The sequence below is a fragment of the Adiantum capillus-veneris genome, chromosome 20, assembly GCF_014529385.1.
Source record: "Adiantum capillus-veneris isolate H3 chromosome 20, ASM1452938v2, whole genome shotgun sequence".
NCBI classification, from domain to species: domain Eukaryota; kingdom Viridiplantae; phylum Streptophyta; class Polypodiopsida; order Polypodiales; family Pteridaceae; genus Adiantum; species Adiantum capillus-veneris.
The window spans coordinates 74,845,280-74,917,368 of record NC_140950.1 but is presented as its reverse complement, the minus strand read 5'-3'; the positions used below and the strand labels follow the sequence as shown (position 1 = coordinate 74,917,368).

General features: G+C 41.4%; 1 pseudogene; it reads right to left on the bottom strand.

Moving 5' to 3' along the window:
* Window positions 1–42,980: 42,980 nt before the first annotated feature.
* On the bottom strand, window positions 42,981–44,616 carry LOC147432761 (18S ribosomal RNA; annotated as a pseudogene).
* Between the last annotated feature and the right edge of the window lie 27,473 nt (window positions 44,617–72,089).

The window sequence follows — 72,089 nt, the reverse complement described above, 5'->3', positions numbered from 1 at the left end:
AGAAATTAAGGGGATAAATTTAATGAACCATAAGGATTCAGAGTTACTAAAAAAGGAACCATGGTATGAGTATGGGTAGCACTCAAGCATTACATAGAATAATTAATAAGTTGCTTTTTGCTAGAGGCATGAATGCCTCTAGCTTTTGGGAGAGGGCTAATGATGGCGGCTTTTTGCATGCACCCCCACTCGGTATTTTTCATGTGTATCCTCTCCAAAGAAGCCAAATGCTTTTAGTGTATGAACCACCTCTAGCATTTCTATCTTTAGCATTTTTTTCCTACTAGTACATTTTGCTTGTTTTTCCTCTTTTATCTTTCAAAAATAAATAAAACCCATCATATTTATCTTAATAAAAGTGAGGAACACTTTCCACATCATTAACTATTTTTCTAATATTTTTACTATTTATATCTCGTCACTAATTATTTTCCTTGCATTTTGCTATATGTTATTTCCTATTTTCTATGTTCATTATATTTGCATATCTCTGTCATTATCTTCTCTTGGATGGTTGCAAGGTGAGTCATGGTATACATCATGCTCACACAAAGCATCAATGAGTCATCTTTGGAAGCATGAGGAAAGGTAAGGTCATATGGACCACCAAAAAGACTTTTGGGATGTGGAAAATACATGTTTATTGGCTCGAATTTTAGCATGTAGCTCCACACCGAATTTGTCAAAGTGGCATGAATGAAAGTTGTAGATCGTGATCTCATCTCTTTGCCAGTATTTTTATTTTATTTTTTGGAACTTTGAGCGAGGAGCTATGTCCAAATTGGCGGGACCGTGTTGGCAGCTCACAGTGACAAGTTTGCCCACCCTGTTTTCCCTGCTTCCACACACACACAACCACTTTACCCTCAACTCTCTCTCACCCAACCTTGTAAAAACCCCTCTTTCTCTCACCTTTGTACATCATTATACCTCACTTACCACATCATTTGGCCTCTAGCTAGAGTGGCCACTCACATGGCTAGAGGCATCTTTTAGGCCTAGTCACCACTTGGCCATCATGAAAAAAACCAAAGTGGTGGGGAGAAGCTTCATCATCACTGCACCAACCGCTTTGAAAAAGTTAATTGCAAGTAGCAATTAACTCCATCTTAATCAAGCTTCCCCTCTCCTATATAAAGAGTCCTCTTCTACACACAAAGGACACAATACAATAGGGTAACAAGTTGCTACAGGGTTACACTACACACACCACCTCTTAAGCCTTGGTGCTTGAGCTTCATGCCTACACTTGGAGTATCCATGGCTGCCCATTAAGTCTCTCTATTGTAAGTATGGTCTTGTGTTGATAGTTACATGGTTTCCTTATGCCATATTTCCACAAATCTCTCTCGTGGTTCTTACTCTTACTTATTGTGCATGATGTATTGCTTATCACTTGGTGGTATGTGAACTCCTAGCCCTAAAACTCCCTCTCCATCACTCTCTTGTGATGGAATAAGTATACAATACCTAAAACTCAGCCCATAACTCTCTCTCTGTCACTCTCTCTCGCTGTTTCTCTCCCTCTATTTGTTTATGTGTGTGTTCAAGGTCATGCAAATGGTCAAGATGGTTCCACTCTCTTCTTCTCCCATGGTCTTGGGGATTAGTGAGTGATATTTTTATTTAGGGTTTTGGTAGAATGCTCTCCCTCTCTCTCTCTCTCATGACAAGAAGCATTCCATATGGTCTATTGCATAGTGTGTTACCTACTCACTCTCTTGCGTCCTAGCCGCGCACAAGCTAGGTGGTGCCCCCTATCATTTTGGCAGATTTTTGTGCCCCATTGCCATTGAGGAGGATCGGCAAGGAGGTGTAGATGCCACCCTTTGATGGCTCCGCATTCCGGCCCTCAACAACTAGACAGATTCACCACATGAGGCAGTCTAAAGTTTTTATGCAGATTCTTTGCATGAGGTAGCATAGAGAGTCTGTCGATCGATCTGTTGCATGAGGAAATGGAAGACTCAAAGGGATCCCATGCACCAATTCGTCGTAGGAGGCAGTGTAGGGGGATTGACATGCAAATTCGTCGCATGAGGCAGCATGGTTTCATTGTTTCTGGAGAAGGATTGGATGGGAGATGACAGGGGTGGTTGAGTAATTGAAAGGAATCTTGTTTTGTTTGGGGAAAAAGGAATTAACTAGGAAGGTAGGAACGTTGGGAGCTATTCCTCTGTTGAGGCGTTCTCCGCCAAGACAGCCTCCATCGAGATTCCCTCCACCAAGAGCTAGTACCAGTTAGATATAAAATGAACTTAAGGTAGAATGTAGACCTTCCTAAAATCTTAAGAAGCAATTAAGGAAATTTATGTTCAGGCGTTGTCTTTCCAAGTGACGGAAGAGTGAGGAAAATCCAGCCTCAGAGGGAGGGGAACTCGGTCCTGGAGAAGTATGTATGGCCTTGAGAACTAGACTATTGTATAACTACGATAAAGGGAAAAGGAATCAACAACCCATGTAAATAAGGTGGGAACAATCAGTGGATAGCACTATCTAAGAGGTAACCCACAACTACATGCTGCCTTTTGGGTTCTCTGTTTTCTCTTGTTTGTGTTGCTCTCCTAGTAGTTAGTACTAGTCAAGATATTACCATCTACAAAAGGTTCGGTAGGGATGGTGGTTGCACGAGGGAGTCGCTGGGCCCGTGCATCTCCCAAACCTTTTCTGAGACTAGGAGGTCATCGCAACAAACAATAGTCCCAGGAAAGAGCGGGAGGCAATTAGGATTATTAGTATTCACTTTATATCAATAACGCATCTAGGAAGGATTGGGGAGGAATGTGTGTGTTTGGCCATCACTAACCAATCACCCCCTTAGGCTGGTTTTGTCATCAGGAGGAGAGGTCCTGATGCGATTCTGTGCCTGTAATGGTAATTGATAATCATCTATTTATTGCAGTTGACAGGTGGAAAAATAGTTAGCAGCTAATGGATTATGTAAAAGGATATTATAATTTATGTATAATTTATTATTCAAGTGCTCCTAATGAGCTTTGGCTTTTTATGACCGGTGTTTGTACTCACTTTCACCATTCAAGAAATCTATAAATTAAATACGTGCAAGAGGGAAATGGTCATTCGGAAATGGTCACTCTTGCATGGGGGAAGATTGCATTTAGCACCTGTGTTTACTCTATGTGTTTTATTAACATGATTCTCCATCAAAAGTTATATGTTTTTTTGTCTTTCCCAACTACTTGGATTGTGCTGTAATATAGAATTAGAGAATTGTTAGCTTAATTAAGATCATGATTAAGGTAAATTAGAATGAAGCAAAGACAAAGATTGTAGACGAAGGTGAATAGGAAAAAGAGTTTTTTATTTTTATTTTTTATATGTCAAAGGAATCAATCCAAAGTGGAGAATCGTATTAGAATGAGAGAAAGAAGAAGAAAGTAAAGCATTTTTTGACGGGGAACTTTCTACGATTAATTAGAACAGTTTTTAACTCACGACCTCTCATGCAAGAAGAGAAAATCAAAACTTGCAATAGAAGGGAAAAATAGAGAATCTTTGATCTTGTAAGATTAATCCAAAAATTATACAAGGCAAGAAAAGACAGACTATCAAATTTCTTATTTATAATTCAATCCAAAGTGGAGAATCGTATTAGAACGAGAGAAAGAAGAAGAAAGCAAAGAATTTTTTGACGGGGAACTTTCTACGATTAATTAGAACAGTTTTTAACTCACGACCTCTCATGCAAGAAGAGAAAATCAAAACTCGCAATAGAAGGGAAAAATAGAGAAGCTTTGATATTGTAAGTTGATCCAGAAATTATACAAGGCAAGAAAAGACAGACTATCAAATTTCTTATTTATTATTCATTTTTCCATTCATTATCTCTACCTCGCATGGAAATCAATCCCCATGATCCGTCCAAAACATCTTAACTAAATCATTACCCTGGGAGCTGACCTCGACATGGAGATCACCACCTTAAACTATTATTTTTTTAGCTCTCAACAGAGCTTTGCATCACGTTGGGCTAAAGAACATCAGCGTGATTAAAGGACATGCGGTGCACCACTTCGGTAGCAACCAATAGTTGCTGCAAGCCCGACAACGACCCTCATCTCCTCTTCCAACGACAACACCCCTACCTTTGCTTTGCATGGAGTTGATGAGCAATAGTTGACACCTACACGTCGCCTATCACATGCTGTAGTATCACCCTCCACCACACGCAACCCACCAGTCCCTTTTTTTGTGAGCGGCCAAGAATTACCCAGTTTACATGCAATGGCCAACTTTCTCTCTATCTCGTCCAACTACTACCATAGGTTCTGCATGTATTCTCTCAATCTACCTCTCATCCACCCGTTCAGCCCTCTTTCACTCTTTATCCCTCATTGGTAAATCATAACGCCAACACATTTTATAGCTCTGACTTACCCATAACTAGAGACCAAGACTAGCATGATAACCAATTGTACCATCCGGATACGGAAGTTTATAGCAAGCATTACCAACCCACCAGTCCACCTCTCATTTTCTCCATGTTATTATCACAACGGACACTCCTTTGGGAGGAGATGAAATGGGTGGTGCGTTATTCATTTTCATTTCATATAAAGGAATGATAAAACTTTTTTGGCTGAGAGGCTTGGATTTTAGGTGGGCTGGAAATTCCATTTTACTTTAATACTAAATCTTAAAGTAGCAAACTACCTGCACATTTAAATTCCCTCTTGCCACCACTCCTTTGGGCTCTCTACAACGGTGGCTCAATGGGTCCCTCCACCTCTTGTGCCCATTCTCTCTCTCTATCCCCCTCTCTCATTCCATAGCCTCTGATGTCGGGCTCGTGCAACGTCTGCAGGCTTACAGACTCAGTGCTCTCTCTCTCTCTCTATGAGTACTATGGCATTGCTTTAACTATCTTATTATCGTGTCAATAGCATCCTTGTACGTTCCACATGTAATCACATAATACTCATAATGGGAGTACAAACCCCCTTTCCCTTCCTCCATTATCTGCTACACAGCATATCCCAAAGGATCTTCTGCCGAGTCTATGAAACTACTGGACTGCAAAGAAGAGGGAACAAGGAAACATGCAAAAAAGAATGGCACAAGCACGAGAGCATGGTGACATTGATGAGTAGGAGGCAAAGAAAATATGTAGGGCAGTTGCTAAGTGTTGGCGTAATCCAACAAACGGGCTCTTCGATGGTCTTTAATGGAGCATTCTACAGCAACTTCTCAGTCATCCAACATTCTCAGTGTTGCAACCCACATCAGAGATAGTGAGGAGGCTGATTTTCTCTAACATTTGTCAGACATTGTTTAAGGTGAAGAATCCTCGTTCAAACAATGAGCTATTTTTGAAACGGGCTACTGTCATGCCATGCCTCAATGGGGTGAATGGTGGTGACAATGTAATGAACAATAATAATGTTGCGAAGGCATTAGCACTTCATCAAAAAAATGTCACGGGAGCTATTATGGTGGAAGGATCACTTCCCTTAGACACGTGTCAACTTCAACAGCATATGACCAGTACCTTAACAATCAAAATCAGAGAAATCGTGTTTCAATTCTGGTCAATGGAAACCCACATCTCCCTAAACAAGAAAGATGTCGTTTGAAAGAGAATCGGCAGGAGAGCACATGTGGTGCATCCGGTGCATCTCCTTGATGTACCTTAGGTATATCAACGAGAACATCTTGAAAGTGTGTCACAATGCTTTACTTAGTAATTTTGGGTGCTTGTAAAAGCTTTGAAATGCTTTATAAGTGCTTCAAAGTGCCTCACATAGAGCCTACAAATGCTTGAAAGCACCAAAAAAGTGCGTCTCTGTGTGCATGAAAGCACTAAAAAGTGCTTCATAGTATTTCAAAGCGATTCCAAAGTGCACTAAAGTGCTTCAAGGTGCTTGAAAGTTCCACAAAGTACCTTTAGAGTGCTTCAGAGTGCTTTATAAACTCTAAAGTGCTTTGGAGTGCTGTAGAGTGACATAAAGTGCCTTAGAATGCTCTTAAATAGCACTGAAGTTCTTTCAAAGAGCCCTTTAAGTGCACTCTAGAGTGCTTTCGAGTGCCCAAAAGTGCTTTAAAGTGTTGCATAGTTCTTCAAAGTGTTTCAAAGAGCTTCAAAGTACTTTAAAGTGCTTTAGAGTACTTTGAAGTGCCACAGAGTGCCTCAGAACGCTTTGAAGTGACACATAGTGCTCAAAAGTTCTTTTTAAGTGCCACCAAGTAGTTTAGAGTGCTTCCAAAGTGCACCAATGTAGTTCAAAGTGCACCAAAGTGCTGGTAAAGTGCTTCAGTGTGCTATCAAGTGCCACAAAGTACCTCAGAGTACTCTTAAAGTGCACTGAAGTGCTTCAGAGAGCTTTCAAGTGCCCCAAAGTGCTTTACAGTGTTGCAGAGTGCTTCAAAGGGCACCAAAGTGCATGACAGGTTGCTTGAAAGTGCGAGTTGTTCTTGAAAGTGCCACAAAGTGCTTCACAGTACTTTCAAGTGCGCTAAAGTGCTTTAAGGTACTTCAAAGTGCTTAAAAGTGGCCCAAAGTGCTTCACAATGTTCTCCAAGTGCACTTCAGAGTGCTTTCAAGTGCCCAAAAGTGCTTTAAATTGTTTCATAGTGCTTCAAAGTGTTTCAAAGCGCTTCAAAGTACTTTCGAGTGCCTCAGAGTCCTTGAAAGTGCCACAAAGTTCCTCACAGTGCTTTGAAGTGCCACAAAGTACTTGAAAATTCTTTCACCCACCAAGTAGTCTAGAGTCCTTCTAAAGTGCACCAATGTAGTTCAAAGTGCACCAAAGTGCTGGTAGAGTGCTTCAGTGTGCTATCAAGTGCCACAAAGTGCCTCAAAGTGCTCTTCAAGTGCACTGAAGTTCTTTAGAGTGCTTTCAAGTGCCTCAAAGTGCTTTATAGTGCTGTAGAGTGCTTGAAAGGGCAGCACCAAAGTGCATGACAAGTTGCTTGAAAGTTCCACGTGGTGCTTCACAGTACTATCAAGTACCCCAGAGTTCTTTAAATTGTTGTAAAGTACTTAAAAGTTCTTAAAAGTGCTTCAGAGTGTGTAAGTGTTGCAACTAGATTTCAATACTTTATATTATTTTTAAATGCATTTCTATGGAAGAGGGATTTGTACATGCGGTTCTAGGAGGCTAATCCTAACATTAGGATGCCCCTTAGCTGCTTTGAGGGTCTGAAGCCATACTTCGTACGCAAGTTGAAGGAACACAACGCCTGCTGTTGTGAATACCATGTTCAGCTTGTTTACTTGAAGGAAGGATTTAATCAGATGCATCATGGAAGATACGGGCTACATGGAACGTCATGCTTTTGCAGGTGTCTTGTGTGCAGCCCGAGTGGTGGAATAGCGCAATGCACAACATCAAAAACAACTTTTTTATCCTTGATAGAACTATGGGAGTCTGCATTGTGTCCAAAGCCAACTGATAGTGCTTTTTAGTGCAGCAAATGTCTTTCGGGAACATGCACTGATTGCAGGATTAAAAGGCTCTTGTTGTGTCCTGTTGAAGAGAGTGATGGTATCTCTAGAATGACTGTCAAGCTTTTTGACAAGGTTCCTACACAAGAAAAGGATGAAGAAGGTCTAGATAAATGTCAAAAAGACCTTGTGGTTCAACAGCTCAGTCTGATGAGTTTCATTTTTGTGCTCCGATCAAGGAAACTAGGAAAGTTCATCAAACACAACTACTTGTACAGGTGGTAATCTCAACAGTTCAAGGAGTGTCTAGCCAATTTCCTAACTATGTAGTGGTTTCTATAGTGGATTTTTCAGAGAATTACTCCTTCAAGGTGCAGAACAAGATCCAATCAATGCATTGGTATTCATCTCAGGTCACAATCTTTGTTCACATTTCATACTTATGTGATGTGCTTGGTGCTATACAAAAGACGACTCACTTCTACATCTCTGACGACAAGACACATGACACTTTGTTTGTGCAACACTGTTTTCTTTTGCACAATGAATGGTTGAAAAACACAGCTATAGTTTCAGGCGACATTGGATGTGGTCGGAAGGTGCTGGATCACAATTCAAAGCAAGGCAGCCATTCTATTTTGTTGCATGATTCTACAATATGGCAGGTGTCGAAATGACTCACAATTTCTTTGCTTCAGGCCATGGAAAGGGTAAACACGACCCAGCCGATGCAGTGGTTAAAAGAGCCTTCACACAGGAGAATTTGAAATTTGATGGGTGGGAGCTGCATAACGCTTCAAGCGTTGTTGCATTCCTCAATGCGACTCTCAGAAATCAATGCCCACAGATAGGCAAGAAAGTCGTTTGTGCTTTCTGGGAGGTCAAGCTCGACGATGCCGATAGAGTTATAGAGTGGGATTGCAAGCGCATGAAAGGGTCTCGATCCTGGCACCGTGTCAATGGCTACAATTAGACGTATATGCATGGACTAAGGCACAAACTTCTCTCTTGCTTTTGCGATGCATGCATCAAAGGAGGAGATGTTCCAACAAAGATCATGTGCAGGGGTGGTTATACTTGCAAACACAACCCACATTTATGGATGAAAGTGATGGAGAAGCGTTGAGCGAGGATGAGGATGAATACGCCCCCATGTATGCTGGCCACCATGATGACCCGAGCGATGCCTTGATGGTTGGCCAGAACTTTGCAGTGACTATAGAGGAGTCAGGTGCAAACTTCTACGTCCTAAAATGCACCAACACAAAGCACCTAGCCAAAACAGAGGAAAAGGATCAATGGCACAACATCATTAAGAAAAAATTGTATGTGGTTGAGGGTCTATTCTATGACAAGGTAAATGGCCAAGATGATACTTATTTCCTTTTGGACAACAAGCCCACTGCTCTAATCTACTCCCATCTAGTGCGACGCATCAGGTTTTCCATGTCCCCGAGGGAAGGTAAGCATAATGTATATGATATGTCAAATGACATATTCGAACAAATATATAACAACATGCCCCTAGAGGAGAACTTGCAAGATTTATCTCTAGAAATTTGACTTTGGTCGGTACTTTTAATAGTAGCTAGCACTTTTTTTTTAATAAAAATAAAAAGTAGGCAATGACCTTTTTTCTTAATAAAAAATAAAATGGAGGCAATGAAATTGGCCAGTTGACCAGCACTTTACCAGCCCCCTTGAACCACTTTACCAACCCCCATAAATACTTAAAAGCACTTTTGAGCACTTTACCAGCCCCTGTACCACTTGATCGAGTCTTTGGACCACTTAGGACCACTTGACCAGCACTATGAACCACTTGACCAGCACTATGAACCACTTGACCACACCCTAAACCACTTGACCATCACTTTATACAACTTGACAAGCACTCTGAACCACCTAACCAACACTTTGAACCACTTGACCACACCCTAAACCACTTGCCCATCACTTTATACCACTTGACAAGCACTCTGAACCACCTGACCAGCACTTTCAACCACTTGACAGACCCCCTGAACCACTTGAACAAAACTTTGTTCCACTTAACCACAATTTACCAGCTCCTTGAAAAACTTGACCAGCACTTAAGACCACTTAGGACCTCTTGACCAACACTTTTAAGCACTTTATACCACTTAACCACCCCCCTGAACCACTTGGTCAACACTTTATACCACTTGACAAGCACTCTCAACCACCAGATCAGCACTTTGAACCACTTGACCAAACCCCTGAACCACTTAGACAACACTTTGTATAACTTGTTGACAACCACTTAACAACCACCTGAAACACTTGACCAACTCTTTGGACCACTTTGGACTACGTGGACAACACTTTATACTACTTGACAAGCACTATGAAGCACTTGACCAGCTCTTTGGACCACTTAGGACCACCTGGCCACCAACACTTTTGACCACTTGACGGGCACTATTGACCACTTCACCACCACCCACTTTAAACCACTTGACCACTTAACCAACACTTAATACAAATTTCAGTTGACAGCAGCAGTACAGTTGACTGTCAAAATTCTTCATAGTATATTCAGGTTTAGATACAAGGACAATTTGCTTTACAGGGAGTTAGATTTTTCAAGGAGTAAAGTCAATTAGTAGATTGCTCTGGCCATTCTTGCCAACGTGGCCGCTTATATGGTTGATGGACATGGTATTTTTGGTGCAAGAATTTCCTACTGTGTCCGTAATTTTCCATGTGCCAGATTCCAGTTCATTTGTTCAAGTTCATTCGTCCTAGCATCAAATGGACATTCCCTAGCAATCTTGGCTCTGTCAGGAGTCTTAGCCCACTGTATTATAAACGAGGCAACATCTTCTTTGAGGAAATTTTCCCACTGCCTCTCATTTTGCTTTTCTATGCCACGCAGAGTGACAAAGTTATTGGGAAATCATTGAAGTACTTCTTATAAAGGGAATCTCCAATAGTAAAGTGTTAGACTTATTGAACTTAGGAAAGATGTGCCAAAAGGTTTCAAGTTTTTGAAGAACATTTGCTTTGGGGGATTTCCAAGTTCCCAACTGCGAACATGGCAGCAGTTCTGTGCTAGCCACCCACTCTGAAAACGCTTGGCCTGAGATAGGCACTTGTCCATACCCTTCTCAACATTATGGCAAGTGTGCAATGACCACAAAAAAGTCTTTTCTATCTGACTGAGTCCAAGCAAGAATAATTATGCATCGTTCCGTACATAGTAGGTGACGATATCATCCCCTTTACTTTGTCAAAGTACATCGTATGTAAATCTGGAACCAATCCTTTGCGCTTATCATGCACACAAGCAAGCACATTGTTGAGGTCTACAATTACTGCCAAATCTCTATGGATTGGGAAGTGAGACATTTTGTAGCAAGGAAGTTGGAGATCACTGTGCTCTACCTCATTATTGGGTGGTGAGGGTTTTGAACCAACCACACAAATTTTAACTACAGGGAGCAAATGGAGAGAAGCTAAGAGAGAATACTTAAATTTATATTTCCTAGAAAAAAGATACAAAGCTCCAATCTAAAAAAGATAGCATGAAAAAAAATGATACAAAGCTTCAAGAAGCTAAAGCTTCTTGCATGCTCTGGTTTTTGGGGTGAGTATGACAATACTTTTTTTGGGGTCCTGGGACAACTCATACTCCATCTGCTTTTTTCTCTTATTCCTCATCTCCACCGCTACAAATTGCAGGGTTGATTCCATTTTAGGATCCTCTGCTTCAGCTACAGTGTCCTCCTTACATGCATCAGTACCTGGGCAGCATATTGTGACCACAATGAACACGGTGACTATGATTCAGAAATGGGAGGAGATAGATATTCAAAACTGACATTACCTTGGTTGTTGGCGGATGGAGTTGTCTCCTTCAGAGTGTCTCGGTCACCACCCTCAATATTTTTCCCACCTTCAAAGTTCTTGTACTTTAGAAGCATGCCATCAAGGTCAAAGACCTCGTCCACATCGTGCATGGATGACGTGGAAGCTTCTTTCTCAGCCATTGGCTCAGTTGAACCAACAAACAATTAGTCTCCACAATAGATTAGCATAAGTTATGTTGTATACAATGACCAACCTACCTTCAAGCTCCTCATAAGAATTCCCAAGTGCCCTCATCTTGCTATATGGGGTATCTCCCATATACAGTCTGGTACAACACACTTGGGGTAGCGCTGACCATTGAAAAGCAGAACAGATGGTATCTATGGGCACACGACAGCTGAAAGGCATATTTGCTCGATAGTTCTTGACCACATGCCACACAATTTCTAGATAATAAAAGAGTATCCACACTAAATTTAACTTAGTAGGTGGAGTGGGCAAAAGAAGGGCCCTACCCTCTCTTTTCATGAACTTGCTGGACCCCTTCATGAAGGAGGCCTGCCTTCTCAACTCACCAAGCTCCCTGTCCATTTCCTCAACTATTCTCTATACAAAATAAAAAATAAAGAAAGATTATTGCACAACCAACCATAATGGGGATCATGCAGGCCCTAGTAGCAGGCACTTGCAAACACCATGAAGCACATGCTAGAACATTCAAGTACTTGTAGACACTTGTAAGTGCTTATCTATCCACTTGTAGTACTTTGAAAGGAACTTGCTAGCACTTGGAAGCTCTTTTTAGCACTTTGAAGCATTTGCAGGGTTTTAAAAATGCTTAAAGTGCCTCAAAGTGCTCTGAAGTGATTGCATAATGAACTTTAAGCACTTTGAAAGCGGTTTGATGCAAATTTAGGCACTTTGAAGAACTTTCAACCACTTGCAAAGTCCTTGAAGTTGCTTGAAGTTGCTTCAAAGTGCTTTAATATCCCTGCAGGTGGTTCAAAGTGCTTGCAAGTGCATAAAAGCTAGGCACTTTTTAGCACTTACTGGCATTTGTAGGTGTTTAAAAGTGCTTGGAACTGCTTCTAGGTGCTCAATATGTCCACTTGAAGCACTTTGAAAGGCACTTGCTAGCACTTGGAAGCTCTATTTAGCACTTTGAAGCAATTTCAAGCACTTGAAGGGTCTTAAAATTGGTTAAAAATGCTTTAAAGTGCTTAAAAGTGCCTCATAGTGCTCTAGAGTGATTGAAGAATAAAATTTTTAGCACTTTGAAAGCACTTTGATGGAAATTTAAGCACTTTCAACCACTTGCAAAGTTCTGCAAGTGCTTGAAGGTGCTTCAAAGTGCTTTAATATCCCTACAGGTGGTTCAAAGTGCTTGCAAGTGCATAAAACTAAGGCACTTTTTAGCACTTGCTGGCATTTGTAGTTCAATATGTCCATTTGCAGCACTTTTAAAGGCACCTTCTAGCACTTGGATGCTCTTTTTAGCGCTTTGAAGTACTTTCAACTACCTGCAAACTCTTGCAAATGCTTGTAGGGTCTTAAAATTGTTTCAAAGTGCTTTAAAGTGGTTAAAAGTGCTCTGAAGTGATTGCCAAATGCCCTTTTAATCACTTTGAAAGCATTTTGAAGCAATTTTAACCAGTTTGAATCTTCTTCAAGCATTTGCAAGAGTTTGCGAGTGGTTGAAAGTTCTTCAAAGTGCTTTAATGTGCCAAATGGTGGTTCAAAGTGCTTGCAAGTACATAAAAGTTAGGGACTTTTTAGCACTTGCAGGCATTTTTAGGTGTTTAAAAGTGCTTGGAAGTGCTTGCAGGTGGTTAAGGTGTTTGTAAGTGCTAAATAGTCAAGAATTTTTTAGCACTTGCAAGAACTTCTAACCACTTTTATGCACCTGCAAGCACTTGCATGTATTTCTAGATGTTTGCATGTGCTTTAAAGAGCATGTAGGTGGCTGGAAGTGATTGCAAGTGCTTAAAAGGTGACCACTCTCAACCACTGTTAGCACTTTCTAGCACTTTATACACTTTAAAAACAGAGAAGACCGGAGTACTTGCATGGCTGACACCTCCTCCTTCATCCTTGCAGCATCATTGAATCCAAAGGACTTGGAGAGTACCCTTGTAAGGGCTCCAATTTCAACCTCCTTTTTGGCAATCGCAACTGCAGTTTTTTTTGGAGAGGCTTTCAATTTCTCCACCTACTCTCTAAGGCTCTCCACCTCTACAGTGATGGGTGCACAAGCTGAGGAGGTACATTCGTTCTGCAACCATAAGTCCCGCTTTGCAGCCAGGAATGTCTTTGCAGACTTCACCTTCTCTTCTGCCTTCACTGCATGCTGCTCAAGGTCATCGGCCAAATTATCCAGCCATGCTATGTAGAGGGGCTGGGAGGTTGTCCACATGTGTTGTAGAGGGTGGTTGGACACGGCACAACCGTCCACAGCATTCTCTATTAGTTCTTCAAATGTGGGGGCTTCCTTCACGCCGTAATCGGACATGCACTTATGTATTTTCTGATCGAGCCCCCCTTTCTGGCTTTTGACATTCTCTAATACTTGATCCCCAACCAAAGCCCATGCAATCTTATGGCAGTCGGGGTCTGCTTTGACAGCATCGTAGTATTCATATGAAAACCTCATGGCAAACCTCGTCATGAGATCGTCGTTGGAGGGGGCAGCCTGGTAGGCCTTCTGATACAGAAGCCTTCATGCATCATAAAGGTGGTCATGCACCTGGTGGAGGAAGATCTTAGTCTTCTTCTTTTCTAGTATTTTGAACACTATTGACCACTATTCAGGTGGTAGGTCCTTGTCTCTTGAATCCTTGGGCAACTTTCCCTCCATGCTCAGTCCATATTCCTCATGCAACTACAATGCAGAATAGAAAAACCTCGAAAGTACCGGATACTCCACCAATGCTACAAGAAAAGTCATGGAGAAAAATGATTTGGAATCAATGTTGAAAAAAAGGATTTTTGATCGTGCATTGCCATGAGGCGCATAGACATGAGGCGATGTAGAACTCAAATTTTTGAGCATATTTTTCAACCGACAACATGCATTTGGAGAGGGAAGTTTCGGCGGTCGTGTTTGTTGTTGGGGTCTGTAGCATCGTGTTGGTTGCAGGGGACTGCTCTCTCGTGGTTGTTGAAGGCATTTGTTATGTCGCATGTGTTGGGAGGGTCTGCTGTGTGGTGGCTATTGCGGGGGTCTGCTGTGCTATGCCGGTGTTTGTTACAGGGGGTGCCTGCTATACCAAATCCGTGCTCTCAGTCGGTTTTTTGCACTTTCTGGAGGGAGTGTTCTTCTTGGGAGTCATCTCTACAGAGGGTTCTGCTACAGCCTTTATGCTTCCGTTCCGGAGGCAATGAGCGATATGGTAGAGCGCAATAGCTACAACCTTCAATGGGGGGAGCACAAGCTCTGGGAGTAGAGAGAGAACACAAGTACAGGTGGGATTCCGAGTCACAAGCTAGATGCATGAGAGGAAAGGAGAAAGAGGACAAAGGCCATGATGCCTGTAAGTTTGAAAAAAAGGGACCCACTCCACCCATAATGGCTCGCATGGATCTAGATTATAGATACATAAATTATATTGCATGCAAATCTAGAATTTTCCTCTCCCTCTTTTTCCAAATTTGAAAAACGTTGATTCCTGTGAGCCTACTTAAGCCCTACAAAGGAGAGCCACCAACTGAACCAATTATTGAAGACCCTCCCAAAGTTGAAGACCAAGAAGAGGTGCTACAACCCAAAGCTATCCTTTGGCATGAAGACAAGGTACTATGACATGGTAAGATTATCCGAATGTACCTTATTAAGTTCAAAATTTATTCTTTTGAAGATGCTAGATGGATGCAAGGCATATAGCTTAAGGATACTATGAACCTTGTCAATGCTTACAATGATACATTAGAGTAAGAAAATGTACAAATTTCTTTTAAATGACCCATGTTTGTGTCTTATAAGAGTAGTTCTCTTTTTAATTGTGCACAAATTTACATAGTATGCATGCTTAGAATCATGTTTGTGATGACGACGTCTCTCAAACAACACCAAGTAGAATTTGTCACTCTACTTTGGGAAAATGAAATGGAATAAAAAGCAGAATGGTTGTGGCAACTATGTCTCCCAAGCACGAAATGGATTAGTCATCCATCTTGGAAAGACGTCATAGGGTAAAAAGGGATCCTCTACTTGCTAAGTAAAAAGGGATCCTCTACTTGCTAAGTAAAATTGACTAATGACTAAGACTTCATCTCTTCTACCTCATAATCGAGGACGATTATGATTTCAAGAGAGAGGTAATGTCATAAAATCTAATATGTAATCGACCCAAATGATTTTCTCATATTAAACTAATCATTAATTAATGTGGGAGAATAAACGGGAACAAGGGTTAAGATATAGACATGTGCTTATAGATCTATCTCAACATGGGGCCAATGGTAAAGGGGCCCAAATGAGAGATGGTCTATCAAAGAGAAAGGCTAACCAACGGAGCGTAAAATCTTAGGGTTAGCTTCATTGAAGACCTCCAATAATTAGTGTAAAAGTCCTTTGGCCTTAGGTAAGCTACGACTGAGCTTGAGGTGGGAACCCGGCCCAAGCTTAAGGTGCTTGTCGTGCTTCATGACTAAGGTGCTTGAGGTGCCTGATGACTGAGATGCTTGAGATGCTGGGGCTGTACTTGAGGTGACAACCCAGTCCAAGCTTGAGGGGCTTAAGGACAGACTTGTGGTGAGAACTAGGATCAAGGTTGAGGGGCTTGAGGTGGCACAAAAGTCAAAGCTAATCCCTACAAGGAGGGGGCAAGCCCTACAAGAGGGAGGATGAGAGAGAACACACACACACACACATACTCACACAAGGCATGCTTGGTACAAAGAAAGGAAAAGGGACACTTGTCAAGTTCCTCCTCATGTTGCCCTTATGGTGTGCCTAAAGCCTATTGGTTGACCACCCAAGGGGTCCAATGATAATTTTGAAGATTTAATTAATTGTTTTTGCATTTATCAAGTCATCTCTCTCAAACGGGAAAGAGGGACACTTGTCCCAAGGTTACCCTTATTACTTGATTTACCTCCTCCTTGTGATTGGCTAGGCTTGGAGGGTTCCAACGAGCTTCAAGCATGAGCTACAAGGGGGGGGGGGGGGGGGGGGGGGGGGGGGGGGGGGGGGGGGGGTCGACAAAGGAAGCTAGGGGCTTGCTTAGGGGGTATACCTACCCACATACTCTCTCTCTCTCTCTCTCTCTCTCTCTCTCTCTCTCTCTCTCTCTCTCTCTCTCTCACATTGTGTGAAGTGCAAAGTACAAGAGCTCCCTCTCCTTCTCCAAGCAAGTAGAGAGCATTAGGAAAAATATGAACCCACTAGCGGCCCTTTGGGATTAAGGTTAACTAGAGGCATATGGAACCTCTAACTTTCCTCCTTTTTAATCCAGTTTTGAAAAAATCCTAAAATTTTGGAAATTTGCAAAATTTTCAAAACTCAAATCTTATCTTGTTAAAACCCCCCCTAAACTTTTTTATGGTCAAAAAAGCATTTTTTGACCTCAAAAAGCAAAAACGTGCACCCAAAAACCCTAAAATTCAAAATTTTTAGAAAACTTTTGAAAAATTGTTTTTTACTATCCAGAGCCCCCCAAAATTATTCCTTAGGCAAAAAGTATTTTTCTCTCTATAGAACCCCTTTTCCAACCCCTCCTTGGTTGCAAACATCTCACTCACCCTCTACTCCAACACTCTCTCTCTACACCATCTCCATTGTTGCAGCAACAAGGAAGCTCCTCTCTCCTCTCTTACCACATTCCATTGCCACACCAAGCAAGGGTTATCCACCTTCTCCTCCCATTGACACACCAAGCAAGGGTTAACCACCTTCTCCTATCACTTTATCCTACCTACATTGTAGCAACAAGTAAGGTCCTTCTCCTCCTCCTAATTTTCTTTTTTCAACCATGGCTAGCTCTAATTCGCAAAGGCAGCCAAAGGATGAGGTCACATCATTTGCATGCCACAACACAAGAGGTATAGATGATGAGTGGATGCCACAAGAGTTCACCAAAGGTGCTTGGGTATACATGCAACCATCTGCTATTGGCCCTCATCGTGTGAGGAATCGTGCAAACTTGGAACATCATTGGAAATGAAAGCTCATTGGCTTCAAGAACCGCAAAGACAAAGGGACCGTAGTCATTGTGCAACATATTTTCTCAATGTCAAGCATGCAATTGCAACAACCACCTCGATTTCCAACACATTGTAAGTACATGTTTTGAGAATACGAAGCTAGGTGTGAAATCACAATGTAATGTTATTATGGATTCATAAATAGTCACTTCATAGTCTCTTCGGCACATTCAATGCTATACATGCGGATATTGGAGCAACAATGTTCGCACATCTTTGCCCAACCAAACTGGTTCAAAGAAGGATTTTATTCTATTTGCACTCCTATATTGTGCCTACCTCTACACAAGAGTTTGGAACCCTTGAACCATCAAAGTAACTTGCTTATTAAGTATGGAGTGGCCACACCCAGATTTGTGGTCGGTAGCATTGATAGCCGTTTTGCGGCTATTCAAAATTATCATAGTGAGCTACCTCACCCTACAAAATTCACCCAAACACTATGGCTATCCTTACCATTTCACTGTATATAGGCGTGTGTGAGTTAGGGGACTTTTCCCATATTTTCTTAAAAACCCTCAATTAGCTAGTCACTGGGCTAGTTGAGCCAAAAAAATAAATAAAATAAAAAAATAAAATATATTATGGCCCATTTGTGTGTAAGTATTGTATTATATATATGGCTTAAATATAGGGATTTTTATAATTATTCTAGTATTTTATTTAAATATTTATACTTAGGTGTGTGTTTTATTAAACCTATGTACACCTTCTTTCATCCTCTTACACCATAAGTATATTTTTTGCCAATATGTACATACTCTAACCTTATATTTTTCCTTCATACAAATCACTCCCATATTTTCACCCTCACCCTCGTGAAAACAAAAAATTGATTTCTACTCATTGGTCACGTTTATTATATTATTTACTTGCATACCTTTTCCTCTTTCACCCAAAATAATTCAAAGAGGGACCATATCATATGATTCCAATATCTTTCCATATCCATAATTCCTCCATATTTTTATTATTATTTTTACTCATTATTCTAACACCATGTGCTCATTCAGTTAAAGTCTATGAATAGTCCATACACTAGTCCCACCATGTATATATTTCTTTATTCACCAATAATCCTCCTCCATGTATGGGTCAAGGGAAACTTGGATGCTTTGTATTATGATATGACAAAGGAGGGGCTCACTCTTGGATGCATTGTACAAATTCAACAAAGGAGGGGGCCACTAAAAGACTTTTGCAGGCATAAAAACAGGCTTTTTGGTGAGAATTTTGGCACCTATCTCCACTCCGAATTTGGAGCGGTGGTCAAAAGAGAAAATGTAGCCCACGCTTTGAATAATCACCTCAAATGTTTTCATGATTTTTGGAGTAACCACCGGTGAACTATGATTTTTTGAGTGGACCCCAGTCTGCTGCCCACTTTTCTCACAAGTAGCCCATAGTCTTCTCTCACCTCTTTCCACACTTCTACATGCACACACACACATTCCTCTCAATTCCTCACTCAAACCTGCACCTTCAATGGTTTCTCTCACCTTCTGCACCATTAACCTCCGCACTTACTTCCATAGCTCTCATATAAGCTCTCCATGTACATACACCATCTCTATGCCTCTCTCTATTATCTCCAAAGTACAATTTCATCTTACTCCTTATATATATACATAAATTCAGCATGTGTACCATGCTTAACCTCTGCAAATCAAGAGATCTCATCAACGGAATTACCATTTTCATCACGATAATCAACCTTGGCGGCGGTGGCGTAAAGAAGGGAAGACGAAGAAGAAGATCGATAGTCATTTTGAGAACCTACACAAGTAAGTCCAAAACTTCTTCAAGCTTCACCATCACAAGGATTTGCTCACTTCATTCAACCATCTTACTTCAACCATCCACCCCATTCTACCCATTGTAAATATATCCTTAACTTTCTAGTGATTACCAACACTAACCACTAACATACTAACACAAAATAGCATTGACCTAACCATAAAAGACACCTCACCTCAAGACATGTACAAAGTAACTCTCTCTCTCTCTCTCTCTCTCTCTCTCTCTCTCTCTCTCTCTCCTTACTTAAAACTTTACTTTCACCTTATCTACCATCAATAATGCTCTTTTTTGGGCCCACATCCATGACTCAAGTAGACAAAGAAGGCCCGCAATGTTTTGATATTCAAAAAAATCATAATCCTGATTTGTTAGCTTGTAAATTAGGATTTCTAATAATTTTAACGAGGAATCTCCAACCTATAAATAGGTCCCTCTCCTTCTTGTAAAACAACCTCCAATATCTCACATAGCACCCCAACACTCTATGCGTGAGGAGAGACTTAGGTGTAGCAACCACTTGTGAGCTTCACTCTTTGTGTGAGAGAAGCCTTCAAGCTACACATTGCAAGTGAGAGAGCGTGAATTCCACAAATCTCAAAACCACTATTGTATATGCTCCTTCATCATCAATAAATTGAGGTTTGGTGCATCAAAGGCGTGATTCGACGTTCAAATCTTCGTCCTTCCATTTGTGCAATACGGTTTGGTGAATTCAAGGTGACTTGTGTATTTTGAGTTTTTATCGGTTGATCTTGATTTTAGAAAGTGTTTAGTGTGTTTTTCATTGCCATTTTTTTGTCCATTGTAAGAGGGTATTGTGGTGAGAGGTCTCCCACACCCTAAGATAGTGTGTGTGTGTTCTGGCAATGTTTAGCAATCACTAAGCATTGAGTGAGTTTTGTACAAGTTCTATGATAGCATCATAACAAACCATCTCCATTTGCAAGTCACAAATAAGGTATTACGCAAGATTCTTTTCTCTCTCTCTTCCCTTTGCTCTAGCTCTCTCTGGTCCATTTTGTGTGTGTCTTGGTGTGAGGTTGCTTGTGTGTGTTATGTGGTGCATCTTCTTGGTTGTGCCGAAATCTCTCTTGCGTCCTAGTTCGCATACCATAACTAGGTGGTGCCCCTATCTTGTTTGGGTTTGGCTGTGGGTTTGTTGTTGTGTTGTGCTTGTGTTTGCCCCAGCCCCAATTGAGCAGCACGGGAGCCTTGAGGGGTGTTTAGAGGTTGCCTCTCTTGTTGCCCGCCCCGGACCGCCTCAGCATCCTTCAAGCAAAAGATGATAATAGATGTCCAAAACTCTTTGAAATACTATAAAGCTTTTAGGTCTGTGGGCTTGAGTTGGTATTTGCCTATTCATTGCTTTGTGCACATTTTAAAAGAGTGTGGATTTGTGGAGACTACCACAATGCTTGTATATAAAGATGTTTATTATGAGGAATTAGGAAGGCTTTAAGAAGAGGACTAGGGTTTTGTGGAGGGCATGCACAATGGGAACCTGCACCGTTGTAAGGCTGGAGCTTTAGCTATTGGGATGCGCTATTTAAAATCTTTCATCTCCTTGTACATATGATTCCACTATGATCATTGGATGTGCAAGCTTGGAGTATCGAATCTCTTACAGAGTGTAGACGGCGCTATTGCAAGCTTTGACACTGCAGTGAGGATGCCCAACGAGGCTTTGGAGGCAGTCCAAGTGAACAAGCATTGGACTCTCAGTAATGTGCGGGAACATTTGGTTATTATGGGTTTTGCGGCCCTTCAACAAGCACAATTTCATTTACAAGGTCACAAGGTGAGAATCCTTCCACCACATTTTCAATACATTATAATTTGTCAATCATTGGATGCTTATTGTAATGAATGTCCGTAGATTGGGAAGAGAATGGAAGACAAATTGAAGGTCAAGGAGGACTGGGGCATGGATGGAACTATGCTATCGCTCTTATAGCTTTGTAACTCTTGCAATTTTGAAAACAATCTCTGATGCAATCAACATGATTTGCTTCGACAAATCATGTCTTTGAATATAATTTTTTACATTGAGATGAGAGATCATTTTTTGGTGAGAGTGCCTTCTTTTTGTGGAAAAGTATCTTTAAAAAAGGGACCATTATAAAAAGGGGGCGGCATAACTCATTCAGACTTTTCACTTTTGCAACTCTTGAGCTCCTCCACTCTCTATCTGCACCCCAAGCTAGACATAAACGCCTCCACAGCCTCTACATCTGCACCCACATCCACCCCTTTCATCCTCTTCCTCAAGGACACCAAAAACAAAGCAAAGTTGGACCTCCACACCTTCTTTACTCGTCCCCCTGACCTTGATGCCACAATTGCCCTTCACATGGATGCATTTGTCGATATTTCTGCGTTCATGGAGGAGCACATCATAAAATATTCCGTATTTATCTCCCCACATGCAGGGATCTGGGTGCCTTGCAATCTTTTGTGCTACATATACAAAGGTGATCACCCATTCTCTAAGCGGTTGTGACGGTTCCAAGAAATTGCTGTGGACGCATGCCATTTTTTGGACAAGCAAGCCCCAGGGGTGTCAGCGCGCTCAAGCAGTGCAAGTTGGGGGTGGAGTACCTTTCTTGGTTGGAAACATTTTTCTTGGTGAGTAAGGAACCTGATTTGGAGGAGCTCTGCCTACCACACCTTCAGGTTGGGTCCTTCATCAAGGACACCAAGAGTAGGTGGTTGACCCCATGAACCTTGCAGCATAAGGACAGACACTTCAGCTCGAGTACCCCAAGGGGCTCAAGGAGGTGGTAGAGAAATCCATCATCGTGGTTGTCCCTAGTCACACTATAGTTCCAATACCATCGACGGATGAGGCTAACCCGGAGGTGGAAATAAGCCACTTCTTCCAGTGGTAGTGGATGGGGAGGAGTATGTGTTTATGCATGATTTGGAGAAAGCATTTGGGCTGCGCGTGGATGAATGCTTGAGCGTGCTATGCAACAACACCAAATTTCCCTTAGACAATACGCGAGGTGCCCTTCAAAGCAAGCTCTTGCCACTAGGGTACTTTGTTACTAACGCTATTGCAGTTGTGTGTATGAAGATCCTGGTAGCAGAGCAATTGCACGTGGTTGAGGAAGAATTCCAAGCTACACAAGCCAAGGTTGATGCCGCTCTCAGGAGTTTTTTTGATCAAGGGATTGCGCATATGTACATACCCATGCATGGTGCATCAAATAAAGGATTGCCCATTTTCCAGAGCTAGGTGGTTACGTGGGGCCCACATGTGTACAGGTAGGACAGGGTGTACATAGTGCATCGATTTTCACTATCACCAGTATCACTGTGTTTTTTCTACAATAATGAGGATTTGGTAGCACGTAAAACTTCTCGAGGAAGCTATCCGCGGGCCGACGACATGAGGTAAGCAGGTGTGTTAGATGGCATCTAGTGGCGTCAAGACGTCGAATGGGGTCAATACTTGCACGTGGATAAGTACGGGCACAACAAGGATGTTTTCTTGTGATAATTATGCAAAAAGGTCATCATGAGGACCATATTTTGGGGCCACTTCACATGGTGGCGGGATGCATTATTGGAAAAAAGCTGAGTGCCAGGTGTGCGAGGATGCAGTAGGGTAACAACTATGCACTGCGAGGTCAGTTTTTGGCCTGTTCGGGGTCCGTTTGAGGTCAACTAAAAGGCCAAGGGTGCCCAAGTAATAAATCTAATTGTGGGAACTGAAAAAATAGAGAGAAGACCAGAAAAAACATAGAGAAGAGAGGAGGAACAGCCGCAATTGTGTTTTTGGGGTTTTTGGAGCCTGTTTTGGCCCTAAACTGCTCATCCGAGGTCAGATTTGAGCACTTTGACATTGTAGAGTGGGGTTTTGGGCCATTCCGGACACGATGGCATTGTCCATTTTTTCAAATTCCTCACTCTTTTTCTGTTTTTTTGGCTGTGTAAGTTTCTCCTATGAGCTAAGCTTCTGCTCCAATTTGTGATTGTATCTGGCATCTTTTACCCATATTGTGTGAGCTATTTTCCCCATTGGTGTTGGCCCAAGCTCAATTGTATCTAAACATCAGAAATTCTCCTCCTTTGAGCTAAGTTTTTTGGGTGTGTGTGTGTGTGTGTGTGTGTGTCTCTGTGTGGAGTGGGCAAGTGGATAGTCTCTCTCCTCTCACTCCATCGGTGTGTTCCCTGTCTCGGCCAGGTGTGTTGTGTAAGCCGAGTGGTGCCCCATAGTGTGTGTGTGTGTATCACTCCAAGAGTTTGTGTCGGGTCATTATAGAGGCATTGTGTGTGTTTCCATCCCGCTCACATTCTTTTGGTGCTCCCACTGAGGATCTTCTTCGAGTACCTTCTGCTTCGAGCTTCAAGCTTCGAGATTCGGGATTACAGGTTGCAGACTACAGGTTACAGGTTACAGGTTACAGGGTCAGGTACAGGTACAGGTACAGGTGATTCACACAGGTACAGGTAGTTGGAGTACAGTGATATACTAGCAGTGGTGTCACTTGTAGTTGTTGTGGGTATGCATCACTTGGCGCATGTTTGAGCGCATTGTCTGCTGGATTGTACGTTACTTGTGGAAACTGCCATTGTACGCCTTTGTGGAGCCATATTTGGTTTTATTTGGCAGTCCCAGCCATTTCTGAGACTTGGTCTGGAAGATAGTCATTTATGAGACTTGACTATACGAGATTTGCATAAGCCTTCGTGTGAGTGTCGATAGCGTGAGGTTTTATTGAGCTGGGGGATTCTCAAATGTGAAGATCCTTTCGGTGATACAGGTAGCTAGAGCACCCTTTTTGTGACCTCGCCATAGGCTATGTAGTAGTGATTCCTACTTGATGGTCGGGTTCTATTGTTGGCAGTTTATGCATACATATACAGTCTATATTTTGGGTTCCTACTGCTCTACTTCTGGGGAAACTTTGCCAAAAAATTTTCAAGTTATGATGGCTGGTCTTTTGGTCTTTTAAGCCATTTATGCTGTTATGCTGCTGAAATTTTGGCAAAATCAGAGGATAAGTCAGGTGTGCCTTCTTGGGAGCTGCATGGTTGGCTTTAACGGATAATCAAAATGGCCCTCAATTCACTCCTTTTCATTTAACTCAAAGAATCCAGATAAATGTTCATGTGTCCAGGAAGATTTTTTTCCAACAGCGCATAGTCTTTATGTTCGGGCCAAGAAGATTAAGAGAGATCCTGGAATGTCCTTTGCCTGTTGTAATTCCGATGATGAACTATGAAAACTCATTTGATGTGCATGTGTTTGTCCTTCTCTAAAGTTGAGCTCCATTGAAGTTTTTGGGAATTAAGTCAGTCAAAAGTTTTGGGTTCTTACACGTGTGTTCGAAGGGGTTCTCAAAGCATCGTAATTTGGGTAGCCATGGCTTTCTCTTATCCGGAGTTTCATGGAAGAAGTGATGAAGATGTGGAAGACGTTTTGGAAAAGATGGGGGTTGCTTGTATTAGCAACCAGATTCATGACCCGGCACAGATGTTACGTCTTCTCCAAATTTGTTTGAAGAGTGATGCACGAGTTTGGTCCAAAGCATTTGAAGAGGAGTTGCGTGTGGCTGATCCACCTGTAAGATTGATTTGGGACAATCTACGGCATTGGTTGGAAGTGGAGTTTGTGAAGATAGAAGATCCTGACAAAGTGTGGGAAGAAGTACAAGCTTTGGCGCAAAAGGAAGGTGAGCCAGTAGATGCGTACATACGTAAGTTTTCATTGGCATGGGAGAGGATGTGCAAGGCCTTAGCACCACAAGTACCCCCACCTGACATGATGAAGAAGGACACGTTCTTGGCTGGTCTTTGGGAGAATATACGTTGGAGAGTGGAGCCGAAGAAGCCTAGGACATATGAAGATGCATTAGAGGTGGCAAGGAACAAAGAGTGCCATGTAGGAGTAGAGTCTTTTCCCATGAGGTCTAAATTTCAGCCTATGGAGTCTTTACAAGGTCGCATGCCAGGGGTTCATCATGAACCAGTGGTTTCTATTACTCCTCAGGTTATGCCAGCAGTGGTCACTACAGCAGTGTAAGATGATGGGCTAAGGCAAGACACGAGGCAAGTGGTAGATTTAATGAAGAATCTTAGCCTAAACATGCTAGGTCAAGTGGGAAATAATCGAGGTCGAGGGAGGTTTGAAAATCAGCCAGGAGGGGAAGAAAGACCCAAGAATGGTGTTGGACAAAGTAATGGTAGGTTTTGGAGGCATACGCCTACATGTTATAATTGCGGAGAGTTGGGCCACATCAGCCCGCAATGTGATAAGCCACCAAGGATGGGGGGAGACATGTATCCATTGCCAAGACAGGTCTTAACTAGGTCAAATGATTATGGCATCGAAATTAAGGGAGAAGAAGGAACCAGTGGATTAACCCAGGAGGAAAAGGGAAAGACAAAAGTGCTAAGTGTAGTCACCTTGGAGAAGGCATCAAAGCTAGAGGATACATTAGTGATGCCTATTGGGAAGAGGACCACAGAGGGCAAGGAAGGAAGAAGTGCCCCAGGTCCTAGTAAGAAGAAGGGAAAGAGCCATGAATGCGAGGATGTCAAGGCCAAGAGGAAAAGGAGAGCTCATCGCAAGTTTCATGTTTCAGATTTTCCACTAGGGTATGGGCAATTAAGCTATGACTTGAAGGAGGATCTGTCAAGCAGGAAGGCAGATGTTACTTTTGGGCAGCTTATAGAGATGGTGCCTAAGCTAAAGCGACAATGGAAGAGGATGGTTAACCCAATGGAGAAAGAGCCAGAGAGCGGTTCAGTGAAGGTGTTGGCAATGGATGAGCTACCAGACATTTGCCCAATAGTAGATGTGTGGAATAAAAGAAAAAATTTGGGACAAGGTTATGTGGATGGTGGAGCTCAAATATGTGTCATAACTCATTCATGCATTGAGAAGATGGGTCTCACAGTGACTGGGGTGTCAGGCTTTCAGATCAAATTGGCAAACCAGCAAAAAATAAAATGTTTGGGTGTGGTAAAGAGCTTAGAAGTGGAGGCGTATGATGCAAAGGCAGTGGTGGATTTTCATGTGATGCCAGTGAGTAGCGTTAAATGGTCACCTTGCATTTGCACTACATTTCTACTCAAATGTATATATTTTTTATCAAAGTTTTAACTTGGTGTTCATTCTCTCTTTTCGTAATAGCCTTTTTCCATACAAACACCTTACCCTTCTTAGATCTTTATGCATTTACATCATATTTCTCTCTTCATGCTAAATGTAAATAGTAAACTTAATTCTACTCTCCTAGTTTTTTACTGCACATTCTTTTAACTAATTACCTTTACTAATTTAAATAGCTATCTACATCCCATAATTTGTAAATAAATAATTTATGGGCACTTATCTTACCCATCTTCTCTCAAGGGTAGGGTTAACCTTGTAGGCCTTCCCTTCCCCACCACTATGTGACCCAAGTCTTGGATCATTTACTTGTGTTGGTCAACAAATCTTAAATATAATGTATATCCCCAATAAATCAAGCTTTATTGGAGCCTACCTCATTTGTTTAAGGTGGATTCCCTTTTGAAAAAAGCATGCTACACCTTGGATGCATGCTAAAGGGCCCCCTACAAGGAGACTTGGTTCAAAAGGTGTTTTGGATGCATCTTGAACGCCTTATCTCATTGGTATACTTGAGGAACACTCCAAAATCAGCTTAAACACTTTGAGGAGGTCAACTTTGCCTTTTACAGCACCCAATTCTGAGTTACAGGCTGAAAGTTATGGTGAAAACAAGGTGCTGCGGACACTGTTACTGCAGGTCAAAGTTACAATCAGGTAAACCACAAAGGTGAAAAGTTTTCTTGACTTCTCCAACATTCTAAAATACCAATGGGGAGTTAAAAACCACTTGCATGTGGAGGGGTCGGCTCAAGATGCTTCCAGAGACACAACAAACAGGATGGGGACACTCTGCAGGAGCCACTGGAGGGACATCATGGTGGGGCCCACATACATTATCAACCCTTATGGAAACTCCACGACCTAAAAGGCTATTTTTAATGAAAAAATAAGTCCCTTATTTTCATAATTGAAGGAATGGTCAAAAGGGAACCTAACTATAGTTAATGACCTACCCTAGTCAAGTTTAACCTAACCCAAGGTCTTGTACAGCTATAAAAAGGCCCTTTGGCAAGCACAAAAACACACACACCTACTCCATTTCTGAAAATAAGCTTCTCTAAGGTTTGGGAAGCCCTAATCTCTCTCTCCTCTTGTCTCCCTATCCATTTCCTAAGCTCGCTATCATAAGCGGCACCATAGAGAGAGCATCAATATGCTATTGCTACCATTCTCTTGCAAACATTTCTCTTACTATACTCATCCCTAAATAAGGATTGTAGATTCTATATGAGAGCAAGGATATCAAGTTCAATGATCTATCTCTTGGTTTGATCAACAAATTGTTGCAATTGGGGTGTCATCGTCACACTTTTGCTCTAAACGCATGTAAAATTGGTAAGCCTATCTTGGCAGCTTCTCATATTTTGTGCTCATTGGGTTGCTTGTTTGTTTGAGAAAGTTTTTTGTGCACCATGGTGTCTATTTTCTTGGCTTCTCTCCTTATGTTGTGTGTAAGTAAGTCTTGGGGCTGCATAGATGGAGAAGAGCTCTCTATGCATGCCGCCTTATGTGTGTAAGTAGTCTCTTCTTTTGGGAAAGGAAAGGAGTTGTCAAGTATTTGTGCATTATGGTGTTTTGAGTTTTGAGGTTTTGTGCTTGCTTTTCTTAGAAGTATATCAGCACTAATATGGTGAAGGTCAATCTTTGCATGTGAGTTTGTGCAGTGTTCAAAGGGATTGCTTAAGGAGTGTGTGTTGAATGGTTGAAGGGCATTTTGTGTTGAAGCACATAAGGAAGGTGTGAGTGTGTGTGTGTGTGTGTGTGTGTGTGTGTGTGTGTGTGTGTGTGTGTGTGTGTGTGTGTGTGTGTGTGTGTGTGTGTGTGTGTGTTGTATATGGTTTGTTTTGGTTTCCTTCTTTCTCCATAAAAGAGGGTGGTGCCCCTAAGAAATATGCGTGTGTAGGGTCTCACGGAGTGGTTGTCTGGTGGGAGCTTTGAGTTGAGCCCCATCTCAAAAAATCCGCTCTCATAAAAGTGGTGCCCCCACGGAGGAACTTTCCTAATTGCCTTCTATTCTCCTCATGAACAATAGAGTTGCACCATATGCTTTTCATTTTTCACAACGCATCAGAATTAACATTTGTGTAGATCACAAATTTTGTTACCAACAATGCATTGTTTTTATGTTTGGAGCAGAAAGACTTGGTGAAATCTTGGCATCTCCAAATCCCATCATTCTTCCATTCATTAATTATGATGATTCATTTGATGTCCATGTTTTTATTTTGTATTGAGGCAGGGACAAGAGGCGCTTAGATAGCGATCCACTCAAAGGAAACTTTCTTCAAGAGAAAGAAAAAGGAGAACACATTGTCACATGAACCGACCTGGAGCTGCTTCTCTTTTTACACCCATAGCTCGTCAATCTGTGCACATCATAATTGCTACAAAATTTAGATTTCAAGCAACCATTAGGAGAATTTTTGGACCCACTCGACTTCATGAAATTAATGCCTCAATCAACCCTTTTATTTTGCCTATGATAAATTATGAACTAACACTTGATGTATATATTTTCATTTTGATGTGATCACTCATCGTAGTCAAAACTTGTGGTACACAAACCTCCTTGTATTGTAAAAATGTCAAGCTCTTTTCCTACCTTTCATTCTAAAAATGGTGAGGATGCACAAGAATTTCTGGATAATTTGGAGATGGCACACCTCATCTCTAGGAGAGATCAAGAAGAGGTAAAGCTGCTTGCTTTTCCACTCGTTCTCAAAGGGGAGGCTAAGGCATGGTACGAGGCCTTGCAACCTCAAAACAAAACCAATTGGGAGAGGCTACGTGCAATTTTTCTTGCCAAATTTGGGCAAGGAGATACTCCAGAGGGTCTTTGGAATTGTCTACTTCAACATAAACAGGTATTCCTTGAAGACTACCCATCTTATGAGGCCGTTTTCCTTAACCTATGGGATATATGGGAGGCTACCTTACAAAACCAAGGTGGTGCACCAAACTTTCTAAAGAAAGATAGGTTCATGGCTGGCTTGTATCCAATTTTGAAGACCAAGGTAGAGTTAAAATTCCCATCAACATTTGAGGAAGCACGTGAGGTGGCCATGGTCAAATTCAAGAAGTTAAATTTTCAAGCACATAGAACAAGGGACCTAAATGAAGTCATTGAGAGGGATTCTTCACCAAGCATGGGAGCACAAGTTAGGGGCTCTCTTGCCCAAACTTCACAAATAGGGGAAGGATCACAACAAGAGATCTTGCAAAGATTAACTCAACAACTAGAGAGTCTCACCTTGAATCTAGTGCATGGCCTACCCCAACAACGACAACCAAGAGAAGGGAATCGCAATCAACGACGTCAAGCACAAGAGTTGAGATGCTGGAATTGCAACGAAGTTGGTCATGGCATGTATAATTGCCCTCACCCTCGAAGGCTTCCAGGGGACATATACCCTCCTAGACCCCCTCCGCTCATGGTGCAGCAAGAGCATGCTCAAGCCCCGCAAATTCTTCGTCGACCACCACCACCTCCAGTGGCAAACATCCCTCCTGTCCCACCAGTGGAGGAAGAGAGGGGAGTAAATGTCATAAAGCTGGAAGAGGAGATAGAGGTGAGCCCTATACATTTTGATGTTATGCCAGCAGAAAAGCGCACAAGAGCACACAACAAGGAATGAAGAGCCAGAACCTGCAAGGAAGGAGAGGAAGAAAAAGTCAAAGAAGGAGGAAGGAGGCAAGAAGCAGAGGTCAAGGCGAAGGGAGATCGGCATCAATGATTTTCCATTAGGAAAGAATATGGAACCCTACAACATCTTAGAAGATTTGCAAACTCAAAAGCCCAATATTTCTTGGCCTCAACTCCTACATCTATCACCCAAGGTGAGAAAGCACTTGTCCAAACTTGTAAGCACAAGACTCCCAAGAAAGAAAGAAAAGGTGACAGTAAAGGCATTGACTTCAAAGCCACAACAAGATGTGGAACATATTGTAGATGCTTATGTAAGGGGTAGGAAGGTATCCAATGTGTATGTTGATGGTGGAGCACAAATGTGTGTGATCACGGAAAGAGCCATGAATAGACTAGGGCTTGAAATCACTAAATCCTCTAATTGTCAAGCTAGGCTGGCCAACAATGCAAGTGTGAAGTGCCTAGGGATCATCGAGAATGTAAAAGTTTCTGTATGTAATATAGATGCACGTGTGGACATGTATGTTATGCCAGCCAAGGGGGAGGGCTATCCCATCATCCTAGGGAGGCCTTGGCTCATTGCTGTGAATGCAGATCAAAAATGGGGACGAGGACAATTGATTCTCAAAAAGGGGCAACATGTAGTATACGATTGGCATGAAGGAAAGCAACTCGACATCAACTATGAGACCACGGCTGATGAAGAAAGTGAAGAGAGTTTTGGCTCAAGAGACGAGGAAAGTTCAACCACTACATCCAATAGCGAAGAAGAATCATCTTTGGAGGTAATGGGAATCATCTTCAACACATCAAAAACTCCATCAATAGAGGTTGACCCAACAAAGGAGCAAACAAAGGATGACAAAGGTGACCACAAGCACTTTGAAGACTCTGAGAGGATGCTTGCAAAAGATATTACCCCTGAGGAGAAGCGGTCCTACATCGATATGCTCAAGAGGTATCCCAATTTTTTTATCACTGATTACTCACAAATTAGAGGTGTGGATGTTATAGAGCATGGCATAGAATTAAAACCAGGTACTAAACCTATGGCTCAAAAGCTAAGGCGCCTAGGAAAAATACAACAAGAGGCACTTTTGACAGAGGTTAACCGACTCCTCAAAGCTGGTTTCATTTACCCTGTGTCTAACTCTGAGTGGGTGTCCCCAATTGTAGTAACCCCTAAAAAGAACGGAAAATGGAGGGTCTGTGTTGACTACAAACCGCTCAATGTTGCAACAAAGAGGGATCATTTTCCTCTTCCTTTCCAAGATGAAATCTTAAACGAAGTAGCCGGCTATGAATGTTACACTGTGTGTGATGGGTATTCAGGGTATTTTCAAATCAGAATAGCAGAAGAAGATCAGTTAAAAACCACTTTCATCACACCTTGGGGTTGCTTTGCCTATAGAGTGATGCCATTTGGTCTCACAAATGCTCCTAGTACCTTTATAAGGTTTACAACTCTTGTCTTTCAGCCCTTCTTTGGAAAGTCAATTAGGGTTTTTATGGATGACTTCTGTATCTATAGTAGCCAAAGACTTCATTGCCAAAAAGTTGAGGAGGGGCTTAGGAGGCTTCATCAATTTGGGGGACAGCTTAATCCTGAGAAGTGTCACATTGCAGAGTCACAAGTGGTATTGCTAGGTCATGTGGTTTCTTTGCAAGGAATTCAAGTGGATCCATCAAAAGTAAATGCTCTCTTGTCACTACAACCACCAACGACAACCAAGGAGCTCATGACTTTCAACCACAAAGTAAGGTACATGTCTCGTTTCATTCACCTTCTAGCGGAAGCTATTGCACCTTTGCACAAGCTAGCAAACAAACCCACATTTGAATGGAGAGAGGAACACGAATTATGCTTTACTGAAGTAAAGGGTATTCTCAACTCTCTTCCAACAATAATGCCACCAAATCCAAAGGATACATATTACATCACGCCAAGTGTAGGAATGGAGGCCATCGGTGTAGTTCTCATGCAAAAAGACCCAAAAACATGCTACATGAGGCCAGTATACTTTGCAAGCAAAGTCATGACCGCTGCAGAGAAGGGCTACACCAATATGGAGAAGATGGTATTCACAATTATGTTTGCTGTAATAAAGTTCCGATCATATCTCTTACGTGCACCATTTGTCATTCTCACCATGGAAAACAATTTACCATATGTTGTGCAACACATGAGCCTCTCATCTAGGATAGCCAAATGGGTTCTAGAACTTCAAGAGTTCGAATACACCTTTCTTGTGGAAGATAGCACAAGGGCAGGTCTTGCAGACATTCTCACATACAAAGTGAGAGAAAGGAAAGAGTCACCAAAGGCAGGAGACAAAGCTACACCACAAAATAATGAGGAGGAGATGGACAATGCACACATTTTGTGCTTTGATGGAGCTTACCGACGACAACACGATCAGGCAGCAGGGGGGGTTCTTATTCGAAGTCCACAAAGGGAAGTTCTTGTTAAGAAAGGTATCACCTTGGAAAATGTTCATTCTAATAATGAGGCTGAGTATGTCACCTTAAAGTTGGGGCTTGAAGAATGTAGAAAACTTGGCATCGAAAGACTTATAATAAGAGGAGATTCCTTACTAGTTATTAGGCAAATCCAAGGGATATGGAAGTGCAAGAACCCTAATCTAGTGGAGTGGCTTAGACAGGTGAAGGCTTTGATAAAGAACTTTGAAGCTACACAGGTACAGCATGTTGTGAGAACCCTCAACAAGGAAACAGATTATCTCGCCAATGAGAAACTTCAGATCATGGTGGGAGGTGTGAAGCTCTATGAACCAAAGTACCAAGGCCAAGAGGAATTGAAGGACATCATATTTTTTCTCCAAACTGGTGAGTGCCCTAAACACTTGGATAAAGTGCAAAGGCATAGATTGGTAAAAAAGGCAACTCCTTACCAACTCATAGGAGATTATCTATATCATAAAGGGAAAGATTTGGTGCTAAGAAGGGTGCCCTCTGTTCAAAAAATAGAGAGAATCCTCTTTTCATGCCATGATGATGTCTGTGGGGGTCATTTTTCTCATGATATTACAAACATGAAGAGTTTGCAAGCAGGGTTTGTTTGGCCAAGTCTACACCGTGATGTCCAGCATTGGTGTAAGTCATGCAAAGGTTGTCAGATTGCTGGAGATCGACGACTCACTTACGAGACTCGAGTTCCAATAATTTTGTATGGTCCTTTTGAGAAGTGGGGTGTGGATGCAATAGGCCCCTTACCTCGCACATCTACCAGGAAGGTCTTCATCATTGTGGGAGTAGATTACATGACACGATGGGCGGAAGCAGCAAGTACAACACGAATTACAGCCGAGGAGGTATCAAAATTTATCTTTGATCACATATGCAGTAGATTCGGCACACCATTAGAGATTTTGTCAGATCGTGGTCCACGGTTTAGAGCAGAGCTTCTAGATAATCTTTTGACAAAGTTAAAAGTCAAACATTTGCATTCTACACCTTACTACCCTCAGTGCAATGGGTTGGTTGAAAAGGAGAATGGAATGATATGTAAAATCATTTCTAAGCAGGTTGCAGATCGACCAAACGACTAGGATCGCCATTTGACCGCAGCTCTATGGGCATACAGAACATCTTTCAAGGTATCCACTCAATTCACTCCTTTTCATTTGGTATATGGACAGGAGGCACTCCTTCCTATTGAGGTGGAGATTGCAAGCCTACGCATTCTCTCACGGGGAGCAAAGAAGCCAAAAGAAGCTTTGCAGGAAAGAATTTTAGATCTTCAACGACTTGAACTTGATAGAGAAGAGTCCATCGACTATTACATTGCCCAAGCCACAAGCCAAAGGGACAAAATCAACAAGAAGCTCAAGGGGAAAGGATTGAAGGAAGGTATGTTGGTTCTTCGCTATGATAACCGACTTGATACTCAACTTGACAAAAAGTTTTTGCAAAGATGGGAGGGACCTTTCATGATAAAAACAAAGTTTGGGAATGGTAGTTATAGAATAGCAGATTTATCAGGAAAACTCCACAAGACCAGAGTCAATGGATGGAGATTAAAGCCCTACTTTCAACGTATCATTCCGTTGATAGGAAGTCATCTACCTACATCGTGTAAGCTCCAAATTGGCATGGCTCCCTTCGGCTTGGCAAATGCTCCACCTATTTTTAAAGCTTTGATGTGCAAAGAAGAACCAGCCTTGGAATCTCAACATACCCAAGGCAACCCTCTCATCTCCGATTTATGGGATTGAGGTAATGAAAAGCAGGTCTAATGGAGTAAAAGAGTGTATATCACTCCTCCTTTTTTTTAGAAAAAATAAGAAAAAAAGAAAAAAAAAGAAAAAAAGAAGAAAAAAAAAGAAAGAAACGAAAAAAAAGAAAAAGAAAGAAAAAACTCTTTTGTTTCATCTAGGAGCATGAATGATCCTAGATGAAGGGGGAGGGTTAATATGAGTAGCGTTAAATGGTAACCTTGCATTTGCACTACATTTCTACTCAAATGTATATATTTTTTATCAAAGTTTTAACTTGGTGTTCATTCTCTCTTTTCGTAATAGCCTTTTTCCATACAAACACCTTACCCTTCTTAGATCTTTATGCATTTACATCATATTTCTCTCTTCATGCTAAATGTAAATAGTAAACTTAATTCTACTCTCCTAGTTTTTTACTGCACATTCTTTTAACTAATTACCTTTACTAATTTAAATAGCTATCTACATCCCATAATTTGTAAATAAATAATTTATGGGCACTTATCTTACCCATCTTCTCTCAAGGATAGGGTTAACCTTGTAGGCCTTCCCTTCCCCACCACTATGTGACCCAAGTCTTGGATCATTTACTTGTGTTGGTCAACAAATCTTAAATATAATGTATATCCCCAATAAATCAAACTTTATTGGAACCTACCTCATTTGTTTAAGGTGGATTCCCTTTTGAAAAAAGCATGCTACACCTTGGATGCATGCTAAAGGGCCCCCTACAAGGAGACTTGGTTCAAAAGGTGTTTTGGATGCATCTTGAACGCCTTAGCTCGTGGGTATACTTGAGAAAGACTCCAAAATCAGCTTAAACACTTTGAGGAGGTCAACTTTGCCTTTTACAGCACCCAATTCTGAGTTACAGGCTGAAAGTTATGGTGAAAACAAGATGCTGCGGACACTGTTACTGCAGGTCAAAGTTACAATCAGGTAAACCACAAAGGTGAAAAGTTTTCTTGACTTCTCCAACATTCTAAAATACCAATGGGGAGTTAAAAACCACTTGCATGTGGAGGGGTCGGCTCAAGATGCTTCCAGAGACACAACAAACAGGATGGGGACACTCTGCAGGAGCCACTGGAGGGACATCATGGTGGGGCCCACATACATTATCAACCCTTATGGAGACTCCACGACCTAAAAGGCTATTTTTAATGAAAAAATAAGTCCCTTATTTTCATAATTGAAGGAATGGTCAAAAGGGAACCTAACTATGGTTAATGACCTACCCTAGTCAAAGTTTAACCTAACCCAAGGTCTTGTACAGCTATAAAAAGGCCCTTTGGCAAGCACAAAAACACACACACCTACTCCATTTTTGCAAATAAGCTTCTCTAAGGTTTGGGAAGCCCTAATCTCTCTCTCCTCTTGTCTCCCTATCCATTTCCTAAGCTCGCTATCATAAGTGGCATCATAGAGAGAGCATCAATATGCTATTGCTACCATTCTCTTGCAAACATTTCTCTTACTATACTCATCCCTAAATAAGGATTGTAGATTCTATATGAGAGCAAGGATATCAAGTTCAATGATCTATCTCTTGGTTTGATCAACAAATTGTTGCAATTGGGGTGTCATCGTCACACTTTTGCTCTAAACGCATGTAAAATTGGTAAGCCTATCTTGGCAGCTTCTCATATTTTGTGCTCATTGGGTTGCTTGTTTGTTTGAGAAAGTTTTTTGTGCACCATGGTGTCTATTTGCTTGGCTTCTCTCCTTATGTTGTGTGTAAGTAAGTCTTGGGGCTGCATAGATGGAGAAGAGCTCTCTATGCATGCCGCCTTATGTGTGTAAGTAGTCTCTTCTTTTGGGAAAGGAAAGGAGTTGTCAAGTATTTGTGCATTATGGTGTTTTGAGTTTTGAGGTTTTGTGCTTGCTTTTCTTAGAAGTATATCAGCACTAATATGGTGAAGGTCAATCTTTGCATGTGAGTTTGTGCAGTGTTCAAAGGGATTGCTTAAGAAGTGTGTGTTGAATGGTTGAAGGGCATTTTGTGTTGAAGCACATAAGGAAGGTGTGAGTGTGTGTGTGTGTGTGTGTGTGTGTGTGTGTGTGTGTGTGTGTGTGTGTGTGTGTGTTGTATATGGTTTGTTTTGGTTTCCTTCTTTCTCCATAAAAGAGGGTGGTGCCCCTAAGAAATATGCGTGTGTAGGGTCTCACGAAGTGGTTGTGTGGTGGGAGCTTTGAGTTGAGCCCCATCTCAAAAAATCCGCTCTCACCAGCAGGGTTGGGAGCATATCCTATTATATTGGGCAGACCATGGTTACGTGCAGTGGGAGCTGTTCAAGATTGGAGACGTGGTACGATTAGCCTCTATGGAAAGACAGGTGCCAAGAATCTATACAATATGGACACAAGAAAACGATTGGAGGAGCTTTATGAAGATGAGGATGAGTCTAGTGATGAAGACTATTCCACAGTGATGATGACAGTGATAGTACTACCAACAGTGATGAGGATGTTGATGTTGCATTTTCTTTTAATGGACAAAGGAATCCAGGAGCCTGGTTTAGTCACGTTTGCAAATGAGGTCGAAGCTGAAAGTGAAGGGCCGTATGAAGTGATTGAAGGGCTGATGCAAACCAAGGTTGAATTGTCAAAGAAGCAGGAATTGATGACACAAATGATCAGTGGAGACCTCTCAACTATGGAGAAGGAGATATATTTGCACATGCAGGTCTATGCCAAAGTAACTGATGGTTTTCTTGATGCAAGGTTGATATATGGCATCTCTACTCGTTTTCCTTGGGAACGAGGTGGAATCTGGATTAAGTTTTTGATGCAGGGAATGCAACGTGTTTTTGTGTGGGATCCAGGTGGAATGAATATCTCCTTTTTGCTGCTGCTGATCATGAATGATCTAGCAGGCTAGGGGATGGGCAAATTATGTCAGGAGTTTTTTTTATCAAGGGATTGCACATATGTACATACCCATGCATGGTGCATCAAATGAAGGATTGCCCATTTTCCAGAGCCACGTGGTTACGTGGGGCCCACAAGTGTATAGGTAGGACAGGGTGTACATAGTGCATCGATTTTCACTATCACCAGTATTAGTGTGTTTTTTCTACAATAATGAGGAGTTGGTAGCACGTAAAACTTCTCAAGGAAGCTATCCGTGGGCCGACGACATGAGGTAAGTAGGTGCGTTAGATGGCATCTAGTGGCGGCAGGAGCTCGAATGGGGTCAATACTTGCACGTGGATAAGTACGGGCACAACGTGGATGTTTTCTTGTGATAATTATGCAAAAAATTCATCATGAGGACCATATTTTGGGGCCACTTCACGTGGTGGCGGGATGCATTATTGGAAAAAACCTGAGTGCCAGGTGTGCAGAGGATGCAGCAGGGTAACAACTATGCAGTGCGAGGTCAGTTTTTAGCATGTTCGGGGTCCGTTTGAGGTCAACTAAAAGGCCGAGGGTACCCAAGTAATAAATCTAAGTGTGGGAACTGAAAAAATAGAGAGAAGATCATCAAAAACATGGAGAAGAGAGGAGGAACAACTGCAACTGTGTTTTTGGGGTTTTTGGAGCCTGTTTTGGCCCTAAACTGCTCATCCGAGGTCGGATTTGAGCACTTTGACATTGTAGAGTGGGGTTTTGGGCCGTTTCAGACGTGATGGTGCTATCCATTTTGTCAAATTCCTCACTCTTTTTCTGCTATTTTGGCTGTGTAAGTTTCTCCTATGAGCTAAGCTTCTGCTCCAATTTGTGATTGTATCTGGCATCTTTTACCCATATTGTGTGAGCTATTTTTCCCATTGGTGTTGGCCCAAGCTCAATTGTATCTAAACATCAGAAATTATCCTCTTTTGAGATGAGTTTTTTGGGTGTGTGTGTGTGTGTGTGTCTCTGTGTGGAGTGGGCAAGTGGATAGTCTCTCTCCTCTCACTCCATCGGTGTGTTCCCTGTCTCGGCCAGGTGTGTTGTGTAAGCCGAGTGGTGCCCCATAGTGTGTGTGTGTATATCCTTCCAAGAGTGTGTGTCGGGTCATTATAGAGGCATTTTGTGTGTTTCTATCCCGCTCACACCGCTAGGATGCCTATGCCACTATGCAACCTCCCATGTGATGATCCAAAGCTCGTAGCTGTGGTGCAAGGAAGCATTGACTTGGATGGAAAGGGCAATAGGGAGGAGGATGACAAGGAGCAGGAGGTAAACTCTATCCTAATGTTCATGTTATTTTTTTTATCCTTCACTGTCTTTTTTCTCAACCTTGATTGGTTTATGACAGGACGTCGTAGAGGTTGATGATTCTGTAGCAAGGACGGGTGGCGGGCAGGCGGGCTTTGGACCTCTATCTTCCCTTGCGCATTACCTAGAACAACTCTCCCCCCTATCAATGTTACCATCATCCATAATGAATTTACTCCCCAAGTCCATCTTATGACGTGATCGTTGAAAGGTTTGAGCAAGGTTTTGTGTTTGTGCACCATTGCTCAAACTGCACATCTTGTGTTCCTAGTGCAAATATCCCTTGTATGCAGAGCATTTGCACTGGCTTCTGTGGTAAAGTGCTTGCCCAAATAGGGATACATGCTTCCATTGTCTCAACTCACCCAAAGGCCATAGCGTAGTCCCTCTTGACTGGGGAGTTGCCTTACGCGCAAGAGAGGCGCCATGAAATGGTCAGGAAAATTATGAACTCCTCAGATGTATGATGTAAAATCAGCTTTTTGGAAGTAATAAAAAATATTTTGCATTGTATCTCTATCTTGTACATTCTCTAAATGTGATTTGTCAATCTTTAAAATTGTTGTAATTGGTGATATGTTTCAATAAGCTGTGTCTTTTTTGCTTGAAGTAACAACATAGCAGAAGTTGGATGCACATGATTATTCTAGGGACAATATAAAACACATCTGAGTGAAAAGAAGTGGTATCTCTACAATAATGCTAAAAAAATAATTGCTTTCACTTAATTTATATTTTTTAAGTATCTTGGGGGACAAAGAAGCCTACAAAGTGCAAAAAAAATGGTGGCCTCAAGGGCGCGAAATGGGTCATCCATCAGTTTTGGATGGCTGTCCTGCACCCCCTATGGAGCCACCCTTTTTTTGCATAACCACCCTTTTTTTGCATATTTAACCTATGTTTGCACTCAAGGACACTAGAAAAGGTGAGACCAACTCATAATTAAAGTTTTCAAGCACACTATCACCTCCTTCAGCTCTACCTAATAGTTCCCTACACCAAAAGGCCCAATTACATTGGACAGTTTAAAAATCTAGTTTAATGTTGCATAAACACCTAGTTTCACCATATGTTAACTTTTTTGGTATCCTATGGGGTAAACAAAGCTAGAAAATGAAAAAAAAATGGTGGCCACAAGGGCGTACAGGTCAGCCATGCAAAATTGATGGATGGGCCATTTGCACGCCCTTGTGGACACCATTTGTTTTGCACTTTCTAGGCTTGTCTGCCCCATATGATACCAAAAAAGTTAATATTTGATTGATATTTAACTCTTCATGTTCAAAAGCAATAAACTCAAAACACATGGATAATAGACACAGTAGACACAACTGTTAATCATTTTGTCATTGCAAAGTCATCGAATTACAAAGATAAGGGTGTGCAATACAAAAAGAGGGGTAACTTCGGCTAATGCTCAAAGTCCCGTTGCAATCAACGTGCAGGCTACATATCTTTTGGCTGCATTGTCACTCGCTTTGCATGTATGGCACATAGGTTGGTATCTTCCAACACCGAAATGATGTGGGCCTCTGCAGCTTCTTGAATAGCCTCTAGCACTATTGCTTGCATTCTATACTGACTCCCATAGCTTTGAAGCACCTCCTTCATTGTGCGAGCAAAGGGGACGTGCCAAATTAAAAGCTCTGTAGTCTTCTGGTAGTGTCTGATTTCTGCAAATGCCCTTGCTATTTTCGGATGCCGCTGAGGTTGTCTTGGGGGCACTAGCACATTTTCTCGCTGGAGGCGTTTAGGCTTCTTCAAAAACTTTGACCTTCGCTTGTCTACATGCTTAGGGGCTAGATCTGCAGCCTCTTCTGATTCATCCTTTGCCCTTGGCTCCCAATCTTGTGTCGTGGGGAGAGCTCCCTGGCCTCAAGGCACTATCTTCCCCCCAACACGCACCCGGTGTGTGCACGGTATATCAACTTGACTTGTAACCTATTGGACTCTGGTGTTTTCTGGGCCTCTTCATCTCTCCAACGCTGGGCGTGTTGCTTCATTATTTGTTTAGGTGTTTGTTCTTGTGGACGTGAAGATTCTTCAACCCTCGATGACTCTTGGGCCCAACTACCATGCCCACTACGAGAAGAGTGCTTGGAACGGCCAGGTGTTCATGGCCTTTTTCTTGTGCCTTTAAGCCATGCCGGCTTCTCACATCCTTGGAGGGTGTTTTTTGTTGGCAGGCGGATGCTCTTTTGTGGTTTGTTTGGTGCGTGCCATTTGGTATGGTAAAAGCTCACCTGTGCTTAAGAAATGATTGGTTTATGAGAGCATGAAATATTTCTAAGGCCCATTTTAAAAGGGCCTTGTTTACACTGATTTTTGTTATAAAAAAACTCTTATTTTTTAAATGAACATGTCATTAAGAAATGGACCCTACGTTCATGTGTAGTCACTCGCGCAGAATCCACTTTGAAACTTGTCGCACTTTGCATTGGTTCCATGCAGCATGCTTGGCAGGGCCTTGCGACATTTGCCACTTGTTGCTATGCTCTTGACGACTCCATTTCCGAACTTCAATAGCAATCTTGGATTGTCACGCACGCTCCATTGTGAGCTTACGAGAAAATGTTGTGCAAAAAAAATAGTTGAACATCTCCTCCAAATAATTGGATTGCACCATTCCACCACCATGTCAAGTATTTTTGAAGTATACCCCCCTTGCTCGATAATGGGACTTCTCCATGCCTTGAGTGCTAAAAATTTCAAGAAAACCATATTTGTGCATAAAAAATGCACCATGCACAAACAAGATATGCTATTCACATAAGAAAACGTATCCACATTATTTAATGAAAACGATCCTTTGTAATAAGTTCACTACGTAACATGTCTTCAAAACAGCTCCAACCAGTAGGCAGGTAACCTTTGGGAACTTTGGAAGGAGTTATGCAAAGCTACTACTGACAATGATTCAAATGGAAAGCTTGCAAACAAGCGCAAGCAAGTTTGGGCACATTTTGATAAAATGGTCAAGCTTATGGGCCTTACCAGCACAACAGAAGAACAATGCCAATCATTTCAAGAAGACTTGATGGATTTCACCAAGGTCAGCTTTACTCTTTCTTGGGGTGAAGAGCTTAACATTCGTGCATCCACATATGCAAAGAAGCACCTGCACCCATACACAACCGCTTGCAATAGCTAAAAAGCCTGCTTCTCCCCTCCCAAGATATTGAAGAAATGTCGAAAGGCTATCAAAGGATGGATGGAAGCGGCTTATAGGATCGTAAGGGTAAAAATGGTCGTCCACCCAAATCTCAACATTCATCTCACCAGAAGCGCGACGTTTCTGTGATGACCTTTGATCACCCTCACATGCGGTCTTCGGTGCAAACGCCGTGGTTAATCAAATATGTATGCTTTTTGTGTGTGGAGTACGTGGTGGTGGAAGCAAACGATTTGTGATGTCCATGAGCACCATGGCAGTTGTTGCGTGAGGAAGCAAAGGATGAAAAGATAGAGGGGGAGGGGGAGGGAGTTGGGAGGAAGATGGGGGGAGGTGGGGAGGAGGAGGAAGGTAGGGGCAAGGAGGGAGAGGAGAGGGAGAGAGAAGGGAGGAGGAGGAGAGAACAAAGTGTTTTTTACTTTTTAGGGGAAAAGTTTTTTGAAAAATTTGACAAAGGGTCAAAAAATGATTTTTGGATATGTATATATGTTGGGATAGAGTCTTAAGTTAAAAATATGTAAAAATAAGTTATTTTTTAAAAAAATCAAATTTTGACTCTTAGTGACCCAGGTTTTTGGTGATGTGGTCACACCCCTATACTTCCTTCACTTTAAAAAAGCTAGAGACCACATCCTACATTTGTATAAAAAAAAGGCTAGAAAGCCTACTCAAAACTACCTTCTTCAATGCCCTTGTCCCCTTAACCCCACACAACATTAGCCTTAATCCCTAAAAATTAGGACTCCTTACAAGGCCCATGCAAGGTCCATATATCTCCTAATGGGTTGAGAGCCTACACCAACACTCTTGGCTACGGAGTACAAATCCAACCAAGAGCCATGCTTCAATGCTTAAGCTAGCTTTCCATTTTCTCCATCTTCATTACTATGCTATTATGTATGCTAGCAAGAAGTCATGATAAGTGAGGAACTCTTATGAAATGTTTCTTCTTCCTCTTCCCTACCCTCATTCCCTGCTAGCTCTCTCCACCTTTGAAGGTGTTTGAGGTCTTGGGACTGAGGCTTGGAATAGTCCATGCTTTCCTCAAAGTTTATGTTATGCTCGTGATGCATGAAGCTTTCCATCTTCATTGCATCACCTAGGTCACAAGGAACACAAAGATTTTATTGTAACAAGTCTCTCTTGATGGGAGAAATCATAATACAAATGCCTATTGGAGGGGGGACCGGCTCCACATAAATCCGGTCCTCAACTGTTGTCATTTTCTCTAAATTCTCTCTCTTGCAAAAGTATTCTTCATGCCAAGCTAACTAAATGCTTTGTTTATGTTTCTACCATCAGTTATGTTCACCCGCTATGCTCACAAAGTAATTTCACAAAAGTACTCTCTCTAATTTTCGCTACTCTCAAGTTAATAGGCCAATTCCATTACAACTCGTGCTTACAAGGAATTCCTTGAAGATCAATAATTGCAATGATCTATCTCCATCACGATGAAATTTCAAAAGATTGCCCTGGCCTATTAGCCTAGGTGATAAACTCGATGAATTCATCAGTGTAGCACACATGCAGCCCTGAACATCTAAGGGCATCACAAACCTCTTATCGCCTCAAACTTCCATAACCTAGACATCCATAGTCCCTCTAAGAAGTTGGCCATGAAGAGGATCCTTCGTGTAACTAGTTACCAGGATGAGGTCTTTCTCGTTAACGGAATTAACCAAACAAATCAGTCCACCAACTAAGAATAGCCATGCAACACCACCTATAGAATCGAGAAAGAGCTCTCAATTTGTCAATCCTTACTATGTCTGGATGGTAACTTTCCCCGTGTTGAGTCAAATTGAGCCGTAGGCTCCACTTCTAGTGGTGCCCTTTTGTCAATTCCTTTAAGTTTTTGCCTTGCAACCATACTCCCTCCAGAACCCAAAAACTTTGATTGCTCATAATGTGTTGGCGGACTCATCAAAGTAACATCCACCAATCCCTCATCGGCATCGTGTATGGTTGAGACTAGGATGTTATTTGATTGTCTTTGAGCCCCCAACTTTCATTCTTCATTCATGAAAACATCCTTGGCAAATGATTGCGCAGTATTTTGTCTTTCATAAATCCAAGAGTTTCAACTCTGAGAATGAAATACAAATGCCCTCAACTCTCTCTATTAATCATTACTCTGGTCCCAAAGACCAACAAAATAGGACCAGAGTCCTATCGTGTTATTCCATGTAATGTATTCAGCACGTAGGCTTTCTTTGAACACTCTAATTTTTCAAAGTAACATCATTGAATCCGCATACCAGTCAATTAAGGCCAAGAGCATGTCCCCAACAGAAAGGGCGGAGTGACTAGTGCACACCAAAAGAAGCAGACCGCTCACCCCGCCGCGAGATCCAGCTACGAGCTTTTTAACTGCAATAACTTAAATGTACACTATTGGAGCTGGAATTACCGCGGCTGCTGGCACCAAAATTTCCCTCCAATGGATCCTCGTTAGGGGATTTAGATTTTATTCATTCCAAGTACCAGACTTGAAAAAGCCTTGTATTATTATTCATTGTCACTACCTCCCCATGTCGGGATTGGGTAATTTGCACGCATGCTGCCTTCCTTGGATGTGGTAGCCGTTTCTAAGGCTCCCACTCCAAAATTGAACCCTAATCTCCATCTCCCATCACCACCATGGTAGGCATCTATCCTGCCATTAAAAGGTGATAGGACAGAAATTTGAATGAAGCATCGGCGGTGCCAAGGCTGTGAGATTCAAGAAGTTATCATGATTCACCGCATTATTGGGCAAGCCCGTATTGGCCTTTTATCTAATAAATTCAACCCTTCCAGAAGTCGAGAGTTGGTGTACGTATTAGATCTAGAATTACTAAAGGTATCCTAGTAGCAAGGTACCATCAAAGAAACTACAACTGATCTAATGAGTCATTCGCAGTTTCACACTACAAGAGAGTTTATACTTACACATGCATGGCTTAATCTTTGAGACAAGCATATGAATACTTCCAGGATCAACCAGGTAACTATCCTCGATCACATGAGTGTCTCGGAGGGCACCTGTTCCGACTCCACACTCTTGGCGTGGCTGCGGGGTAGAGCACCTCCAACGGGGCTCCCAGACCCGAAACTAACGAGGGGGCCAAGGGGGCCCATGGAGGGACCACATCAGTCACGGGCAACATCTCGACCACTCGCATGTGAAAAATGGTAGAGCACCGGATGGAGGACCATTGTGCGGCACCGCATGCCCGCCGCCACGGAGGGGTAGCTGGGCAGGTGTCGTCGTACAAAGTCCCATTACAAAGAAACCTGCCAACAACTCAGGCCAAAAAACATAGGGGGGGTTGAGATCCAAGGCACACCAAAGACCATCTTCATCCCATGGACACGGCTCCGCCTCCTGCAAATGGGCGGATGGGGCCGCGACTCTTCCGAGGCCATCCTCATTGTCTTGAATGCAACATTCTGGGGTGGGCCAAGGCGAGACATAGAGGCCACTGTGAACGGGGCTCCACCATCCCGCACCGAGCACCACATTGTTGAGAGCTACGCGCTACATTTTTGGGGACGATCCCATCCTATTAACAGTAGCCCGATCACGTAGGCCCACACGACTCTCATTATTGATACAAGACACACATGATCTTACAAAGGGAGAAGACCCTCCGGCTTCCTTGATTACATCGATACCCAACCGACAGCGGGGTGCCGGCGGACCGAGACACGAATCGCCGTCTCTCATCACCTACTAGGCTTAGTGGCAGCCCCAAGCGCGTCGAGTCCCGTGAGACCCGAAAACGACTAAGCCCATTGACAGGGGATAGCCTTGGCAACTCTCTCAAGGGGGAGAATGCTTCCCAATGTCACAAGAGGGGTGCGGGGGAATCTACACCCTCACCACACCCTTTCCTCGCTACGTAGTCTGCCTGGTTCCCGTCTCAATCGAGCACCACTCCTTATAGTTGCACACAATTTGTTGCGGGCTGGCAAACTACCAGAGCAGCACCAGGCTTCCTGGATAGAAATCCCAGGACTGTGGGGTTTAAGTGCGGTGAGTCGGTGGTGTGGGGGCGGCACCGTGGGGTTAGGGGATGAGTGGAAAGGTTAGAGGGGGGTGGTTTCCTTGCAGTGGCATTGGGTCATTTCGAGGGGCATGCCGAGCCGATCATGTGGGGTTCTGGTGGCTGCCATGGGGGGATGATGGGGCCATGCCGGGCATGTCCTAGTACACCGATAGGTGTGTCGTGGAGGCCTCAAAGGGAAGAGGTGATTGTGCGGGGGGTCCAATAGGGGTGGCATGGGGGAGCCACAAGGGAGTCCCGGGCACGTGTCAGTGCGCTGTTGGGGGTGACCTGGGGGCATGTCGGGCGATTGAGTGTGAAAGGTCAAAAGAGATTCCCTAGGGTAAGAGGTGAAAAATTTATTTTTGGAGACAATCCTTCATAGGAATGATTAGCATATTGTCCAAGTATCTAGGCTCCAATTGCTCTCACACAAGTGACAAGGTTGCATAAGCAAGATTTTGGGATCTCTCTACACTATGGAGGCCACCTCATTAGAGTCCCAAGTCCACTATCATGATGATCATTAAGAATGCCTCCAAGGCCATGGACCCATGTCCCCATAGCTAAGGGGGTTTTTATTACCAAAAAATTATATATATTTATAAAAAATAATTGACATGAGGGGTATTTAATCCAATTTTGAAAAAAAATGTAAGTTTCTTTAAAGAAAAGGGACAGTTTTAGATGTTGAAAATTCACAAGCAAGGGGATTTTTTAATACCACTTGAACGCACGTTGTATATTGGACTTCTATATAGTGGACTCCATGGGCTTGCGATCCACACCCTTGAAATCTGAATGGTCCCAAGAAAAGACATCCTCATATTCTCCGAACAAGTTTGGCAACTCTAATTTGAACTATGTCTTCAAGTTCTTTTTTAACTTTAGTGGTCTTGGAACATTGCCTAAGCCCATGTTTCATTCTTCCACCTCTTGATCTATTGGCACTACCTAGATTTTCTCTTGCTCAATAGAATTCTTCTTGATTAGTCATTTTTGTCTGTTGAACAATCATCCCTCCTTTCCACCTCTTCCTTCACTAGCTCTATATTGAAATCGTTTGCTATCTTTCCACCAGTGATAACCATTACTAGTGGAAAGTGGGTCAGTACCATTACTGGTACTTACTGCCCCTACTTATTTGGTAGTGGCGGTAGCACCTTCGATACTCTTCCTATTTGTGTCTCTCTACTAATGCTAATGAGAAAGATTCTCTAACTCTGCTTCTTTCTCATGAGTGGTAGCTACTCTTGTTAGCTCCCCACTCCATCTCAGTAGAAGAGCCCAATTGCTTCTCTACTTAATTGGTCATGGCAATAGCTTGCATTTGACTACATTTTCCACACCAACACACTGAACTTTCCACTTTATTTTTTTCCATAAAATTTTGGGGAAACAAATGTTGTTGCTCCTTCAACTTCTCCAAGTCTACCAATACTGCTTTTAGATCCACCTCTTCCACCATTGGAAAAATATTCATAGCTGCCAACATTTTCTCGATCTCCTTGTGGGATCTTGCTTTTGACAAACCACCAGTGGTTGCACATCTTTTAGAATTGGGATTTGTCTATCGTAGATATGCCATTAAGTTGATCCGTCATGGGAACAACAATATTAGCATAGTTTTTAACGAACCTTTGGTAAAAACCTGCAAATTCTAAAAAAATATGTAACTCTTTCAGATTTTTAGGAGAAGGCCACTGCAGATTGTATCCACTTTGGATTGATCCATATATAGCCCATTAGCTGAAATAGCATGCCCAAGATAGTGAATTTCTTCTTTCAAAAAATCACACTTAGATTCCTTCGCATATAATTTATTTGCTCATAACAATTCGAACACCTGCCTCAGATGTTGTATGTGTTCTTCTTCAGAAGCACTGTAGACTAGAATTTCATCAAGAAAAACGATGACAAATTTGCACAAGTATGGCTTCAAGACACTATCCATAAGTGTCATGAATGTTGCCGGCACATTGGTTAACCCAAAGGGCATCACCAAAAACTCGTAGTGTCCAAACCTTGTTCGGAATGCAGTTTTGGGTATATCAGCAAGTCGCGAATGCCGACTTGGTGATAACCTTACCGCAAGTCTATTTTTGTAAAAATACGAGCATGAGTGAGTTTGTCAAACAACTCATCCACTCGTGGCAATGGGTACTTGTTCTTAACCGTAGCCGCATTTAAGCCACGGTAGTCTACGCACATGCGCATACTACCGTCTTTTTTCTTCACTAATAGGATAGGAGAAGCCCATGGTGAAGAACTAGGTTGGATAAACCCTCTCCTAAGGTAGTCATCAAGCTGACGTTCCACCTCAGTAGCTTCAGAGTAACTTATACGGTAGGGCGGTTTACTGACAGGTTTACTGCCTGCAACCACATCGATGTTATGCTGCACCGATCGTGTCGGCGATAATCCTGGTGGCAAATCATTAGGAAAAACATCTTGAAATTCCTCTACTAATTTTCGTAACTCACTAGCACATTTGCTTGTTTGGAAGTAGCCATTGGTGGAAGATATGAGAGAGAAGCATGCGGCGTTGAGGAATGTTCAACAGATTCAATGTTAGAGAGAGAATGAGACAATGAGTATTACAAGAAAACTTGATCTCTGTCATTATAAAAAACGAGCTGCATAAGCTCAGCTGTACATATCAATGGTGAAGAAGGTATATCCTTCTCTCCTAACAACAACACATGTGCGCCATGGGATTCGAACATCAAGCTGTTGTGCTCATAGCTACGCTTCTGTGATGGTTCTAAGCTATGCAACCATTCCCTACCAAGGACCACATCTGCCCTCTCCATGTTCATACCCTAAAAATCCAAGGATATGGAGAAACCTTTTACTTCCAATGGAACAGATCGGACTTGAGTATCCCAGATTTCGGTATCATGTCCATTCATCGCTGCTACCTTGTAGCGGAGGGTACTCAGAGTTTGAGGCAATTTGAGTTTTTTCACCAATCCGTAATTGATAAAATTGTGAGTAGCACCGTCATCTACCAAGATGTGCACCTTGTGTCCTTGCAAAGATCCGTGCATACGTACTAACTCATGTGATCCGAAGGTCTGTTGCCACATGGAAGATGTGAGACAGAATTCGTGCACCACCTCGGTGTGTGTTACTTCCATTGTAGAGAATCGTGAGGAAGACTCAAGAGGCAGCAGCTGCACCATGTGCACTGCTTTCTCCTTGCCATGAGCAACAGATTTCCCCTTGGGACAATCCTTTTTGCCATGATCGCTTCCTAAACATTGAAAACATAATTTCTCTTTCTTAGCTTTATCAAAGTCCTCAAGAGAGAGAGGACCTCCGGACTTCTTGGGTTTTTAGATGCTTCTCAATTGGCTACTATAAATTTCCTTTTATTGTGCCCATACTGTGTGCGTGTATTACCATGTGTATTAGCAGGCACGTGAGTAATATGTGATTTCTTTCATCTGGATCATCGTGAATATGTGCTTTCAGTATGGCTTCCTCAAGTGTTTTAGGGTCTTGGGTCTTGACGTGCTTCTTAAGCTCTGGTGTCAGACCACGTATAAATCCCCGTACTTGCTGAAAGTTATCTAAGTCTTCCAACTTGAGGATAACATCCTGATATTGAGATATATATTCAAGTAATTATGGGTATTGGCGCATGGAACACGTATCCCAAGCCATCCAATTCTGATATGCCGCATTTGTAGGCAAAAATTCTTTGCGAAACATAGCTTCAAAATATGCCCAACTCTGTGGTATGATATTCTTCTCCTTGAGAGACATCCACCATTTATAGGCCTTGCCTTCTAGAGTTAAGCTCATTTGCAGTGCTCTGACTGCAAACGAGCTTAACTTGCCTTCCAAAGTTAAGCTCGTTTGCAGTGCTCCGGATGCATCCGGAGCACGCCGTAAGGCGTGAATTCCATCCCACTTTCTGAGAAATATATTCACTGCATACTTATTGCGAACATGGTCTTCTCCCTTAAAAGTCGGTGGTTTGGTGTTTTTTAACAACTCATCCACCTCTTTTGTAGTGAGAGTGTGCAAAGTGTCAGCAGTTGGACCTTGTCCCTGATTAGAAGGGCCTTGCCCCTGTGTAGCAATGTGCTCATGCATGTGCATGTCAACAAGACCCTTGGACTCCTGTTGCATTAATTGGATCACTAACATGGATAATTTAGTGACATTTTCATTTAAAGATTTAAAATTTCCTTCCATGACTGATATGCGTGTCTGAAGTGCACAAAAGTCTTGAATGTCGAGCAATTCGTAAGTGTTGTCACCTGCCGTAGCATCGTGGGCACTCTTCGTGAGAGCATTTGACCGCGAGCCATCATGGGCAGGATCAGGCGTATTTTTCTCGAAATCAAAAGTCATATTGATATCTGAATCCATGGAAACACAGTGCAGTGCAAGGGATAGCAAGAAAAATACATGATGTACCGCAACTGGTAAATACCGATAAAGAATCCCGTTGATACCACTAATTAGCCTTGCTAATTTTGTTCGTGCTCAAATTCCCGTTGAGGATGTAATCTTGCTCCGGTTTCCAAGAAAACAATTTGATAGTGTAGGTGTGTTTGTCTTGAGCACCCTTACTGCACTTGGTCTGTATATTTTGGATAACTTGTTGATGACTTGAATGAAGGTACGAAACAATAATATGCAAGATACACAGCCGAAATAGCACCTTGCCTTTTTATTTCCCGGCCTTGCCCTTGCGTGGATCTGTCGGTATGTCTAGCTTCACCTAAAGTTTCACGAGGGGGGGGGGGGGGGGGAGGGGGGTTAACCTCGCTGTGGGTACCGTCCCTTGGTTGGTTAAAAAAAATTTCTAGCCACTAACCCCAAAGGGTTGGGCTCCCACCGGGTGTGAAAAAAGAAGCTCCACATAGTGATGGCGGCCCGCAGACAGGGCCCGCAGACAGCGCGAGGTGGGAGCTTTTGTTCCCCCCACCTTGGGTGATGGTCGAGAGCCACTGCTTCACGCACGTGAAATTCTTAGCGCACCCACGCGATGCCATCAAGCCAGAGGGCGAGATTCGGTGTAGGTCGCTTGTTGGCCTCTTCTCCTTGCAAGTGGTGTTGCCCACACCGTCGTCTTCATTGTCCTCCTCACAGGGGGTGGGCTCCACGGCCTTCTTGACCCCGACATGTAAAAGCATCCAAGAATTTGTGTGGCTCTCCAACACCACGGCTGTCCCTTCCCAAAATTAGTAACCTTGCTCTTGATACCAATGTTAGACAAGGGGAACTAGAACCTAAGAGTCCACCTCCCAACCACCCACTGTATAGCATGGCTCCTAGCCCTTTGTCCTAGTTGGACTCCCTTTCCACACTGCCTAGCCCGGCCTTTCCGTTGTCTAGTCCGTCCTTGCCGTTGTCTTGATACCAACGATCGAACAAAAATCGGAAATGATCAACAGCTTGGTGCTCTCATGCTCGTACCTTTAGCGCAATTTGTTTTGTACCCCCTCAAAACTCGAGGAGGACAGATATTGCAGTCTGTCGGCCTTTGTATCTCTTGTCATCAATCGTAACCAAGAAAAATGAAAGAAGGAAAAGGGAAGGGTTATATATATATATATATATACCCAATATTCTCTCTCTCTCTCTCTCTCTCTCTCTCTCTCTCTCTCTCTCTCTCTCTCTCTCTCTCTCTCTCTCTCTCTCTCTCTCTCTCTCTCTCTCTCCATCTCCATTGCAATGATTGCAATGCAATTACTTCTCATTTCTGAATCAGTGACGCAGGTAGGAGAGACAGACCTTGTCCAATGGCTCCAGTCCTGCGCAAACAAAAAAAACACACAGAGATACACACAATCCCTTTTAATTTTTTTGAATCACACACACGTTGGGCACACACAGAGACAGAGAGAGAGAGAGAGAGAGAGAGAGATAGAGAGAGAGAGAGAGAGGAATGTGTCCCTTTTTTTCCAAATCTGCTTAGGCTGTTTCGTGGCAAGCGAGAAGAGAGAGAGGAGCTCCCATCCTTGCACGGCCTTCAGCTTTTGAGTGTGGTGATGAAGAGAGAGAGAGAGAGAGAGAGAGGGAGAGAGAGAGAGAGAGAGAGAGAGAGAGAGAGAGAGAGAGATAGGAAAAAAGAACAAATTTTTTTACCAACTCCCCTATCCCCCTTTTTTTACACATTATACAACAATCATTCACTTTTCCCTTTTTGTGAAAATGGCATATTCCCTCTTAAGTAGCCTATTTTTCATTTCATGAATTAATTTAAAAATTTGATCCTCCTTCTCCTTCTCTCTCTCTCTCTCTCTCTCTCTCTCTCTCTCTCTCTCTCTTTATATATATATATATATATATATATATATATATATATATATATATATATATATATATATATATATATATGATCTGACGTGGATTAGACTACATGGACTTGAAGGCTTATCTTGGGAGACGACCCGTAAACATCACATGTAACATTTTTCTTTGATATCAATCAAATTTACCAGAATGGGCTCATAAGAGTTCCAATTTGTAATTCCAAAGTCTAGAACTCTTTTTAGCTTTTTGGCCGGTCACTTAGTGTGAAAGGGGAATCGGGTTTAGGGGAAAAAGGGGTAAAGTTGGGGATCATTTGGAGAACACACAATTTTAGAGAAGCTTGAGAGCTCCCATCTCCCTCTTTGGTGAAGCTTTTCCATATCTCATTCTACATTGTATGAGCTAAGCTCTTCTCTTCTATTAAGCAATGAAGATGTTTATCTCCTTCTTCCTCTTCTCTATTGTTTCATGTATTGTTGAAGTGTAGCTTGAAGTGTAGTGCTTGTCAGTTTCAGTAAGCTTACCATTGAAGCTTGTGGGTTCTGTAGCATACTTAGTCATAGCCTTGTTGAAGTTCCTTGATGCTTATGTGCTTCATTTGAAGTGTGTGTGTCTATTTAATTTCTAAGCTTTCCATTAAAACTTGCATAAGGTGTGCATGAAGAAGTAGTGAATGCGGGTCAGAAGTGAACCATTGGGCTTGAGAATGGGGTTCTTAGGGTATCAATGTGGGCTTGCTTGGTAGTAGGAATGAGATTTGGCATTTCATGCTTGTGTGCATCTTAGTGGTCTAGTTTGTGTATTTACATTCTTTCTCACCATTAAGTGATAAGCTTCCATGCACCAGATAGGGTAGAGTCCCCCTTGACATCAAAGAGGTTTCTACCTCATTGGATGTTAGGTTTGATTCTCCTCAACATCCCTACAAGTGTAAAGAGCCATCAAGTCTCTCCAATGACGCTGTTGCCGGGGAACTCGATCAAATCCGGTTGAGAGTGTCCGGTTGGCATTTCATGCTTGTGTGCATCTTAGTGGTATAGTTTGTGTGTATTTACATTCTTTCTCACCATTAAGTGATAAGCTTCCATGCACCGGATAGGGTAGAGTCCCCCTTGACATCGAAGAGGTTTCTACCTCATTGGATGTTAGGTTTGATTCTCTGCCACATCCCTACAAGTGTAAAGGGCCATCAAGTCTCTCCAATGGCGCTGTTGCCGGGGAACTCAATCAAATCTAGTTGAGAGTGTGCGGATACCACCGCTATCTTCTCTTTGGTTGCAAAACCATTGATAGAATAGGTTTTTTCACGTGTTTGTGGTCTCGAGGCAAGTGGATAAGGATAAGATAAGAAAAACCCATTGAACGGTTGAGATTTCTCCTGCATTGTTTTTTTTTGCTTTATTGCTTTTTATGCTTTTTCAAACACCTTTTATTATGCTTGTTTGCTTTGTTTTTCTGTAAGGTTTCCAGTTTCTGAAACCTTAAAGGTTGTATAAAGTTTAATCAAACTGATATGATTATTGAAAAAGCAATGTAGAATTGTCCGACCATGGCAAATATTGGTATTTTTGGAATCTTAAGCACAGCAAACCCCGGGCTAGAAATTTTCAGAATTGAATTCCGATAAAAACTGGCATAGTTATGACCCCTGGAAGTTTACACTGTGAATTGAATAAAATAGGTAAAATTGAAGGGTTGCAGTAATCATTTAAGCATAGACTTTATTAAAGGCCTCCTAGATATTTATAAGATATTTACCAATTAAGTAAAAATAGGTCAAAATATAGCATAATTGATATTTTAAAAGCTGGCAGGTAATGGGAGGGTCATCACTGACCTGCCAGGGACTCATTTAGCAACAAGGGTTGTTTTTTGACTTGCTGAGGGCTGCTTGAACTTCAAGCAACTGCTTTTTTCAGTCGGTGAGAGCTTATGAGTGCCAGAAAACTATAAATAGGACCCCTAGCTTCACATTTTAGACAGACTCGGAGCCTTGCTACTCTCTCTCTCATCTAGAGAGAACACTACGCAGAAATCATTAGAGTTTAATCTCTAATTGATTAACCCTAACGGTAATTAACTTAATCCTTCTTAATTAGCAAGGTTAGATTAAGATAAATTGTTAATAAATCAAAGATTAGGACTATGCATACTCCTTAAACCTCTTTAAATTAATTAATCTCTGCTGATTATTGTAATTAATCTTAGTAATATTAAGCTAATTAATTATCCTATCATATTATGGCTGAAATTAGCCAAATTAACCATGAATTAATGATAAATATATTAATTAAGCTTAGATTAAGATGAGGTAATTATCAGAGTTGCATTAGACAGTCATTAAGCTAGAAAAATTATGCTATAATTTTTTGAGTAATTTTTCTAATTAATTATGCAGAATTACTCTGTTTTTTGAGCTATTTAAATAGAGGAAATTAGTAAATTGATTTCAATTGCTATAATATATTTACCAATGGTTAATTGGGTGTTAAGGAACCCGTGATAATTAGAAAAATCTCAGATAATGAATCTAGATAATTAATTATGCAGAATTACTCTGTTTTTTGAGCTATTTAAATAGGGGAAATTAGTAAATTGATTTCAATTGCTATAATATATTTATCAGTGGTGAATTGGGTGTTAAGGAATCTGTAATAATTAGGAAAAGCTCAGATAATGAATCTAGCTAATTCATTAGGTAGAATTACTCTAAATTTTAGACCAATTTAAATAGGGGAAATTAGTAAATTGATTTCAATTGTTGAGATACATTTATTAGTGGTTAATTAGGTGTTAAAGAACCTGTGATAATTAGGAGAAGTTCAAAAAGTTAATTTAGCTAATTATTTTAGCTAAAATACCCTATTTTTGAGTAATTTAAATAGGGGAAATTAGTAAATGGAATTCAAATGTTGTCATATAATTATCAGTGGTTAATTAGGTGTTAAGGAACCCGTGATAATTAGGAAAAGCTCAGATAATGAATCTAGCTAATTAATTCGGTAGAATTATTCTATTTTTTGACCAATTTAAATAGGGGAAATTAGTAAATCATGTGATATAATTACATTCTATTTATCAGAGCTGTATTATAAAGTCCAAAGGCCGTGATAATAATGACAAGGTTAGAAAAGTAGTATAGATATTTATTTAAGTCAAATTATACCATTTCTAGCTAAAAAGTAAAGGGGAAAATTAGTAAATCATGTACTATAATTACATGCTATTTATCAGAGCTGTATTATAGGGTCAAGAGGCCATGATAATTATGCCAAGGTTAGGAAAGTAGTATAGATATTTATTTAGGTCAAATTATACCATTTCTAGCTAAAAAGTAAAGAGAAAAATTAATAAATCATGTGCTATAATTACATGCTATTTATCAGAACTGTAGTATAGGGTCAAGAGGCCGTGATAATTATGTCAAGGTTAGAAAAGTAGTATAGATAATTATCTAAGTCAAATTACACCATTTTTAGATAAAAATTAAAGAGAGAAATTAGTAAATCATGCTATATGATTCCATTCTATTTATCAGAGCTGTATTATAGAGTAAAAAGGCCGTGATAATTATGCCAAGGTTAGAAAAGTAGTATAAATATTTATCTAAGTCAAAATATACTAATTTTGATGGAAATTTCAAGGGGGAAATTAGTAAATCATGCTATATGATTACATGCTATTTATCAAAGGTATATTATAGGGTAAAGAGGTTGTGATAATTATGCCAAGGTTAGAAAAGTAGTATAAATATCTATTTAAGTCAAATTATCCTAAATTTAGCTGAAAATTGAAGATGGAAATTATATAACTAAGTTGGAAAATAATAAGATAATTACCAGAGGTTAAAAATATCATTATCTAGTTGTGGTAATTATACCATAGTTAATTGGTGAGGTTAAAAAAATTATAATTGACCAAAAGTCCTATTTTTAGCGAATGATTAATTAAAATAAATAGACTTTGTGGTCAAAAGTTTTTAGGAAAATTATAGTAAGTGTAAACTTATGATATCAAGTTAAGGAAATGAAATCTTTAAGAGAAATTAAATACAATAAATATTAAGCCCAAAATAAGTAAATTATTAACTTAAAAGTTGATAGGAAAATTAGGAAAAAGATATAGAAAATTATAAGAAAGTTCGGAGAGCTTAGAAAACCCTTAGGGAAGCGGTGGAAGAAGTTGTCATGCTTATATAGACAAATAAGAAATTACTAGGTCAAGAATTTATCAAATAAGACTATAAATTTAACCTTGGATGGGTTACGGTTGAATATAAAGGGTAAGTCTAGATTTTGATTTATTTACCTAATGATTAGACGTCCTTTTAAACGGATAAGAAGTTATGGCACCAAAAAGAACCCGAGAAAATCCTACATCTGATGATGAAGAAGTAGCTTCAAAACAAACTAGAGCGTCGCACGATGACGAAGCCGGGCCTAGTAATAGGCCTACGGAGGAGAGTCTTCAGGCGCCAGTGCAGCAGCAGATGGCCAATCAATCCCAAGTGGGTTTCCCATTATTCAATTAAGTCTTTAATTATTTTAAGTTCTTTGATAAGTTAGCATTGCATACGTAAGAAGGATAAATTGGCTGAAAACGGAAGGTAACTTCCAACGTGCATTTGTTTAGAATGTAGGAAAGAATTGTTTGGGTTAAAGCTGGTTGAATTAGGAAAGATATGTTTGATCATCCTTAAGACAGCTTGTCTCAAGACACCTCCGACTCCTTGATATAAATTGATGATAATGATTGGCTTTCTAGCCACGGTTAAGTCGGTTACCCCCATGAACGATGAGTTTCTACTCCGTGTCATGTCTTGATGTTTCTACATAAGTTAGGATACCGTTTTTTTTATCCTAGGGGAGCCGCCCGGTTGTATGGGCAACTGGTTTGGTGTATGGGCACCCGGAACCTTGGGTGGGGTTTATCCACTCCGGATTTGAATAAGGAATGGGTGCCGTTTTTCACCCTTAGGTGGTCTTGAGACAAGAAGAGTACTGGTCATGGTTATTATGGATAATGTTTTGATTGACAGTACCCTGTCTTAAGTTTAAAGATGTTTGTTTTCTGAAAGATTGCTTTCAATGTTGTCTTCAAGGAATTACTGTGATGGAACGTTAAAAGAAACCATTATTTTAAATGTTAAAACAATGTAATAATAAGATAAATGAATCTTGTGTGAGTGCGGGGTGGTAAGTGGGGATTGACTAAGGTTGTCAATCATGGAAGGGTGGACCTGATTAGTCAGGTAACTATCCATTCCCGTGCAGTAAAACGTTTTAGAAACTTCTCACTTGGAAGAGGAATCCACCAACGGCTGTGCCCTCACATATGTTAGGGGGAAAAAAGCGTTGGCTAAGGAAACCATAATCTGAGTGATGAAGTTATAGGGCCTAAATAAGAATTTTTTTTTTTGTAGGTTGTTTGAATACATTGTCCCGTTTCCGCTGCGAGACAGGACTGGGTCTGCTTCTAAGGCTATAGACCCAAGCCATTGTCAATGGTAAAGGTCTATTCCTTGGATTTTTCTTGTTTAGAGACTCCGATTTTTATCAGACCTAGAGACCTGTCAAGGATCCCATCCCGATCTTGGTATAGGCGGGTTGGGGACCTTACATTTTCATTATTTATTGCTTTCATGTTTTTTTTTTAATATGCACACTAACATTTAGGACATATAATTTTGCATGTATGTAAACACCATTTGCACTAGATTACCATTAAAATATGTAGTTTGTGCTTTTTTGGAATTGTTTCTTGCATAATTTAGGAAGCATAAAAGATACGTTAGGTTGCATGATTTATGAGTTTATTGCGTCTTTTGGAAGCATGAGTTTGTGCTCTAACTTGGATATGTGTAGCTAAGCTTCAAGCACAACGCCAATCAACGGGAAGAAGTGGTAAGATAAGGTAAGGATTCAATATTGTAATTCCGGCAAAGCCGAGGTCTTACGAGGCTTATTTGGTAGGAAAGTAATAATTGATTCGAACTAAGGAATCTGCGTGTTTGGTCAAGTAAGGCAAGCGTGTGGGGGACCATTGTGGGCAAGAGTGGGCACAAAGGTTTGCGTCGAAAGAACTTATGACCGGAAAAAGTTCTCCGATACGATGTATCTCACTCAACGGTGCATTTGAAAAAAACCATTGATTTCATGGGCTAAGAGTGTTCGTTTAGTCATATAAACCATATATGTTCTGTCAAAACCTCAAAACCCTTCCTGGTTTAATTCTGCGTGTGTGAACCCGACTGCAAAGACCAGTTGTGTTCACGATTCTGCAGCTTTTTTTTTACTATTTCTACATATCTGTGATCTCCTCACTGAGTAGAGCACACTTGTGTCAAATTTTTTTATATAAAGTAAAAATTGACCAGTCATGTTCACAAACCAGTACGAATTTTATTGACTGTCTTTTCATATCTGTAATCTTCTCATTGAGTAGAGCATAGTTGTGTCAAAAAAAATTTAGAAAAGGTAAAATTTTTCCAATTGGGTTCACGATTCTAAGCAATTGGAAGGTGCAATTTTGATTTTGAGCATACTGGCATATTGTCCTAACTTTGTAGAGCGAGCATCTCAAGTTTTGTCTGAAATGGATATCATTAGCTCAAGGAAAACCACTGTGCGGATGATTTTGGACTCTGCAATCTGCAAGATACACCATATTTGGCATATTTGACCTCCAATTCTAACCAAATACATACAAACTCATTAATAGCACCCTAACTTATTATTTTTATTTTAAATGATGATTGAGAAATGAACTTAAGGTTTGGACGACAAATAAGGTCACAACACACAGATTTTGTCTCAGAAATATCAACTCACGAGAGTGGCACATGCTCTGTAGGGAATTTCGAAAGTATTCTAGAGTGCTGTCCTCGGACACCCATTCAGATTCAATCTCCCTGCAAGAGACAAACATGGAAAGAGACATAAAGAGTTATTAGACATGCATGAAAACAGATTACGTAAAGGAAAAATGATTGAAAATCCCTTTAATGATCCAACTGATGAACTAAGCTTTGATGTTACACTCACCTTTCAACACACAAACACACACACACACACACACACACACACACGTGCACACACACACACATATATATACATATACATATATATATATATATATATATACACACACACACACACATTTATATATATACACACACACATATGTATGTATATATATAACACACACATTAGGAGATTTCGGAGGTCTTTTGGAGGGCCTTTTGGAAGAGAGAGGAAAATAAGCTCCTCCAATGAGAGAAGAGCCTACGTTACGTAGAAAAATAAATTGATATTAACAAAAATATAAAAGGTGTCCCTCTCCTCATTTAATAATCTAGTGGTCCTTGAAGACGATCACTCTCTTTCATTTAATGCGAGCACCTTTTTCAGAAGGTAGATGTGGTGCATTTGATACGGCTTATGTCATCACTAGAATTCAAAAAGTTACAAAACTATCAAGTGGTGGAAGATTTTGAAACTTTTGATACTGTCAATGCGTCCGGAACGCCCAAATATTCTAGAAATGAATGTCCAATTGCCTAGCTCCGACATTCAAAGAGGCAAAGAATGTCAAAAACCCCTAAAAGAACATTTTACTAACGGCGCGCGAGGGGGCATTCCAAAATGAGCTTTGTACTAACAGCGCGCAGAGGGGCATTCTAGCATTTTAGAATGCCTCCTCGCGCGCCTTAAGTAAAAAGCCCATTTTTGGGGGTTTTTTGACATTTTTTGCCTCTCCGGATGTCGGAATGAGACAAGTAGACATTCGTTTTTAGGGTATTTTGGCGTTCCGGACGCATTGGTGGTGTCAAAAGCCTCAAAATCTATCACTATTTGACAGTTTGTGACTTTTCAACTTTCAGTGATGACGTAAGCTGCCTTGAATGCGCCGCACCTACCTCCTGAAAAAGGCGCTCACATTAAATAAAAAAGTGACCGTTTTCAAGGACGATTGGGAATATAAATCTACTTTTTAAAGTGTCTGGTTGTCCTTTTGGACGTACTCACAAGTGCAAGTACATTTTAAAAAAAGTTTCTAGAGAGAGAAATACAATTTCTTACAAGGCCCTCCAAATGACCTCCGAAATTTTCTAATGCATATATATATATACATATGTGTGTGTGTGTGTGTGTGTGTGTGTGTGTGTGTGTGTGTGTGTGTGTGTGTGTACATATTTACATACATATACACACACACATATATATAGTGACATTCTCGAGTGCATTTCCAACATGTGCACTCAACTTCACATTAACATCCAAGGGCATAGAAATTGGCTTGGAATCAGCCATACCATACTTGGACAGCATGTCCAAAGCATACTGTCTCTGTGACAACCATATGCCCTCAGTGGTGTGTATCACCTCAATGCCAAGAAAGTAGCACAGCTCTCCCAAATACTTCATTTCAAATTCTTTCTTGAGGAGACCCTTAGCATGCTCTATCTCTATCTCATTGTCACCCCTAAATGATCAAGTCATCCACATTAATGGTAATAAGCACAATCCCAACATCACTCTTACATACATAGAGTGAATGATCAGCATGTGACATATGGAAACCGATGTGCGTAAGATAATCTGCAATCCTGTCATGCCATGTCTAGGTGCTCGATTCAGCCCATACAAGACCTTACAAAGAGGACATATATAATCTAGATGAACAACATCTACATAACCAGGTGGCTGCTCCACATACACCTCTTCTTGCAAATCACCATGTAAGAATGCATTGTTTACATCCATTTGATGCATATACCAACCTTTTGCTGCAACCACTGCAATGACAGTATGAACAATAGCCATCTTAGCTACAAGAGCAAAGGTCTCCTCATAATCAATGCCATATGTCAGCGCATAAACTTTTTCCAACCTTGCCTTATATCTTTCTATGCTTCCATCAGCCTTGTTCTTGATCTTGTACACCCATTTATAGCCAATAGCCTTCTTGCCACTTGGTAGTGGCACCAAATCCCAAGTATGATTTACATCCAACACAAACATTTTCTCATCCATGGCTTTCTCCCAATGCACATTTCCAACAGCATCCTCATAATACATGGGCTCAACATCCTTCGTAACCTTAGCCATGTATCCATAGTCATGAGACACATAGCTATCATAAGTCAATCGTTGCACATGATTTTTGACTCTATTAGAATTGTGTGGTCTTGGATCACTATTCGGAATCCTTGAGTCTCATGTGCTTTCCTTACACTAGTGTCCTGGCAGCTGGAATACCAAACTTCTCATCAAGACTCTCCTCCAAACCATCAGAGTCTAAATCAACATGAGATGAACCAGAAGACACATTGATCATACATGGGGCTTCAACAACCTTTTCTTTCCCTTTACGAGAAATCTATAATACATTTGATGGTGTAACCTACATGCGTAATCTGCCATTTCATGGATTGTCAACAGAAACACTAGAAGAGGACTCCCCTGGTCCACTAAGAGTCTTTGACTCTTGCTTCAAAATTGAAGCATCCACATTTTCCTTTACATCAGCCCCAATAACATCCTTTACCTCATTGTACCATCTTTCCATCTCATCAAACACCACATCTCTACTTACACGCAGCTCATGTGTAACGGGGTTATAGCACCTGTAGCCTTTCCACTCAACATAATAACCCACAAATATGCATTTTTTTGCCTTGGGATCCAATTTGCTGCACAACTCATCAAGAATGTGCACATATACAATACATCCAATTTTTTTGAGGTGGGACATATCTGGTTTCTTCCCACTATACTTTTCCCCGTAACCACATGCACAATAGTAGTGGGGGTCTTGTTCATAATGTACATAGATGTATTCACTGCCTCTGCCCAATAATGATGAAACATATTCTTTTCAGACAACAATACATGTGCCACTTCTTCAATATGCTTTTTTTTCTACTCAACAACACCATTTTGCTGCAGAGTGTACCTACATGAAAATTGCTTGTCTATCCCATTTTTTTGCAAGAAATTTGAGAACTCATTGGAGAAGTATTCTCCCCCTCCATCAGAACTTAGCGTCTTGATTTGTTTACATGTTTCTTTTTCAACAATAGCTTTGAACTTCTTAAAGTACACAAATACTTCACTTTTCTACTTTATGAAGTACACCCACACTTTCCTTGTGTGGTCCTCAATGAGCGATACATAGTACATGGAACCATGAATACTAGCCGTATTTGTTGGGCCCCATACATCTGTGTGTACCACCTCAAGTGGCATCTTACATACATTGCGTTTATGTGGGAAAGCACTACGAGACTTCTAGCCAAACTAACATGCTTCACATACCTTATGCATGCCATCCACTTTGAACTTTGGCAAGCCTGCAATAATCTATTTTGATTAACATAGACCACAATCGCTGCTCATTGACATGGCCAATGCATCTATGCCACATGTCTACATCAATCACAACTCCTGCGCCTTGAAAATATAGCATCTTTAACCTCAGGCATATTTACATCGAAAGTAAACATTCTACCCACACGTTTACCCTTTGTAACAAGCCTGCAACCATTCTTGTAGTCTTCCACAAAATAGCCATCTCGATTGAATCAAACCTGCAATCCCTGTTCTTTCATTTGCCCAATTGAAACTAGATTCTTTCTAATAATAGGCACGTGAAGCACATCATCCAAGTAATTCACCTTGCCATCCTACATATTCAAGGGCACTTTCCCAATGTGAGCTATGTCATCACCTGTTTCAACATAACTTGGTGCATCCAATTTCTTCATATCTCTAAACCACTCCCCATGGGACGTCATATGGCTAGAGGCACCAGAATCCACATACCATACATCCTCTTTGGCATGTACATCAGCAGTCATAGCATTCATCATATGCTAAATTACAAAAAACTAGTCATTGTAATCATCATCATTGTTCTTGCTAGACGATGCATAATTATTTTGCTACAATTTTCCTTTGCCTTTGATAGCCCTCTTCTTTGGACATTCTCTAGACATGCGTCCCTTCTCTCCACATCTCCAACATTCTACATGAGAATTTGTATTATTCTACTCCCTGTTTGAACCTGAACTCTGATTTCCATGTCTTCCCTTGCCTTGAGAACTATGTTGTCCTCTTCCTCCCCCCATGACCCTGGTTGTGATGCGCATCCTGGTTTTGACCTTGGCCTCCACCTGTGCCTCTACCTCTACCTCTGCCTCTATTAGAATAGAAGGCTTGTTGTTCAGAACTATTCTTACTTTGAGAAGAAGACATGGCAAGACCAAGATTCTTCTCCTCACAAATAAGCATCGAAGTCAATTCTGCAAGACCAGGAATATCATCCCTAGTGTTCATGGAAGACTTGAAGTTGGAGTATGCATCTCCAAGTCCCTCTAGCATTGCACCCACAACATCATCCTCATCAACTACGACACCAATAGATCCAAGAGCTTCCACTATGCTCTTGATCTTCAACACATAATCATTGATGCAGAGATTCCCTCTCTTAATTGTATTCAACTCTGTCTTGAGTTGCAACTTTCGAACTTTGGTGTTCTCTTCATTCAGCTTCAGTAGATTTTTCCATGCAAGGGCAGGAGTAGCCGCACTTTGTAGATAGCCCATCATGTTGTCTGTGACACTCATAGAAAGCCAATACATGACTTTAGTTTTTCCTTGAGTCCAATCCTTCTCTGTTTAGGAGTAGCATTTTCTTCAGGACACTCAGGAGCATGCTTATTGTCTCCATCAATATAATCCCAATAAACTTTCCCTTGTATTGGTCATACAAAACTTCCATGCAGGGTAATTGTTCCTATCAAGCTTATCACTGCCAATCTGGTTGAAGAAATCATCCATATTACCTATACAACACAAAAAGCTAGCAATCTACACAACTCTGCAAGATGCTGCAGTGGTACCTGTACTGAACTTAACACTCAGAAAGAGTGACCACAATATACATACATGTAGCAAGAATCACAAATACATGTGCCAACCCTATCAACACACAAATTTGTATGCAATCCTGTAACCTGAACAAAAATCTAAAACCTACAATTTTTTTGCCTACTTTCCAGTTAACCACGCAAAAAAACTTCAACCTAGAAAACAGAGGCCGAAACGTGTCCGAAACGAAATTCATCCCTAAGGACCACCCAAAGGGTTGTAGGACAGATCCGCTACTTGAAGCTTGTGAAGGTAGCACCCGATTTGAATATTTCTACCATAGCTCCCACTTGAGCTCTCGGACTTAGGGTTGCACAGGGGGGTGAAGATGATGATGAAGCTCTTACCATGTACCACTTCCAATGGCTCCTTTGATTGTTTTCTTCTCTCTTAGCCTTTATCAAGCTCTAATACCATGAAAAGGAAGAAAGAAAAAGAGAGAATTTCTTGCAAGCTCACACACACACACACACACACACACACACACACAATGGAGAATGTCCACAAACAAATAGAGGGCTAAAATCTTGTTCTTCTTCTTCTCCAAAAACAAGTAACTAATGTACATAAGAAAACCTACTCGTAAGTAGTACAAAATAATAATGTGCGGTCCATAGTGTGAACCCGCTAAGTAGCTACAGTGCATAGATAGGTATGCCAACGTAGAATCTTTGACAAAGATATGTGGTGTTGATCACTAACTGTGTCGGTGACATAAGTGACTGCAAAGGTCACCGTGGCTCATCATGAGTGCCAACACATGGAGAGCTTGACATCTCAACATGGTGCACACGACGTTGTATATATGGTCTCAAGAAAAACCCATACTAGGAGTACACCTGCATACACACATGTCTCATTGAATGGGTTAGGCATGCATGCATTATGGTTTTCTATCATAGTCTTCACCTTTAGGAGGTATGTAAATTTGTAAAGGTGAATTTGATGTTCAACTTTCTAAAGGTGGGTCCACCTCACCTAGTGCTATCTCATCAAATTTAATTCCACCAGATACTTTCCAACCAAATCTAATCTTCTTGCCTACCACCTTATCTCCTTCATGGATGTATAAGCAACAAGTTTGTAATCTTTTCATCATCCTTTTATCAGCAAGCGTTATTAGTGTGTTCCTTCTCATTGCATTATTGCATACCATTTTACTGACACACCTATTTAAATGAGGTAAACTTCATTTTTTAGGTCACCCCCCTCTCTCTTCTTAGCATGTGTACATGCATGGATCCATCTAACCATCTGGTGAAGATTCCTGCATGCCTCTACTTTTTTCCACTAGAGAATGCTTAGAAAAATAAGAAAAGAAATCTTTCTTACCCTTTGCAATAGCAATAAAACCTTTTACCCTCTCTCTTTCCACCTTCTTCATAGGGTTCTTTTTTAAAACAAGTTATGCAAGTTCACATAGACTATGGCTAACCAAACAAAATTTGTCATCGTGTCCATTTTTGACTAGTCAAGACTATGCACATTTTGGAAATAATCACTTGATTAGGACCAAGCATTCTCTCTCTCTCTCTCTCTCTCTCTCTCTCTCTCTCTCTCTCTCTCTCTCTCTCTCTCTCTCTCTCTCTCTCTCTCTCTCTCTCTCTCTCTCTCTCTCTCTCTATCTATCTCTCTTAAAAATAACATATAGGTATGAGTAGGTAGATCAAATTTTTGCACATTCACATACAGATACACATTGAGAGTCCTAACCACAATATCTTTGACAACTTACACAGGGCATAATTGTTTGACACTAGCTTTTCTTGCAATAAATTGTAGCATGGCCACATATCTACACCATGAAACATAATTGTGTCAAATTGCAGGTTACCCAAGGGGCAGATGATTCAAATGCATGAAAAAAGATTTATGCTACGCAAGAACAAGCAGCAAGAAGATTTATCAAATATTTTTTGAAGCAAAATCATTTGGGTTGTTGAAAAGATCATTTACTATTCTTGCAATAAAGTCCCCTGTATTTGCACATATGGTTTAATATGCAATTTTGTACCATTTTTCAGTGTTCAGTGTTGGATAAATTATGATGATTTTTAGTATAACAACATAGTTCAAAAAATTGAGGATACATTATGTTCCATGGTGCGTGCAACATAAATAAGCACATATGAAATGTACATAGTTTATACGAATCTCTCTTCAAGAATAGACACATGTACACACCACCTGCACGAGATGATAATCGCACTTCCATTACAATACATAGAGATACATATTTATGGATCATGACCACAAATCACAAGTATAAGCATAATGGTTTGGGAACTATCTTTTTAACATGAATGTAAACATGGCCACATATGTACAACAACATACAGACGATGCAAACATAAGAGAAGGATTTGCACAAATTAAGTGTTAGTAACAAAAATCTCGAACAATGACAATTTGTTTTAGCTTTGACAGTGGCGGAGTAAAGGGTATATTTTGCTCTAGTGTGATAGCCTTGTCACTTGATAAAGGTTGAATAAAATCTACATGGGAGAAAAATTCATAGACAGGCTCTCTCTCTCTCCCTCTCTCACATCAAATATCTTATCATAAAGGAGATGCATGACTTGAGTAAATACCACCGAGACTGGCTCTCCAAGTAGGCATAACTAAAAATAAACATACTTGCCTATTTAAAAGAGCAGCATTCGGCCAACTCCTTCACACACACACACACACACACACCCCACACACACACACACACTCTTTTGTGCAAGGGCATCTTTTACACCAATGTTGAACATCAATGTGCAAGCTTGGCCAAACATACCCGGCAAGCAAAATCTTTTTTGCAGTGAGTTCTTGTGCAAAATGACCACCACACGTTTCCTCATGCAAACCTTCACGAATGGCTGGAATCTCCTTGGTTGTCGGTATTCTCCTACAAACTTGATCCTTTCCTCTTTGGTAGAGGACACCTTCCAAAAACAAATATGAACTCGCCTTCTTAATGAGCCTCCTCTTTTGAGCCTTTGTGAAGCCTTCTGGAAACTCGCCCTCTAAAATGTAGCTCACAATGGGAGCCAATGACTCCATCCCCTAGTACCTTGGTTGCTTTATCACTGTTGCTGCCATGATGACCTGCACTTCACTCTCAACACATGCAACTGCTTTTTGGGCAAGAAAATCAACATCTTCATTTTGTTTCCTAGGAATATGATACAATTCTACTTCTTCAAATTGATTGAAGAGTCTACGGACGGCATGAACCTTTTGCCTTAGCCTTTCATTCTTACAAGCCCAAATACCTAGAATTTGCTTCACAATGAGAAGTGCATCCCCTTTTACCATGAGATGTTGTATCTTTTGAGCAACACACATCTACAAACCATGGATTAGTATGTTGTACTCTGCTTCATTGTTGCTCATGGAACCGGGAAAATTCACATGCTCTTTCATAACAACCTCACCATTTGAATCAAGCAACACAAGCCCTCCCCCCTCTGCTTTTCTTGTAGCCTTCTTAAATGCTCCATCAAAGAACAAGGTGAATGCATTAGTTAAATTCCTTGGTGGTGGTAAGGGTAGGTTTTTACTTCAGGAACCTTGATGTCCCTTTCATGCACTCTATAGGTGAGAATCCCTGCTAATTGTGCATGTACACTATCTTCTACTCTGAAAGAGTATTGGAACTCTTGCAATTCCATGATCCATTTTGAAATCTTGGGACTTAGTGTCATCTGAGATGACACCCAAGGAAACAAGTTTTCAGCAGTGATTATGATAAAGGGTTTTGGCAGGAGGTAGGATCTAAACTTTCTCACTGCAAAGATAAGAGAAAGCATCATAGATTCTGCTTCCGTGTAATCCTTTTCAAGTGTATTCATGACCCGGCTAGCAAAGTAGATAGGCCACATCTTAGTGTTATGAGGATCTTGCTGCAACAATACTACACCCAATGTCTCCTTACCCACACTTGAGCTAACAAAGAATATAAACTACCAACGTGGAGGCATGAGCGTCGGTAGTTCTGCCAAAACCATTTTTATACAAGAAAAGTACTCTTCAAGCTCATCAGACCATGCAAACTCTACATGTTGTGTCAACTTTTGGAGGGGGTGAAGTAACTCTGATGCCAAGTGAATGAAGCGTGACATGTACTTCACCTTTTGAATAAATGAAATTACCTCCTTAAGACTCTTTGGTGATGGTAACTCAATGAGAGCTTGTGCCTTTGCTGGATCTACCTCAATGCCTTTGGAAGAAACCTTGTGACCAAGCAAGATCACTTCATCCTCACCTATGTGGCACTTGTCGGGATTGAGTTGACCTCCCATATCATATAGCTTCTTCAAGTCTTCTTCTACCTTCTGTAGATGCAATGATTTAGAGCTATAGATGCAAAAATCATCTATGAATACTCTAATAGACTTCCCAAAGAATGCTTGAAACACCATGTTCATGAATCGTGGAAACGTTGCTGGAGCATTTGTCAGACCAAACAGCATGACTCTAAAAGCAAAACAACCCCAAGGAGTGATGAAGGTTGTTTTTAATTGATCCTCCAATGCAATACCTACTTGAAAGTAACCAGAGTAGCCATCACATACCGTGTACTTTTCTTTACTTGCTACCTCATTAAGAATATCATCTTGAAATGGGAGGGGAAAGTGATCCCTTTTTGTTGCCTCGTTTAGTGGATGATAATCGACACATACCCTCCACTTGCCATTATTTTTTGGAGTGACCACGACTGGAGAGACCCACTCAGAATTCTCTATGGGGTAGATGAACCCTCCTGCTAGAAGCTTCCTCACCTCTTTGAGTAGTGTTTGCTCTTTGATGACTCCTAATCTTCATAGCTTTTGTGCTTTAGGTTTGGCCTCTGGCTTTAGATTGATCTTGTGTTGAATGGCATCCACTCCACGTACATCTGTGTAATCTTTAGCAAAAAGCCTAGGAAACTTTCTTAGCACACTTTTGAACTCCTCTCTTTCCTCCCAAGTAAGAGTCTTTGAGAACATACCAACTAGCATTTCTTCATCATGCAATCTTTGGTTCTCCTGGGGGCCTACCTTTTTAAACCTTGGCAAGATGTCTCTTTGTTATTTGGCCTAAAACTTACACCCATGACTTCAATGGATGACTCCTCCTCCGTAGTGCTACCACTTCTTTCTTCTTCTGAGGTGCCATCGGTCCAATCATCCCCGCTTTCACTTTGAGACGATTCCTCCTGGAGCTCCTCTTGACGTTGCTCCTTCATGTCAAAGACAACCTTCTTGTGATTGTCATTCCTACAAATCAACTTTCTGCTTTCCCAATCTTGCAAAGATCGCATCCTCATTAGGCATGGTCTACCTAGGATGAATGGATAGCCATTTCCCCTTGTAGACATAACATAGAAATCAACAACCTTCTTAATGCCGAAAGCTTCCACAAAAACATTCTTACAAACTCCCAAACACCTAGCCTTGCTATTATTTGCATTTTCACTTTGATTTTAGGCGTTTCATGAATGTGCATGCCTAGTCTCCGCATAAGGTCCTCTGTCATGATGCAAATTCGTGCACCCCCATCCACTAGACCCTTCCTAACTAGTTTTCCCTTGATATAGCAATCTAGCACAGGTGTAATATCCTCGTTCATTTGGGCATGTGCAATTTTAACAACAGGAACATTTTCTTTGGTCCTTCTCCTAGTGCTACCTGCCTTTGTTAACTCCCTCCTAACTTGTGGGCACAATGCAAGAAATTAAGGCCATGATATGCTTGGACCTTTACCTCTCATGTCCTCCATAATGTAAAGAATGAGGATGCAAGAGAGCTACACAAGACAAGCACAAAGCACACAGAGATGGAAAGCTTCTTCTTCTTCTTCACAGAAAAGAGAGTACAAAATGACTAAGTGCTAAAGCTGAAAAGTAGCACATATGTACATGCGGTCACTAAGTGTGAACTCGCTAGAAGCGTACTAGGCTGGCACTATAAGTGTAGTCCAGCTGTAGAATCACTGGCAGAGATCCTCCGTGTCGGTCACCTAACGCGCCAGTGAGTAAATGCCGTAAGCGGCCAAGACCCGTAGTGGATGCCAGCTCAAGGTGTAGAGCTCGACATCTCAACACTCCCCCTCGAGCTCTGCATGTCGCAGAGTCCAAGCATAGTCCGGAAACGTCGAAGCTTCTCAGCTCCGAGGGCCTTGGTAAAGATATCCGCTATCTGCTCCTCTGTGCTGACGTAGACCAAGTCGATGTCGCCCGCCAACACTCGCTCTCGAACGTAGTGGTAATGGACCTCTATGTGTTTGGTCCTGGCATGGAACACTGGGTTCCTAGCCAATTGCATGCTGCTGAGGTTGTCACAATGGATGAAAATCTGCTGGTCCACCTGCACTCCCAAGTCCTCAAGTAATGTGCGTAGCCAAGCTACCTCGCACGCCGCAACTGCTGCACCTCTGTACTCGGCCTCTGTGCTCGATAAAGCAACCGTAGGCTGCTTTTTGCTGCTCCAAGTAACAGCAGCACTCCCAAAAGAGAACATGAAGCCACTCGTAGATCTCCTATCAACAATGCTACCTGCCCAATCTGCATCTGTATACCCATACAATGCTAATGGTGCATCTGCTGCATAGAACAATGCGTAGTCAAGAGTACCTTGCACATACCTAAGTGTGCGTCGTACTCCATCCAAATGTGGCTTCCTCGGAAGCTGCATGAACTGACTCTCCAAGCCTACTGTGTAGCTCAAGTCTGGCCTCGTGATAGTCAAGTAGATTAGACTACCCACAATCTTCCTGTACATGTTGACATCCTCAACAACATCACCCTTCTCTGCACTCAGCTTTGCATTCACATCCAAGGGAATAGAAATTGGCTTACAATCAGCCATACCATACTTTGACAACATGTCCAAAGCATACTGTCTCCGTGATAGCCATACACCCTCTGGAGTCCTGATCACCTCAATGCCAAGAAAGTAGCGCAACTCGCCTAAATCTTTCATTTCAAACTCTTGTTTGAGAAGACCCTTCACATGGTCAATCTCCATAGCATTGTCACCAACAATAATAAGGTCATCTACATATATGGTAATGACCACAATCCCCACATCACTCTCACGTACATAGAGTGAATGATCAGCATGAGCTCTCCTAAAACCAATACTGACAAGATACTTGGCAATCCTGTCATACCATGCTCTAGAGCCCTGCTTCAAACCATACAAAGCTTTGAGAAGTCTGCATACATAATCTGGGTAACCTTGATCGACATAACCAGGTGGCTGATCCATATACACTTCCTCTTGCAACTCACCATTCAAGAAGGCATTCTTTACATCCATTTGATGCATAATCCATCCTCTAGATGCAGCCACTGCTATGACAGCTCTCACAGTCGTCATCTTTGCCACTGGAGCAAAGGTCTCCTCATAGTCTATGCCATACGTCTGTGCATAACCCTTTGCGACCAGCCTTGCCTTGTGACGCTCAATGTTACCATCAGCCTTATGCTTGGTTTTATACACCCATTTACAGCCAATAGCTTTCTTGCCACTTGGCAATGGCACCAACTCCCATGTGTCATTTGCTTCCAATGCAGCCATCTCTTCATTCATTGCATCATCCCAATGCACATTTCCAACTGCATCCTCAAAACATGTGGGCTCCACATCCTGTATCACCTTAGCCATGTAGGCTTGGTGATGCGCTAGATACCCATCATAAGTCAATTTCTGAACTAGATTTCTGACTCTATTAGATCTGCGCGGTCCTTGGTCACTCCTTTGCCCTCTAGCATCTTCTTGTACTTTCCTTACACCAGGTGTCCTGACAGCCGGAATTCCAAATTCCTCATCAAGACTTTGTTCAGAACCATCTGAATCCATGTCTACATGTGAAAAACCTAATGATGCATCAACCATAAAGGGAGGTTCATCAACCTTTTCCTTTCCTTTTCGTGATACATTCCCTGTACCTGTTGGTGGAGTAACCTGCGTACGTAGTCTACCATTCCATGGTTTCTCAACAGAGCCACGAGAAGAGGACTCTTGTGGTCCACTCAAAACCTGTGACTGTGGCCTCACATTTTGTACAACCACATCATCTTTTACATCAGCCCCAATAGTGCCATGTGCATTACTGTACCAGCTGCTCATCTCATCAAAGACTACATCTCTGCTCACTCGTAATTCTCGTGTAGTAGGATTGTAGCACCTGTACCCCTTTTGTTCAAGGGAATATCCCACAAGAATACATTTCTCTGCTTTAGGATCCA